We start from the raw sequence: 53,248 nt of genomic DNA, 5'->3' as shown, positions 1-53,248 counted from the left end.
TGTCGATAAAATCAATGTATAAACGTATAACTAATCTTTTTAAGAAATCTCATCACTCTAATTTTGATTTAACTAAAGTCGAGAGTGGCTAAACAGTCACAAATTCGTCTATACAATATTTGCGACTAAGTTGCTACATCTTAGCTACTTTTTTGCTACATATTTTGCGACTCATTTGAGACTGCTTCTAAATTTTGATAATTTTTATGGATTTTGACTAAGTGTTTAGGCGCTAAATATTCCCCCCCCCCCAAATAATAATGTACTTACTCTTTTGGTACCCTATCTATTAACATATTTGAAGTAAATTTTATACTAAAATCTATTTTGGGTTATAATATTTTATTTTGTAATATTTAGATAATCAAACCCTTGCCATTTGAATAAATAACAAAATTTTAAAGTAAACTTTGTAATTAAATCAGAAGCAAATAAAAAAATTGGAAAAAAAAAAATATTTGTTAGATCAAAAAGATTTCCTAAAATCTCTCTAACAATCTCTCTTCATTTCATTTATATAATCTTATTTGTTTCTAATTGATATTATTACACAAAATATATTTATAATTCTATATTTAATCTTTAAACCAACAATTCAGTTATATATATATATATATTAAAAAATAAAGTTCTTATTCAAAATTCCTGAAACAAATTCAAACCCTATATTAGAAATTCTAAAACTTAATTTATACTTATAGACTTCAAAAAATTAATCAAAAACTATAAAACCACAATATACCAAAAACCAAAATAGAGGAGGTTTCTCATTGGCTAGTCTATTATGACAAAGATTGGGCTTTGGTTAATTCTCCACTATTGATAGAATAAATCCAACGGTTGATATCTTCTCCTTCTTTTCATTTTCTTTTTGGTGAAGAAGACTTCTCCTCCTTTGTTCTTCTGACTTCTCCTCCTTCGTTCTTCTTCTCGTCGCATACTCCAATCTTCTCCGCCTCCTCCGACTTCCAACCTGCACATGCCAGAAAGTTCACTGATATGCTAAGGAAGGAACCTCATAGCCTACAAAGAAGAGATGAATCTGGTCGATAAGCCAAGTTGCAGAGTATGGCCCGAGAACACACAATTACTAGCTCCCTCCGATTCGTCTCTTGTTCCTTCTCTCTCGCCTCCAGATGGGCGATTCTGACCTTGATTCATATATCAAAGAGGTTCGTATCTCATATTTGTTCATTTATGGAAACTATAATATGTGAGATTTTCTTTGTTGCTTCTGAAATGTTTGCTCAATTTTTTTGCTTCCAATGAAATTTTGTTAGGATCCAAATATGTGACCACTTGTAGATCGATTTGGGTTAGATTGATTTACTAGTTTTCCAATTGGTCTATGGTGTTCGTGTTAATGAAACGTTTAAAATTGAAGTGTAAGTATAGACCCAATGTTTATTGTTGTCTCTGAAACCTACTGAAGATTAAGTCAGATCATTTATTCGATTACACTGCAACTTAAGGAAATTTGAAGCTAATTAGCTTGTCTATTAACTGCATTTTTCTATAATGAATGTTGCTAGTTGAAAAATAATGTTTTGTTAAATGTTGTAGAGTGAATATCAGGAGAAGAACCCTCTTATAAAAGTGTTAGATAGACACATGGTGGGCTAAATAGGAGAGAAAGCTACCGCAAAAGTTATGGGACAAAAATTATGGTATTGTCATTGAAAAGCATTTTTCTGTGTATTGGTTCTTATCTTTGAATCTAGTAGTTCATTTGACTAACCAAATCTGGTGGCAACAATGAAACAAGTCAATGATATATATGAAGATGATACTTTCCAAGTATCTTATTTTGATATCTTCTTATGCAGTTCTATTCAAAGCATGATAAAAAGATTCATGTGAAAGAAGAGGAAATGACAACCATACAAGCCAAGAAGCTGAGCTTAAGATGTTAAGGAAGAGTTTGAACTTCAAGTCCACCCCGATGTCTACCTTCTATCAAGAATATCACCACCTAAAACTCATTAGGTAATGATTAAAAACTAGGTTGACGTATATATGTGGGTTGTATTTTCCATGGGAAGTTTTTGCTAATTGTTTGTTTAAGTTTTTAGGTTTGTGGTGTATTATTCAATTCTCTTGTAGGCATATGGCAATATTACATGAGAAAGAGGAGGATCTCTCGGCCATGTATAAATCGCACTACCAGGAAATGTCCTAGCCACCGCACCACTAGAAACCTTCCTAGCCTCCACACCACGAGGAACCATATCAGCTACTTCAGCACATTGTCCATCATTTTAAGAACTTTTTACCTTCTCTTATGAATGTTTAATATTTTGTAAGGCTTTGATTTGCAACATTTTGGTTCATCTAATTTTTATATAATTACAACATTTTGTTTTAGCATTCGAAATCACCAAAAAAAAAAACAAATGCGACAGGGTATATATAGTAGCATATTAGCGTCTAATTAATTTACTAAAACTCCTTAAGCGTCACTAAACGGTTGCTAATTTGCGACTACTTAATAGTCCTAAAACCATCTCAAATCTATGACTCAACAATTAGTCCATATCAGTCCCTATTATACAAATGTCAAGTTTGTCACGTAGTAGTTGCTTATTAGTAGGGGTCACAATTTCGTCTTACATATACGACTGTTAATCTCCGTCTTTAAATCGTCGCTTATATACGACCATATATAGCAGTCTCCAAAGAGTCGCAAATATGTGACGTTATAGCGACCATTAAATTTAGCGACCGTTTTTTAGCGACCAACTTTGATAGTCTCGCAATAGTCGCAAATAGCTATTTTGCGACCTTTTAAGGACGCTTTTGGGGGTCACAAAATGCTTGTTTTCTTGTAGTGACTCTAACAGCCTCATCATCATCATCATCATCATCTTCAATCACTTGCTCAGGCTGTTCCGATACCTTTGTGACATCCACAATCAACACACATCTTCGCTTCTCTGTATCAAAGGACGTCAAATACACATCCAAATCCTCATCATCATAAATCGTACACTTTTCCCTCACATTCGATTCTGCCACTAGCGGATAGTAGCTCAACTCCAACTTAACATGGCTCTCAACAAATCCAACCTTCTTGTTTATCCTTCCTTTTAGCATCGACAACGTTATATCACTCGCTTTTGTCTTGATCATAATACTATACATCCGACCTTCACACTTAAAATTTATGCTAACTCTTTCGCTCATTGTATCCTGCCAAAAAAAAAATACAATAAACAAAATCAGTTTTACCAGTTTTACTAATTTTACCAGTTCCAGTACTACTTGGTTTTACCAGTTTTACCATTTATGCGAGTTGTACCAGTACTACCAGTTTTACTAGTTATACTATATTTACCACAGTGCCTAGTTTTACTAGTTCTACTCTAAATCGAATTTCGATTTCGGGTTCTAAACTCTGCAATTCAAGACGAATCTGGGTCTAAAAGTCATTCTAATCAACTAAATAGCTCAATCAACCAAGAACCCATGCTCAAAAATCCAATGTGCTAAGGATTTATATTCTCAACCAAAATCCAATCAAATTTCAAAAATCTAGTTCTATATGAAGCTTATAGTTGAAGAATGTACCTGCATTTTGGAGCTTTGTACAGCTCAAAAGAGAAGAAGAAACGCAGGGCCTCCGACGTCGCCGGAATCGACAGCTCCGGCACCAAAAACGGACCACGACGGAAGAGGAGGCGGAGAAGAGCTCTGAGCTCGGGTTCGGCGTCTCTTTAGTTTTTTTTTGTTTATTTTTTTTCTTAATTAAAGTAAATAAAAGAAAAACAAAAAGAAAATAAGGAGGAGGGGTAGTTTGGGGATGACACATTATCATTAATGAAGGAGGGGTAGAGAGATTAAAAAGGGAGATAGTGGAATAAAAATTAGAAAAAAGGGCATGGGAGATGATTTCTCTTCGGACTCGCACGTACGCGCGGAATTATTTCCCAAAACTAAGTTTGTTATCAAATTTATAATATACTATTTATGTGTAGGATCATGTTTCTAAACATAATTTTTAGAAATATTATTAACATTCATAATTCAAAGTAGGATCAGTTTAGTATTCTTTTTTCTTTTAATTTGGTTTAAATTAAAAAAATTAGTGGATTTGTTTTTCTTATTAGTAAAGACAACTACATATAAAAAAGTAAGAGAAATATAGTTTGTTTATTTCATAATAGAAAATCCATCACGTGCTGTCCGATATCTGTCATGTTTTTCCATTTCATAATCGTGGTTTTAAAAATAACTTACTCATTCGTGATTGTATCTTTAGAAAGAGAAATAGGTAAAAGATTTCGAGTCGCACTGGTGGAGTTTTATTGGTACGTATATTTATTTGTTGTAGCAATTATAAGATAAAATTGTAACGCCCATGGGCCCACCTCTCTTAATGGACCTCACGTTCTCTCACTAGGTACATGAGCTTATTAATATCCGACGGCGGGTTTGTTACGTCTGGATGGCTTAAATACTTGTTTACCGACCCCACAAATCACCATATGATCTTTCCATGTGTTTTGACCTCACTCACACAGTTCTGACAACCACTTCCCAGAAGGTCACCCATCCTTTGACTACTACAGCATAAGCACGCTTAATTGTAGAGTTCTCTCACGACCCTTGACCGAAAAGATAAGTGATGTTTGAATCAAGGCGAGGAAGAGGGCGATGGTCTAGAGTCGCTGTTTGGGTTTTAATGTTTTGTTATTTTATTTATGGAACCACGAATTAGAATTTAGAAGCATGTTTAGGAATGCTAGTTTTATTTGGTTTATGGAGATTAGTTGGTTGATTTCTTGTTTAGTATTCTAATTGGATATATTGCAGTTGGTTTAATTGGGTTATGCTGTCCGATTGCATGTTTGGTTTAATTTATCGGTTAATATTAATTTATGGGGTTAATATTGATGAATTAAAAAGTAGAAAAACGGGATGGGTTGTTTCAAAAATGATAATGAATTAATTAATTTTATCAAGTTTGTGAATATTTGAAATAATAATCGATTCATCATAAATTTCAGATCGACATGATAGCTGATCCGGATTGAGTGTAAATTGGATTAATGATCAGCTAAATTTCTATTAAACTTGTGAACTATCAAATTAAATAAAAAAATGAAAGAACATTAAAACTTCATGAACCGGACTTCTAAATATCACTACAAGAGAACTGAGTATTGATATCACAAAAAGATAGTGTTTTGGTAAGATATGCTATCTTTAACTAAACCACTAAAAATATATAGCGTTTATCAAAATGAAATGCTATGGTTGCATACACGGGTGTTTTTTCGTTTTCGCGTCTGTGTTTAGATATCATTAACATTAGAAATGCTATGGTATGGTGTCTCGGGATTCCATTATATTTTGTCCCCGCTTTTGAAGAAAACCTAAAAATAACAAAGGGGGAAAATCAAAGGTCATCTTTTTCTCTTTTGAGCTCAATACAATTCTCACGAAGTCTTTGAATCCTTTTGAGCTCAAAATCCTAATTACCCACTTGAAACCTTAGTTTCTATCTCGAATCACTTTCCTTTATCAGCCAAAAACCTTAATTCGTGTTGAATCTCAATTCCGCAGTTGAATCGTCGCTCACTCTCATCACTTTAATAGTTGCAGAGGTATGTAAACTTAAGTCGATTTCCATTTGAATATGTGTTTTTGAGCCAATGTTTCTATCAATTTGCAATCGATTTCCTTTTGAATCTATGTTAGCCACTGTTTCAAATTTGCAATCGAGTTAGAAGTTTGTTTTTTGGGTTGAAACTGTCGATGCTTCCAATTTTTTTGCAAAGAGCTTTGGGTTTGCAGTCAACAAAGGAAAACACAAATTTATTCGGTGAGTCATTCACTAATTTCTTCTCCTACTCTATGTGTTGAATGGTATAGTGTTTTGAGTGTCCGTTTTTACATTATGTCTCTCACTGATCTACTTGCATATTCTTACTTTATATGTATATATACTTGGTCGTGGAGATTTGGTGTTGTATAAACATGGACAAGTCTTGGGTCTAGCATCCAAGGTATGGATTTGTTTGTTATCTTCATTGGTTTGATAATTACATTTTTTTTATAAATTATTAGACTGAAAGATATTACATCACGGGGCTAGTATAGAGTATCAGAGAGGGGTATCTAATTTTGTTAAAGCATCGTCAGTGAGATTGGGTAATCCTACTGAGATGTTATGTCCGTGCATTGATTGCCACAATGTATGCCTCGAAGAAGTAGAGGGATGGGTAGAGGTGTGACTGCGACAAAGTTAGCTTTCATGCAGTGTAGAGATGAACATGTGCAGAAGCTTGAAGCTAAAAAGGCAGAATTGATCAACAAGATTGAGGATCTACAAATTCAAGTTCGTGGCTTAACTAATGGGAAGCAGAATGAAGATGTTCCTTCTCCCAAGCAAGTAGAGCAAGCAAACTAGTTTGTAAGTGCTAGATTGGTGTTCAGTGGATGATGTTGTAGTAGGGGAAGGATAAATCTTCATTGTTAACAGAAGATAAATCTTCTCTATCGTTTCTTTCATGCTTGATTTGAAGCAAACAATCAGAAGGAGCGACCCAAAAGAGATAGAATCGATTAACTTTATTTTCGAACCGTTTTTGTCTTATTTGTTCACGGTTAGAACAGGAACGACCCGAATTGTTAGAGAACCCAAAACCGTTTTGTTGATGATTTACTAAAGGTACAAATTTCGGTCTTCCCCGACTCTTACTCTCTATTTTTGGGATTACATACTATACGCAATAAATTTACTCTCTAATATATTTACTTTTTGTTTAATTCAGGATTCAAAATATTTACAAATTCCCTTGGCCTCTGAAAGTTGAATATTTCTCGCTAATCTCCCAGAGGTAATTGACATGAATTCCTGATTTTTAGTTCAACTTTATAATCTACTATGCTCTCTCTCGAAACATCCACTAAAACCAAATTCAGTGTTGCTTTACGTTTTGATTCAGAATGGAAGCAAGGAAAGGCATAGTATGTGGACTCCCGGCAAAAGGAATCATACCAAAGATCCATCAACAGCCACCAGAAGAAGCACATGATGATCAAGGAAGTGATGGGGTGGAGCTCACACTAGTAGAATACCAAAGAAATATGGGATACTTCATACGGGTTGAGGAAGACGAAGAAGACATCAAACCTGTTCCGAAGACTTGTCCAAAACCTCATAAACGAAGAAAAAAGGCTTAGACACCAAATAATCTCTGCTGCAATGAAACGACCAAACAATAACAAGGAGACTCCTCAAGAGGCAAGTCGCATCGTCGAAACTAAGAGGCAGAAGCTGAAGGTGTTAGTTCATCTACATATAATTACCAACTTTTTTATATTCCAACTTGTTATCACTACAAGAATATTGGCTTTTCTTAGCATCTGAATAACGCTATCTAACGATAGTATAGCGTTTTTACAAGCACTATTTATGCGCCCTTCATCATAGCTCAGACACTTTAGATAGCGGTTTTTCCCTACGCTATTGTATATAATAGTGCTTATTTGTCTGCATTAAATAGTTTATAATAGCGTGTTTCTTTTGTCATTACTGAACTTTTTAACAACGTTTTCAATTTTTTATTTAAAATATATCTGTAGCATTTATAAAAATGTAATTATCTGAACGTGTTATATATATTATATATATATATATATATATATATATATATATTTTTTAATTTTATATTTATATTTAATCGATTGCTCATATAAAAATACTTCATTATCACCAAAACATAAACACAAGTTCTACATAACAAACACTAAGATCAGAAATTCAAAGTACTATATCAACCTCAAATGTTTCACTACGTACTCTTGTGTCAGATAAATAAATATAATCTTGTCATTAGGCCAAGCCACTGTGGTTCCTACTGCATCAGCTATGAATTCAACTTCAGAATTTTGTCTCCACACTCGTGCAGTGTTAACCTTGGAAACCTCTACCCAGACCTTGCTAGCAATGGGACCTAAAGGGATGAAATGAACATTTTCTGTTAGATCAGTTGAAGACCCACGACTTCCTCTGTTTATTTTATTATATTTTTGGTGTCTTTTAGTGTGTTTGGCAACTGGTTTGCAATTTCATGAAACTTAATCTTTTTTTAAGTTTGTTTGGCAACAAATAATAGTGCTCCCCTTTTAATAGTATACTAGGTTTGGACCCGCGCTACAGCGCGGGGGAAACAATTACTTATATATAATGTTTAACGGACTTTTTAAAATAATTTGTTTAACTTTTACCAAAAAAAAAAATTTAACGGATTAAATTATATTACATTTTAATTTTATTATAGTGCAGTCGATTACAGTGAATCATATATTTGTATATAAGTTTAAATAAAATAATAAAAGAAAAAGCGAGTAAATAATAATATATTGAGTTTTGATACAATTAAAAAAAAAGGTGAAAATTTAACAGCACGAAAGAATATTTATCGATAAACTGTTCAATTTGACCATTTTTGTAATAGAAGTAGGAATAGACGTAAAAATTACACACTTATAATATATTTTTTGAAGAACCAACCCGTACCAGAATTCATATCGTAATAAACATTATTCATAACTCACTTTACCATTATAATTGTGATTTTAACAAACTACCCGTGGACTATCTAAAATTTACGTAGTTTGATATATAATATTTTATCAATAAAAATCATGTCTCCAAATTTACATCTATGTCTCAAAACAAATATTTTAAATATGCTTATGTAACAATGGTTTTAATATTGGTCATACTTATAATGATTTTAAATCATTGTCCAAAATATTTAACCGAGTGTAATTGAGTATTATATGTTCGTTTTAAAAATTTTAAATTGCAGCATATGCAAAAAAAAAAAAAAAATTTGAAACATTTTTATTATTTAGTATAATATCAGAATTTTTTTAAAAAAGATCAAATAAAAGAAGAAGAATAATAATTGTTTTTAATATATTATATTAAATTAGTTAGATAAATATTAGGAAATCGTAAAATTAGTTATGGAAATAATATAATCCTAAAATTAAATATGGAAAGTATCCGATGTATGTATCCAAACCTATTTTAATATCCAATTTTGAAGTATCCAGTTGTTAAAATCGGGTTAATTTTTTACTCTTGACCCGACCCGCATTCTATTTTGTACTTCTCTTTTACTAATATAGAGATATTTATTTTCTTTTTATTTTCCTAATATATCATTTTTCTTTCTCCTAAACATATGATTATTTATTATATTAGTTTTATTAAATATAAATTATTATTTTTGAAATATCATAAAATATATAATTCAAATTAAATATTGAATTATATATTTTATGATATTTCAAAAATAATAATTTATATTTAATAAAACTACTATAATAAATAATCATATGTTTAAAATAAAGAGAAATTCCCTAATCTAGCATCATTTAAGTTCTTCTTACACTTATACCACACACTCCATAATTTGACACAAATACCATTAGTTTTAAAGTAAAAAGACTAAAAACACCCTTCTTTATATCCCACAAAACTCAAACATTTTGCCTTTGTGTCACACCATCGGCGACGAGATCGCTGTTGAACGCCGGTGAGTTTCCTATTAGTGTCCGCCGGCAAGTTTGTGTTTCACGATCTTCTTCAGGCTTCCATCGTCGCTGTAAGGTTCCTCTGTTCGTCGTTGTCTTCACTAGTTTTGTAATATTAAGCTTCGATTAGGTGGTGTCATCAATTCAGCTTCGATTCTCGATTTGATTAGGTGTTGCTTTGGATTTGATTATGTGTTGTTCTAGATTCGATTAGGTGCTGAATCGTGTAATTAGTGTGTTTATCTGCTGATTTAGGTGTTTATTTGAAGAATCTTTTGTTTGGATTTGAGCTTCGATTCGTTTATGTGACCACGAAGTTAGGTAATTTGATTCCAAGTAAGCAAGTTAGGTGATTAGTTTGTAGAGATTGTTTTTGCTTTTGGATTTGATTAGGTTGGATTTGGGAATCGATTAGATGGTTTTCAAGATTTGAATCAATCGTTGTTTGTGTTTGTGGATTTCAGAACTAATTGATCAAGCTGGATTTTGTGAAACCTAGGTGGTGCTTTTGGTCAAACTCGTGGATATGTTAAAATTGTATTCAGTTTGTGGTGAGTGGCAAAAAAGGTGAATGGGGGATGGCATTTTGTTTTGGATTCGCAAAAGGGAGGTTCCCTTAGTGAAGTCGATGAGAATGTGACGTTTAAAACTTTGGCTGAGATGGTAATAGAAGATTTCGGACTAGATTGCGTGATGACAGAGCTAAAACTTAGCTATACACTCTCTCCAAGTTTGAAAATGAAAAATCCTCCACCTTTGTATTTGCGAAATGATCGTCAAGTTCAAACTTTTATCAGGAAGGTTTAAGAAGACTTTGAATTTAACCGTTTGTGTGTTACGGTAAGTAAATTCTATCAATCTTTCTTAAATGCAAAGTAAAATCACCATTTGTACATATGTGTCTTCCTTGACTTTCTTTTATGTTTGTAGGTGTGTCAGCCTATTGAGAATGTTGAGAGCAACATTCAGAATATTTTTTCAGAGAGCAACCAATGTAAAGACAGTTTGCTACTTTCGAAAGGTGTTGCATCTTCTTCCTCCGGTTTTTCACAAATAAAGGTAGGTTATCTCTTAGTCAAAAATTCATGAGCTTCATTAGTGTTTAAAGTGTTTTATTCTAGGATATAGTTCGTTTTTGTATGTCTTAGAATGAATTAAATAAGACGGAATTTGTATGTTTTAGGTAGTATCATGTTAGTTAGGAAGTCATTCCCAGTTTTATTTATGGAGAATAATATGTGTTTCTATCAAATATCATTCTCGCAATCTTGCTATTCCCAATTTTGTTCAAGAGTAACCTATGCTTGCTAATATAGGTTACTAATTTTGTTTACAATGTAGAACCAAAACAGTTTCACGACAACATTCTTAGAACTTTAAATGTTTGCCAATATGTGCTTATTTTGTAGGCTAATCAGAAATCTAGTGATACTGGTATTTCAAAGGTTCAATGTCGAATCATATGTGTCTTCCTTGACTTTCTTTTATGTTTGTAGGTGTGTCAGCCTATTGAGAATGTTGAAAGCAACATTCAGAATAATTATTCAGAGACCAACCAATGTAAAGACAGTTTGCTACTTTTGAAAGGTGTTGCATCTTCTTCCTCCGGTTTTTCACAACTAAAGGTAGGTTATCTCTTAGTCAAAACATGATTCTTGAGCTTCATTACTGTTTAAAGTGTTTTATTCTAGGATATAGTTCGTTTTTGTATGTCTTAGAATGAATTAAATAAGACGGAATTTGTATGTTTTAGGTAGTATCATGTTAGTTAGGAAGTCATTCCCAGTTTTATTTATGGAGAATGATATGTGTTTCTATCAAATACTGGTCTGTATTTGTTGCTTTTTTTTTTTTGTCTTGTTGGTCTGCTTGCTAGTATAGGTTACTGATTTTGTTTACAATGTAGAACCAAAACAGTTTCACGGCAACATTCTTAGAACTTTAAATGTTTGCCAATATGTGCTTATTTTGTAGGCTAATCAGAAGTCTAGTGATACTGGCATCTCAACTTCAGTATTACGAAGTGATACTTTGTCAACTGCTGAACAAAGATTTCCTGATTGTATTCCAATAGGCTATACTCATCACACTCAAGTGACTGATCATATATTTGTGGGAAAGCATTTCGTTAACAAAGAGGCTTTAGTGATGAGGATGAGAAAGTGGGCGATTGAGTGGAATTTTGAATATAGGACATTATGGTCAGATAGAACTAGATTGATTTTGGGGTGTTTAGATGTCACTTGCAGTTGGAGACTTCGTGCAGCGAAGCTGAAATCCTCTGATTTTTTTTGTGGTAAAGCACTATATTCATGAGCATAACTGTGATACAACATGTAGGCATGCAAATCACCGTCAAACTACTGCAAATTTGTTGGGTTCTTTCCTTTGCAGTCACTATGGTGAGAAGAAGGCTGGACTGAAGCCAAAACAGATTTTAGAAAGGGTTAGAATGTCATACAGTGTTCACATAAACTACAAAAAGGCTTGGAGAGTAAAAGAGGCAGCTGAACTTTTGGTTAGAGGTACTCCTGAAGATAGTTATCACAACATTGGAAAGTGGTTGTTTATGACCAAGGAAAAAAACCCCGGATCAGTTTTGTATCTTGGCGTTGATCCTTTGAGTAATAAATTCAGGTACGTGTTTGTAGCGTATGGCCAGTCACTCAGAGGTTTTGCTTTGATGCGTAGAGTGATTGCTGTTGATGGCACCTTCCTGAAGGCAAAATTCAAGGGAACTTTGCTTGTAGCTACAGCTCAAGATGGGGATTGTCATCTATATCCGTTAGCTTTTGCTATTGTCGATTCTGAAAATGACAAATCTTGGAGTTGGTTTTTCAGGTGTCTTCAAACTATTATTCATGATTCAGCTGATTTCGTGTTTGTCTCTGATCGCGCTCCATCAATTGCGAATGCACTTTTAGAATTATATCCGGCTGCTCACCACGGTATATGTAGATTTCATCTTGGAAACAACATCAAAGTGAAGTTTAGAGGACAATCCTATCTGCCACTTGTTGAATCTACAGCCAATGCGTATACCTAGGTAGAATTTGCTAAACATTTCAAAGACATACAAGTTGCTAATCCGCATTTGGCTAAATATTTGGAAGAAGCAGATTTCACAAAATGGGCTCGATCTTATGCTCCTTCAAATCGCTACAATATAATGACTACTAACATTGCTGAATCTTTCAATTCGTTGTTGAGTGAACCACGGGAGCTGCCAGTTCTTTCGCTTCTAGAGACTATAAGGTTAACGCTGACTGAATGGTTTCTCCAGAGACGTGCACTTGCTGCTAAGCACAATAAGAGAGTCACTCCTAAAGTAGTGCAGACGTTGGTTTCTAGGTTCTCACCTGCGATGAAGCTTGACGTTTTCCAAGTGGATGTAGACGAATTTGAAGTTAAAGATAATGTGAACAAGTTTATAGTTGACTTAAGGAAACGACAGTGTAGTTGTTGTGTCTTTGACATTGACAAAATACCGTGCATCCATGCGATTGCTGCAGCAAAGCGGTCTGGTCAGGATGAGAATGAGTTTGTTGATGATAGTCATTTGAATGATACTTGGTTCAAAGCTTATTCCGAGAGCGTACACCCAAATGGAGATGTAAATGATTAGACTTTTCCTGAACTGATTACCAACTTATTATGTGCACCTCCAGGGAGTAAGCCTTGTAGTGGTAGACCGCCAAAAAAACGAATTCGTTCTAAGGGAGAGTATGGCGTTCCGGGCTCAAAATCACAAAGTCACAAATGCAGTAGATGTGGACAAGGAGGACACAACAAAAGCACATGCAGGAATGCAATCTGATTATTTTTGGTAAGGTACTGTGTATACTTTCATTTCTCTTTAAAGCTTCATGTTCTAGTAATCTTATCATAGTGTAGAAGATTGATGTGTTTTTGTTGTTTTTTCAGATTTTTGTGGCTGAAACAACAAGAAGATTGTGTATCTCCCTTTTTTATGTTTTTAGCCTCAGTTTTATACTCAAGAAGTTGTCATTTCGATTAGGATTTCATTGTTTTCATTGATTCTGACCTTTTATGAAGGCAATCCTAAATGAACTAAGATTCTTCCTAAATAAATTTAATATGTCCTGAAATTATAATTTTTTAGTTTTTACATCCTCTTTTGATTTTTTTTTTGTTGGGTTGCTTCAATGTTCTTTCAAATTTAATTCACTTATGACAGGTATTGATTTCAAACTAAGACCACATAGTTAGTTTAATTGTTGTACCTAACATGAATGATAAACTTGGCTTAATGGTTACGCACCGTTACACGATGTGTAGCGGGTCTGGGTTCGAATATTTGCATCCGCCAAAAGTGATAAAAATTATTTTTCCGGTGAAGAGGTTAATATGTTTGTATATATATATATATATATATTTTTGTACTATAAAAATGAATGAGACGCTTGGCTAATTGGTTACAGACTCTGTCATAAGGAGTTGGGGGTAGGGTGTTCAAATCCTTATGTTGTCTATTTTTACATTATTTTTTAACTTTTAATCAAGGGCTACCTAAATGAATACAAATCTTCCTAAACATCATTGATTTTAAATTTTAGTCTTCCTAAAACATCATTTTTTGTTTTAAAACATCATTGTATTCTTTCTAAAACATCAAAATCCTTCCTAAACTTCATTATATTCTTCCTAAATATATTAAAACTTTATTGAATTCCTTCTCTTCAATCAATTTTTCATAAAATTTTATTCTTAGTTGATTCAACCTTCCTAAAGTTCATTACATTTCTCCTAAATAAATTTAAACCTTCCTAAATTCTAATTACACTTGTAAATTATGATTACACTTGTACATAAAAACCTTCTTACATTCCTAAAACCTTGTTATCATTTCATAAATGATTTATTATTTAAAATTTCAATTTTGAATCCCATATCTTCAGTGAATCCTAACCAATCATCATGATTAAAAATTTCCTAAATTTCATTCATGGTTTCCTAAATGAATTATAAGTCTTCCTGAATAACGTTTTTAGTTTCCTAAATTACTAAATTGTGTATATATTACATGTATTGTTATGATATAATTGAATGAAGAGATTAGCTCACTGGTATCACACTCTTTGACCATGACTGAGTATATGCGGGTTTGAATCCTCAAAGTAGGGTACTTCTTTAAACATTTTTCTAATTATTTTTGTTCATAAAGACCATTCATCCATTTATCAACAAAAAATACTAAAAACATACGATACTTAACAAACAATTCAGTTATCTTAATGTAAATTGCTATACACATACTAATCTTATACTAAGACCAAATATTCATTCCCTAAACATATCAACATCCTTCACAATAATCTCCTTGTAGATATCATATGCAATCCTGGCTCTTGTATCTTCACTAAACGCTTCGTCAAGCTTGTTCATCATGTCTTCAACTCCTATTGCATGACATTCGATCATCTTCAATAAGAATATGGCACAGTTGCCATCATGTTTGATGCGACAAGTAAATCTTTTCGGGGTTGAGACTTTAAAAGAGCTGAGATTAACAGGCTTTGGCCCTTTGCCCCAAGCTAACAAATACGGAATCATTTCTGCAAACAAAACAGCAACATTCATTGATTAGCACAAACACATCAAACTCAGACATCATAGATCAAACGAGATCAAACTAGTCATTTAACAAGACCAAACAAGACCTAACTCTAACATCACAGATCAAACGAGATCAAACTAGTCATTTAACAAGACCAAACAAGGCCTAACTCTAACATCACAAATCAAACAAGAATAAACTAGTCATTTCACTAGATCACAGATCAAACTCTTACATGACAGATCAAACTCTAGCATCACAGATCAAACTATAACATCACAGATCAAACTCTAGTCTAGAACTTTCATACCTGCATATGGGAAGACGTGGCTCTTAATCATATCAGCTTTGTAATTGTCGCTTCTACAATCAAACACCGTTATTTTCCTTTCACTGAAGCTCACTTTGATGCCAATATGCTGGTTGATTTCTTTGCAATATGCAATCCCATATGCATTATCCACTTCATGCCATGCCGCCTGTAGGCTGGAAATCGAAGGCGATTTTCCGTTGATGGTATCCAACAGTCTCTTTGGGAATTTATAATGTGTCTTCAGGTTGTCCTTCTTGAAACTATGATAGCACTCTATCAAGACTCTAAGGAAACCAGTGTTGACAAAGATAGACTTCGGCAGCCTCTTGTTGTGGAAGTACACCGGGTCTCGCTCCCTTTTGAACCAAATTGTCAACATTGCTGCGTCAATATGCTGCATTTGTCAAATCCAAACCATATTAGTCAGTATATAGTACATGATAATCGTTATACACTTCTTTGAATAGATATGGTACTTCGTTATACTAATTAAAGAGACTATTGCAGTTCAAATCAAATACGTTTACATGAAAACAATCAAAACAAATTCATACTGTTATCCGGACAAAGCAAACATAGAATGCTATTCATTATCTAGTTATGTCAGGATGCTATTTATTGTAACTCATATTAGCAAATACAGTTTCAAGAAAGTTCTTAGTAGACATAAGCAAAAGTATCTTAACAGATACATAATTTGAGCAAAAGAATCTTAACAGATACAAAATTTGACTAAACTCAGGCTGCTATTCACAAAAACTCTAGCATTTTCATTACTTATCAATTCAAACTCTAGCATTGTCTATAACAAATCAAACTTTAGTATTCTCAGGCACCAAAACTCTAGAATTCTTACTACTTATCAATTCAAACTCTAGCATTGTCTATAATTAGCACGAGTCAAACTATAGAAACTGATTAATCAAACTATAATTAGCACGAGTCAAACTAGCACTAATCAATCAAACTGATCATATATTTGTTCTAATCGGTTATACTCATCACAACGCTTAACATACCGTTTCTTGAAGATGCGCCTCTGGTTTTTCCACAATGCTTAACCAATGTGGCGTTAGTGGTTCTCTGTCAGTGATCTTCCTGAATTGATCAAAGCAAATACAATGCTTAATCAACTGAATTTTCATTTGAACTAGTTAATGATTAGCAAACATGTAATAAGTGATTATACTAACCCGGTTTGTATGTTTGCATTCCTCCAAATAGTCATTTCTTCGTCGTTTTTTAATGTTGGAGAAAGAAAGGGGTTCATACTCGGATTTAGTGTTGTTGTTGCTGGATTACGTGTTGCTCTGTATGGCGATATTATCGGCATTGATGGTGTTGTTAGTCGCTGGCTCCGCCTTATAATCATCTTCTCTACATCTACTTTGTGTTTCTTTTTCAACTTGTTGTCCTTGCGTTTCTGAACCCATTTCCTCTTTTTCTCCTGAAAACATTATGTTGAAACCATTATGTATTATGGATCACAATCAAAATATACCTTACAATCAAAAGATTACAATCAAAAAGAATCTCTAAGTTTCATAAATATACCTCAGCTGAACTGAAACAACCAAGATCAAAAGATGGTTCTAAAGAACCATCTTCTTCATTTTGATTGCCTTCTTGTTCTTCTTCACCATCTTTATCAGCTGGATCCATATTCTTAGTAAGCTCGTCTGTCTCCTCAACAATTTGGGTTATTACCTACATTTCATCCAAACTTTTTAGTATAAAATCATACTCAAAACAAACTTAAACTCAAAAACTCTAGTATTCTCATTACTTATCAAATCAAACTCTTGCATTGTCATATCTTACACAGAGAAACAACTTCCTAAAGACTGGCCACGACTCTAATTTAAACACAAATCATGAAGAGCATCCTAAACATTCTTGAAGGAAAAATACAAGTGAAAAGCTTACCTCATCAACTTGATCCATCTTCTGAGTAATCTCCACTGTCTCCTCAACAATGCGGGTTATTACCTACATTTTATACAAACTTTTTAGTATAAAATCATTAATAGGATGCTAAACATTCCTGAAAATTTTTTTAAAATACAGCAATGCTTACCTCATCAACTTGATCCATCTTTTGAGTGATCTCCTCTGTTTTCTCATTTGCTTCATCTGTATTCATCTTCAAAATATTGCACATATTATTTTATAAGTCGTGAATGTACATATGTTTAAATCTTCTGAAATGTTTAAGAAGAGCATCTTTTATCTACCTCATTTGATTGATCCAGCTTCTCTGTTATCACCTCTGTTTTTGTTTGAGTATTTGCTTCAGTTGGAGTATAGAACTGTAGATCAAATGTGAATTTACTTTATCATTCAAATCAAATCTCAGCAGTTATGATTTTAAGAAACCTTTATGAAATTTAGATCAAACCTCGGCAGTTGAATTTTCAGGTTGTGTTTCCTCATTAGGATTCTTATTTGCTGGAGTAGGAGGTTTAGATGTTGAGTCTTGATGTGGAATCTGCGTGAATGTCAAAACAAAACTATTATGAACAACAATACAAAACACAAGTATACTCATTATGAACAACAAGACAATACATAATTCACCTTCTCTTTGTTGTAAAACCTTATGTTTTTTTTTATCAAATATATGCTCCTTCTCTGAGTCATACATATACACTTGTACAGATTCTTGAAAGATTGTCCTCACAATCCCCTTTCTCCACTTCTTCTCGTACATAACTTCAACTTCTTCCAGAAGTTGAACTGTTTGTGACAACGACTGTGTTGGAGATGGGAAGCAATAGCTATCTTCTGGATCAAACTGTTAACACAATCAAAGCAATAATTGTCTTCTGCATCAGTCTGATAACAATACTCATGATTATTTGTATGTTAGATGAGAATGTTTTTACCTCTTGATTTTCATTCTGGTTGTTGCTTTGATCCTCATCTTCATTTTGTGTGTTGCCTTCCCCAGTATCATTCTCTGTTCTCTTCTCTTGAACATTCTCTGTGTCACACTGCAATTACAAGTTTCATGAATGTTTAGTACAAGATTAAGAACAGTTTCACTAGCAAATATAGTAAATATTACTAAGGATCAGTTGTCTTCACCTGCTTATCATTCTCTGTCATCAACGGACTTGTTGCAGGCATGGGATCATACTCATTCTCTGTCTCATACTGCTTATTATTCTCTGTGTCACACTGCAATTACAATTTTCATGAATGTTTAGTACTAAATTAAAAACGGTTTCACTGGTAAATAAAGTAAAAACAATTATGAATAAATTGGTTTCACCTGATTATCATTCTCTGTCATTACTGGATATGTTACATGCATGGGGTCATACTCATCATGAGTAGTGTTATCTGGAGGGATCTTTGGCGTTCATGCTACAACACCAAATGAACATCTGTTAATAATCTCATCTAATAAAGTTTTTGTAATGTTGAATTAGATTTCGATTTTTTAACCTGATCATATGTATTTGCGGCCTTGGGAATGTTTAGATGTTCCTCTATCTTTGATAAGCGAGTGTTTGTTGTTCTGAATCCCTCTTGCACAATCTTGTATAAGTTGTCTAACTTATCCATGATTGACTCACCAGATGAAGACGGTTTTAGGGTCTCTTTGTTTCGTAACTGATACGACATGATGGCTATTTCTTCCATCACTGCACCAACATCCAAGCAGCCTTTAGTGCAGTCGTCAACTGTCAGCTTGTAGCCCTTGTTAATAACTTCCATTAAAAATCTCAAGTCTTGATCGCTAGTGTCCTCTAAAGCTACATAATCTTCTTCATCACCAGGTATTGAAGGTAATATGCTAATAAAATTGAAATCTATGTTAGTAACAATTCTCAAATATCTACACATTGAAATTTATGAAGGAAGGCTTAGATATTAACTTACATGTTTCAATGCTTCAATGTTCTCCACTTGAGCAATTGATGGACTGGCAGTGCTTGTGTATTTCTCACACAAAAACGCTTGTGGACTCTCTATGAAACCGAGTGTGCTGAATGAAGATTGTAGCAGAGGCACTGATTCTAGAATCCAAAGATGCAATGCTAGAGGATAACCATGGAGATCGTATTTATTCTTTAATAGATTGGATGGCACATTCTTCTTGATTGAAGAAAGCAACAATTTGTATGCATCTCTCCCCCAAGGATGATTCATTATGACTTCTATGTCTTGAGCTTTCTTGAGCTTCTTGGCAGGGAACTTGTTTCCTTTGTATCGCTGGAAGAATATGCCTTCTATAAGAATCAGCATAGCAAGACAAAATCTTTCATCCAAGTCCTCTCGATTAGTTTTTCTCATAATCTCGACCACGTCTTCACACGTGTGTGCCTGGTTTGTGGAAGCCCAATCAAAAGTCTTCTTCTCTGCATCTTCATTCTGCTCCCATTCTGAGCATTTCAAGCCTATGACCATATGAAATTCTCTAATAGAGAATCTCATTGGCTGCCCCCCAAAGTGTACCCATATTTCATTAGTCTTTGAAACTTTCAAACTTCTGCTCAGGAAATAGTGCACCATCTTTCCCGACATTATTAACCCTCTTCCAATTATCTTCAAGACTGGTCCCAAGAATGTGCTTTTGATCCTTTGAAACTCTTGGCGTGATAATATGCTCTTCACTTCTTTAACCAATTCATAGCTTGGGAATTGGTTGATCTTGACATCTGACCTCGGCTCATCTCCTATTTTGAAGCAAAGCTCAGGGAGCTTGATGTCTGTAGGGAAAGAATCTCCCATGTCCTGCAACAAAAAAGACAGATATGTTCTTTAGGAAAGTCATCATAAAGTATAGAAGACCTTACAGATTGGCCTAGGAAAATTTTAATTAAAGAGACTATTGCAGTTCAAATCAAACACATTTACATGAAAACACTCAAAACAAATTCATACTATTATTCACAAAACAAACTGTAACATCACAGATCAAACAATCACAAATTTATGTAAGTATGAGCTGTCAATTCTCAGTCTAAACTAGCACAAAGCAAACTCTAGCATTGTCTATAACAAATCAAACTTTAGTATTCTCAGGCTGCTATTCACCAAAATTCTAGCATTCTCATTACTTATCAATTCAAACACTAGCATTGTCTATCACAAATCAAACTCTAGCATTCTCATTATTTTACTGCACAAAATGTACATGAAAACGACCATAAATTATAGCATCAAAGCTAAACTGAAATTGTCACAAAACCATACTCAAAACGAACTCAAACTCAAAAACTCTAGTATTCTCATTACTTATCAAATCAAACTCTAGCATTGTCATATCTTACACATAGAAACAACTTCGTAAAGACTGGCCACGACTCTACTTTAAACAATTCAAAGCTATTTGAAACAATTCAAAGATAAATCAACATGACTTGTTTTGATTCTTCACTCATGCTACCATCCATAAAAACGAACAAGCTTTAAAACACAAATCAGTTCACACTCTCATCAAAACTAATCCAATAAATCATTGACACATTCATAGAGACATTCATAGAGACACATTCAAAAATCTATCGGGCTGACATTCTTACAAACAAAACTTTAGCATTTTTACCACAAAACTCTAGCATTTCTACTATGATGCTATTCACAAAAACATAACCATAGCCTTAGATCTATAATGTAACAAACAACATATAGTGAACAAGCACCAAAACTCAGAATAGAGGTTTACCATGTGTTCAGTCAACTTATATCACAAACTCGATCTAACACTAAACTTAATTAGATTTAACACGAATCTATTAAACTTGATTGTATCCAACACTTAAATCAATTGCAAATATACCACAAAACTATTAGCAAAAATCAAACTATAAAAAGAAGACTTAGGAAGAAGAAGATTCAGGAATACGAGGCGAAGTCTCGGCTAGGAAGCGAAGTCTCGGCGAGTAAGCGAATTCTCGGCGAGTAGGTGAATTCTCGGTGAGGCGGTGAAGAAGATTGAATCGTCTGATTCAAGAAGGCTTCGGGCGGTGACGACGGCTTCGGCAACGGCAACGGCGACAACAATGGCGACGGCGCCGACGACGGCGAGGAAGAGGATACGTTCGTCGGCGATCAAGAGGAAGAAGAGTTGATTTTAGGTTTTCAGATTTTTTGTCGATGGGTGATAAAAATCAGAGGGGTAGTTTGGTCAATATTGTTTAATGAAATATGGTATGGTTGGAATTTTTTGGGCCTGATGGTATTTGTGGCCCAAAAACATGAAATCATGGTGTTTTTGAGAATCTCCCTAAAATAAATGAGATGTTTTTATTCCAACAAAAGAAACGAGGTATTAAACGTCCAAATAAAAACTAGATGGCGGTTTTTTCGGCTTTTTGCCCTCCATAAATATAGATAATGTTTTTTTGTTTTTTATTTTATTATATTTTTGCTGTCTTTTAGTGTGTTTGGCAACTGGTTTGCAATTTCATGAAACTTAATATTTTTTAAGTTTGTTTGGCAACAAATAATAGTGCTCCCCTTTTAATCTATTATAACATTTTTGAAGTACAATTTTGTGGCCACCCTTAGTTTTATTTTTTTTTCCATCTAATAACCTTAATATAACGTTAATTAACAAAGCTCATTAAGGTTAATCATGTAATCTAACAAACCGGGTCGGTTTTTGTTTTTAACTTGTAACCCGATTTCATTTGCTGGATAGTTTACTTAATTGAAATCGAAAAATTGAAATGTAAATTTTAAAATTGTCCTACATAAAAGGAAAATTGTTAACATTTATTTATATATGAGAACTTAATGTACGTTTTATAAATAAAGGAAGGTATGAATTTCATATTTGCAAGATCTTCAATCGGATTTCCACAAAACTAAATAACAATTGTATTTTTTAGCCATACATCCAGTTTTTGTAGGATTTTTCTAATTAAGGAAAACAAATATGAAGATTTAATGCTAACATAACACCATTAATAAAAAAAGATGATTACATTTTCGAGTTTTAATCGGACAAATAAAAAAAGTGAATTTCTTCTCATTAAAAAATATTAATATTCCCAATAAATAATTGATTACGATTTTAACTAATTAATCTATACTAATCAACATTTGGTAAGATTTCCCTAGATTACGATTAAAAATATGGCTATCTAATGCTAAATATAAAAAATATTTTGAACTCATATGTATTCAATAATATTGTGATAAATCGGATCGAGAATATATACAAGTTAAAAGACAAATTAAATTTAATGGTATATTTCTTATTTCAATACTAAATTGTTTTCATTTAGTTCATAATTGTTAGATTTTTCAAGAATCTTGCTTACTCACAAGCTTTTATCCGATTCGCTATCAAATCTAATCCTATCATAAATATATAACCTCCTAATTAGTAGAACACAAAAAATGCACCAACGTTATATCTTTGGACTACCAAATAAACTTTGGCATTTCCCTTACGTGAGATTTTGCTAAGCTTCTTTATTTCTTTATTCTCAGAATAACCAAGGGAATGATTGAAAACAACCTATTCTTTAACTGTAAGTTTGTTTTATCATTGTCACTTCCCTTTTAAAATTGTATATGGTTTTCACATGTCCAAACACTTCAAACTTATTTCGATTTTTGTTATAGCTGAAAGAAATCATCAATATACCAGAAGGGTTTGCTAGACATGATCAAACTCTGCTTATGGAAATCATACCGCAAAAGGTATGTTTACAATGATAATAATTAAGTTACCAAACAATTATATATTCAAACTGTGTGATGTTAATCGTTATATTCTTTTATGCTAGGTAAACGATGTTTTGGTTCTACTTCATATAGTACTAAACAACAACCATCACACTGTTTCATAAGTATATAACTTTAGAACAAGAATTTACAGATGCGTTATTCTCTGTATCTTTAGAAGTTGAGAGTGAATTATTTGGGATATTTTTTTCTTCAACAATAGACAAAAAGCAAAGGCCCATCAAAAAGAAAAAATATAATCCCACGAGAAGGATATTAGCCTAAAGGATACTTAATTCAGATTGTTTACTTAAACTGTTTAATTATATTGGATAGAATAAATTTTAAACTTCTATTATTTTTTAAGTATTATAATTGATTCGGTAAATTTTTTAAATTTAAAATAAAAATAAAAAATACTTTTACTAATATAATGTTTAAACTATCATATTTAAATTTTAAAAAAAATACTTTTACTAATATAAAGTTTAAACTATCATATAATGGGGTTATATGGTAGGACATATTATTATTTTTAATTTAATATATTACTATGTTTTATCCTCTGATAGGACAATTTTTTTACTTATATATATATATATATATATATATATATATATTTTTTTTTTTTTTTTGATTTTATATTATGTTATTAATTTTTTATTTTCTTCAAATATACTTTTCTCATCTTCAAAACATAAGTTTTTGTTTTTTTCCACTAAATCTATATTAATGAAAGTTCTTAAAAATTAGGTTAGCCCTTAAGAATAAATTTTTAAATTTTAAACATCAAAGTAAAATACCAATATATATATATATATATATATATACTTGAGTAATTACACAATTACACTAATTGGTATAGAAAAATGTTATATATCAAAATAAAATGTAAAAACAATTGTCCTGTGGTGTTACATAAAAATTAACTTATTATAAATGTAAAATATCACCAGACGGGGTTATATGGTGGGACGGGTTCAAACCGACATTCATATTAATTCAATGGTATTAAAAGTTAAAGAATCTCCATCAATATAAAATATCAAATCATAAAAATTATATATATATATATATATATATAAAACATAAAATAATAAATTGTCTCGTGGTGTACCACGGAGTAAATTTTCATATATAAATATAAAATCGGAAATATCTATACCGCAAATGATACATTGTTTTTGTTGGACCTCAAATAATAAGCTTAACCAACTCTAATAAGAACAGATTAAATTTTAACCGATTGGAATTTATATAAGAAATACACGTTAAATGATGGACCCGTGGTCTACCACGGGGTAAAATCTAATAGTATAGATATATGGGAATATTATTGTAATGCCACAACGAAACTGTTATGTGAGAAATAATTGAAGGCTACCGAACATAAATTTTGGTTGTTCGGTTGTGATATATGATCGACATAATATTTTTTAATTTGTTTCGGTTAATTGAGATATTCGTTAGTTCACTTTGGTTCTCAGCTAACAGAATATTAAATTTTTTAAAAATAACTTGAATATATCAGATGTCGACTGGTTTTAGAAAACATAAACTAACTAGGTGTTGACCAGATATATACAGTGAGGAAAACAGAAGAGGTGAAGTGCAACACAAGGAACCTGAAGCAGTACAGGGGAAGTAGAAACAACCAAAGAGAACACGTGACATGCACGATATAAGGTAAGAATTCAATGCACTCGTATTACGATATAAAGAGCTTATGCGGTCTTTGGGTTTACCTTATCACAAAATTTATGTTTGTGAAGGTAATTGTATGATATATTGGAAAGATACTGAACTTGAAGAGAGTTGTCGATTTTGTAAGATAGATTTCATCCAACTAAAAACCCCAAGCAGAAAAACTTGCATATCGTCACATGTTTTAATTGCCCATATTTAATAGATTGAAGAAGTTATATCAACCTATTAATACTGCAAAAGATATGATGTGGCACGTAGAACACTCAGTGAATAGCGGAGAAATGTGTCATCCATCTGATGGAGAAGCATGGAAACAATTTAACCATGTATTCCCTAATTTTTTATCTAAGTCAAAAGAAATGTTTATCTCGGGTTATGCACAGATGGTTTTAATCCATTTGGTATGTCAGGACATAATTATTCATTGTGGCATGTAAACATAAACTAACTAGGTGTTGACCTGATATACAGTGAGGAAACAGAAGAGGCGAAGTGCAACACAAAGAACCTGAAGTAGTATAAAAGAGGTAGAAACAACCAAAGACAACACGTGACATGCACGATCTATCTGCCACAATACAAGGAAGTGGATTTGGTGGATGGACAACCATGCATAGCCAAGCAGTGGCGTGTGTCAGGAAGGAAGCAAACTTTAGGAGTCTAGCAATGTAAAAGGAGCTTATGTTGGTCTGCTAGATAAAAGGAGGATTCAGGACAAGGAAAAAGGCTATAAAAGAAGAAGAATAAGCATTTCATTTTAGGGTTAGCGCTTTTAAAGGTTTAGAAAAGTGTTATATGTTTGTAAGAAAATATTAAGTTCTTGAGAGTTACATTGTTGAGTGAAAAAAGAGTGCGTACAGTTGTTGTTGTACTTTAAGTTGGGTAGTTCTAGGATATGGCGAAGTACAAATAACTGGTGGTGAGTATGTAGTTATTTGGTTCAAACATCTTGTATCTAAGATTGTTTGAGAAGTAACTAATCTATTATTGTTTAGTGTTTCTTGTTATTACTTCGTTACTGTCCACGGGTTCTAAAATAACAATTGGTATTCCAGTTAAAAGTCGATCTAAGGTGTAATAATCTCGAACAGGTTAGGTCTTGGAATGGAACCAAATACAAATGGTGTTGGCTCAAGATATGGCTACTGGAAAGTTCGAACGACATAAATCATCAGGGGACAAGGTGAAGATGCATGGACTGCTGTTGAAGAGGGATGGGAACCTTCATACGAGGTGACTGTAGAAGGAGCAAAGACATCTAAACCTAAAGCAAGATGGACAACATATGAGAAAAAGCTGTCCAAATTCAATGCTAGAGCCATGAACGCCATCTTCAGTGGAGTTGATGAAGATGAATTTAAGCTCATTCAAGGTTGCAAGTCAGCTAAACAAGCATCAAATGTTCTCCAACAATCGCATGAAGGAACCTCGAGTGTAGAACGAACGAGTTTAGACAACTGAGCAACTTAGTTTGAGTATCTCAAGATGGAATCTGATGAGTCTTTAGTTAAGTTTAGCTCAAAGATTAGTTCTATAGCTAATAAAGCAGAGGTCTTAAGAAAAACTTATAAGGATCAGAAACTGGTAAAGAAGCTACTTAAATGTCTTCCAGCTAAGTATGGAGCTCATAAAGCTGTCATGAGGGTTGCCGGTAACACCGACTGTATGACATTTGCTGAACGAGTGGGTATCCTGAAATATTTAAAGATGGAAGCTGATGCAGACAAGACAAAGACGTCCAAGACCATTGCCTTCCAAGCTGAACAGGAGACTGATAAGTTTTAAGAAATAAAAGATAATATATCTCTTCTGGCCAGAAATTTTGGCAAGGCATTAAAACGACTAGAAATAAGTCAAACTTCTGATTCATGAAGATAGAACAAGTCAGGAGGAAGGCAATTCAGGTCTGAAAACGACAATGGTGGAAGGAAGAAAGAGATTCAGTGTTTTGTATGTGGTGGTTATGGTCAAATTAAACCTGAGTGTCCTCTAACAAAGAGAAAAAATCAAATGTCAAGAATGTAGGGGAGTGGGGCACACAAAGTTTGAATGCCCAAAGAAGAATAGAGCAAAAGAAAAATCTCTATTGAGCTTCATTGACGCACAATCCATTTGGTATGTCAAGACATAATTATTCATTGTAGCATGTAATCTTGACTCTGTATAATCTGACACATGACATGTGTATGAAACGAGAATTTATGTTTCTATCAGTTTTAGTTCCTGGTCTAAATCATCCGAAGAGAAGTCTGGATATTTTTCTTCAACCATTGATATAAGAGTTGGAAAAATTTATGGTGTTACGGCGTAGCTGCATATGATATTTATACCAAGCAGAACTTTGTATTACGAGCTGTACTTATCTGGACAAGAAGCGATTATCCAGCTTATAGTATGCTTTCGGGGTGGACAACACATGGTCGGTTAGCATGTCCTTATTATTTGGATAAGACATGTGCTTTTCAATTAAAGAATGGTAGATAACAAGTTGTTTTGACTGTCACTAGTGTTTTTTACCGATAAAGTTATCGACGGAACAACTTTAAAAGAAGAAAGGTTGTGAGCGATATTCCAGTTCAATTGTTAACATGTGAAGAAATGTGGAATAGAGTCAATTGTTTGCCAGAAAAAGTTGATTGTGGAGGGGACCATGGGAGACTGCAAGGATATGGTGACACTCACAATTCGCACAAGGAGAGTATTCTTTGGGAAATACCATATTGGAAATATCTTAAACTCCGACACAATCTTGACGTGATGCACATTGAAAAAAACTTTCTTGATAATGTCATCAATACTCTACTTAATGTGCATGGAAAGACGAAAGATAACATCAATCACGACTTGATTTGTATTAGTATTGTAATCGGAAGAACTACATTTAACAAACGATGGAAAGACACTGGTTCCAATTTTCAGGTTACAAGCTGATGGAATAACAACTTTTCTACGGTGGCTCAAAAAATATGTTAAATTTTCTGATGCGTACTCATCTACTCATTCGAAATGTACCGATCTATCTAATGAAAAATTAACAAGGATGAAAAGCCATGACTGTCATGTTTTAATGCAACGACTACTTCCAATTGCGTTTGTTGAGCTAATGGATAAAATAGTACACAAAGTATTATTGGGTAAGTATATAACTTTAATTGGACGTTGAATATATATTATTTCGCTCTTTTTATATTATACTTAAGTTATATTAAAACTTGCTAAAACCATTAGAATAAATTCAATTAAAGATATATTTTATTTGATTATTTTGTAGATGAGATTGTCCACATGATAACCACATGATTACCAATAATCCATTGAAACTAAAAAGTCCAACGTGTGTTGACTATTATTTATCTCCTTTATATATTTAATCTTGTTTTGACTATTCTTTCTCTTCTGTTTTTTGATATATAGGAAAATCTCAAATACTTATTATGATCGAAAGCACTTATATTAGTCTAATAATTTTTAGTTACGTTCATGTAAATAGAATTTGTCTTGTTAACAAAAAATAAGAGATTTATTTTTTAATATAAGGTACAACTTTTCTTTTACGTTGGATTTTTTTTGTATATCAGTTTGATAACTATATATATTTTTTTGTAGGTGTAAGCTTATTTTTACGGGATATATATGCAAAACATTAAGTGTAGATAGTGTTGCAATTTTTACAACAGAACATTTGTATTGTTCTTTGTAATCTATAGAAGATATTTCCACCATCCTTTTTTGATGTCATGGAACATTTACCTATTCATTTGCCACACGAAACTCGACTTGCAGGACCTGTACAATTTAGATGGATGTATCCCTTTGAACGATACATGGGCCATTTAAATAAAAGAAATGAGAAATAAGGCAAAAGTAGAAGGCATAATCATTGAACAATATGTCAATGGAGAATTTTCTGCTTTTGCTACTTATTATTTTGAGCCACATATCAAGACGAAAAAGCTGAATAAAGACCAACATTATGATGGTGATGATCAATATACTCACCAATCTGATTTAATTCCATATATTTTTTGTCAACGAGGGAGAAGTAGCAGTAAATCAAACGAGATATGGTTTCAAGATAAACACTACCATATTGCACATACATATATTCTTTTAAATTGTGAAGAATTAAACCCATAAAAAGGATACGTAAAATATTTACTTTACACTTATATAATTATTGGGGGTTATATAATGATATTTATTCAAACTTTCTATATAGGTTGTTTGATGACTACAAGACTGTTGCTTATCCTGGAATAACAGGAGATGAACTAATTGTACTCAAAGAAAGGGAATTTGCAGGCTGGTTAGAAGAACATGTAAGAAAATATTGTTAATTTGGAGTATATGCAAGTTTTTTAAAAAATTGTAATGTTGTTTATTCTATGAGTTGAAAAAATCAGGTGGAGAACACTTCGAGTGAGAATTCATTTCCAAAATGGTTGCAGACACTTTCCCATGGTTCAATGACAAAAGTTACTTCTTGGGCTATTTATTTTTGTCGTAGCTACAAATTTCACACATACGACCACGGAAAAGACAAAAATAATGCCAATTTTGGAGTTTGTGTGAAAAGTACATCATCTTTAAGTTCAAGTGGAGAACATGATTTTTGAGAGAGTTTTTACAAATTCAGTATCCTGCACCTGTTCATTTAAAAATTGTGGTATTCAAATGTGATTGGTATAATTCAACCGTTGGAGAAGGTGTGCGAATAAATAAGTTTGGGATAATCGACGTTAACAACAAAACCCCCCAAAAAAACAACTATTTAGACGAGTTCAACAAAATTTATTTAAGATAAGAATATATAACAGTTAATTCGAGATAATTTGACATGAATAAAACAAGGTAATAAATATAAGTTTAGAAGGGATTCGGTGTTGGTCTGGCGTGGTTGATGAGTCATATAAGGAGAAAAAAACCAAACTCAAAACAAAAATTGTGGAGGGGGAGGGGGTTTGGTTTAATTTTGATATTAGTTTGGACACTGTCTGATCATTTCTCGGCAACCAACTTCTCTCTCTCTATGCCTTAACGTCATCAAGAAATGACTTCTTCTTCGTCCTCATCCTCCTTTTGCACTCTCTCCTTCCCATTTCTCTTGTTTTCTTCCAATTCTTTGTAGCCTAGCCTCTTTTCTTCCTTCTTCTTCTTTTTCTGCTGCATTAATACAATATCGTCGTCTTTGAAGTTGAAGAAAAAAGACTATGGAGCTGAACCCGACAAAAGAAATATGCTCATCGACGGAATTCGCCACCAGTTGCTACTTCTCCTTCGTCGCCGTTACCGTCTCTTTCCCCTGGCTTCTGCCGTGTCTGGCTGTCTCCTCCTCCTGCTTTTCTCATTTTCCATCCTTTCTCCTCCTCCCTCGATCCATCTAAACCATCTAGTGTCACTGGAACTCAATCCACATCCTGCCACTCCCTTCCGTGTACCTGTACGCAATCTCCTTGATACATTTACGTAAGAGTCTTCACATTTTCAAGACCTATCTCATTCATTATTAATGACTGTGTGTTTTAGGAAAATGGCGAAACTTCGATCGCAAGTTATGGAGCTCGAGATTGTCCAACTTCTACTGCACCTGCAGCAATGCCACTGACTCCTTTCAAGGTAAAGATTCTACATATATATTACTATAAACGAAAGACTGACCTTTGTATGCTATGTGCCGTATCCACAAACAACTCAAAAAAGGGATCAATAGTGGAACGCAATAATTGTGATACTTATTGAAATTTGGAATCTACTTCAATGCAAAATGAAACTGCAGATCCAATTGTTTTCGCTGATTTGGCACAAGTCGAGATAGTGGCGCATCTTCATGGTCAAGCAAAAAATCAAGATGATATTAAAGATGAAGACGAATAGGGATCAAACAACGAAATGGAGGTTCATTTATCGATCTAACAGTTAAAGAGTCTGAATAAATTTCTTTTAAGAATTTCAAGTTTGGTTTTTGTTTGGTTTTGGTATAACGTCTTACTCGTACGTCTGCAATTTTCTTCATTATTTTCTACTTCTTGGTTCCTATTTATAATTACACTTTGTATGTCTGCAATTCTATGGGGTTTTATTTATTTTTCTACTTCTTATTTTCTTTTTTTATTTACACTTCGTACGTCTGCTATTCTAAAGATTTTGCTAAAACAGAGTACAAGTCGGGAAGAGATAAACTAAAACAGAGTACAAGTACACATACACTAAGGAGACAAAAACCTAAAAGGCACACATTTTTTAAGGAGAGTGCCACTTTTTTTGAGGAAAACAATTTATGTTTTACCACATTGGAAATTTGTCACAAAAAATGCCAGAAAAACCTACTTTCCAGCGTCAAAGAAGATGACATTTTTCCCTCGTGTATTTAGCGGGTAACTAAGCGCGTGAAAGAAATGTTTTGTCTTCTTTATTCTTGTGGGGTGTTTTGGCGAACTGATTTGATGAGAATTTAATGTTTTTATGGCTCGTGGACGGATGGTAGGGTTCTGAGTAAAAAGAAGAAGATTCAGAACTGTAAAAAACCTCCAAACAAAAGCAAAATTGGGAAGAAAACAAAACAAATATTTTCTGAATTGTTGAGAAAGCATCAGCAAAGATATTAGCTGAATTGTTGAAAAAGAAACTTGTGAGTTACCTGAGATGGTTTTAGCATAGTTAACGTGAGAATTTCTTATATGAAAGCATGGAAGGCAAAGGAACTTGCAACTGCAGCTGCACGTGGGAATGAGGAAGAGAATAGACGTTTTTGGCAGCTTCTTCTCCTCCATCATTATTTTTGTCATTACTTTTACTTCTTTGTCCAACAAATCCATCTTCCCTGCAAAATATATAGTTGTAGGGGAAAAACTCACTTTCTCGACATTAGCAGGTTCCTTACTAGAGGTAGACCATGGACGATTTGACCTTTCATCCAACACAAAATATCGAGTTAATAAGATAATGACGATAAATATGGTGGTTGATAAAAGTATAAAGTACAAAATATATGCATGATCACTCTTCCTCTTCATCCGGGTTGGGGATGTAATGTTTGTCTTTAAAACCACTCTCATGAATATCCCAAGAGGACTTGTTCATATGAGCCACCAAGTCTGAATATTTAATGTTACTAAACACTCCTTTCTCCTTAAGAGTGTTCAAAACATCATCGACAATTTTGTCTCTCACAGCCAGCATAAAATTTTATTAAAATAATTACTTTTATTTAAATTAAACATTTATTATAAAACATCATATTATATACTATTTTTTTTATTAAAAGGTACATCACATTACATAAAAAAAAATAAGATACTAGATTCTTAACCTTCAGCATAAGTGTATTTTTCCCACAAATGATTAATTAATGCATTTTGAAGTGAGAAATGAGCTTCGTAATCTCTTATTTTTCTGAATCGACCTACAAACTCTTGGAAACGAATATCATCAACTAATGGATTTGTTGACATTTTTTCCTAAGTTTCTTTTATTCTATATATTTATTCTTTTTAAATGAAAAATATGACAACTTTGTCTACTTTGACAACAATTTAGAAAATGAAGAAGACAAAAACTTCAGTTTTTTTTTTCTACGAGAAATATAAACTTTGTCTCATTCCCAATTTACATCAATTTTAAAATATTTATTAGTTGACTAGACATTTGATTGGATACTTGACATTAGAAAATAAATTGTAATTACCAAAAAATTGAGAATTTGCAAATGCATTCTTTGACCTCTTTGACTTGACAACAAAAATCAAAATTTGCAAATCTTTATCAACTTTGACCTCTTTGACATGACAAACAAAATGTACAATTCACAACCCCATTTTAAAATTTGTGCATAATAAATTAAGCATGCATTGGTTACATAATGGAATATTACCGAAAAAGCATACATTGGTCATTGATGTATAGACAAACACCAAATAACATACTTTTACACCTATAAATATTGTTATTGTTAGATTGTTATTGTTAGATTGTTTGCATTCACAACACTAAAAAATACATCTATAAAATGTCTCGCTCAGCTGGATATTCGGTTGAACAAGACAAATTATTATGTGAAGTTTATATGCAAATTTCTCAAGATCCAATTCAAGGTGTCTATCAATCATCAGATCATTTTTGGGAACGTGTGGTCACAAGAAGCTCGCCTACGTCAAGGTATTCAATATCATCCTCCGTCTTGTCCTCATTTTCCTCATTTTCATCTTGGGACTCATATCACTGGTGGATGTGACAATCATCACTCAATTATTGGGGCATTCTATTGCTATTTGTCCTTTACCCTAGCACTTAAAACATTTTATATCTCGAGCTCGTTGAATATTTCTGGAATTACCTTGGTCTGTTGGAGCTTCTTTTGAGGTTGTAGCTGTTGGTTTTATGTTTTATGAGGCAACTCTAGGGACTTGGCCTTATCTACATTTCACGCAGATGAAATATTCTATTGCCTTGGATCGGTTTTTAGATGCTGCTTTATGCTGAATATGTTGTTCAGCCTGAATGGCTAAGTACAGGAGATCTCCAAAAGCATGATATGTTTGTCGTTCGACCTTCCCAGCAATATGATCTTGTAAGCCGTCAAGGAATTGTGCCATTAGCGTCTTTCGAACTCCTCAGTTTCTAGTCAGTTCTAAAGTTGTTCGAATTCCTCAAAATATTTCTTCCACACTTCGGGATCTTAGCACACATAAACGAAACGTTTTCTATAAGTCTCGATAAAAATATGGAGGTACATACCTCTTTCACAAACTGAACTGCATATCATCTCAAGTGGTGATCTGGGCATGTCGATGTCGTCTTCGTCCTGCGACTTCTCTATCCCACCAAGTGAGGGCGCTATCGGTGAGCTGTCCTGCTGCTAACGCAACTTTATTTTGGTCCGAGTAGCCATAGTAATCGAATATATACTCCATTCGATTTTCCCAATCAAGATAGGCCTCTGGGTTAACTCTCCCTGCAAAGATAGGGCAGTGATCTTAACCTCCATGTTTCTTTGTCGCGCAAACTCGTCATCACGCGTTCGGCCTGGATGGAAAGGATCTCTTTTTCTTTGATTTTCATGACGCAAGTTAGGTGGATTGTTTCGTTGTCGAGCTTGGTTCCGTGGCGGATCGTTGTTTAGATCAGGTACATGTCCTTCTCCCTCTCCATGTGGTGGTTGTTCAATACGATTGAGACTGTCGCTCATGGTTTGGAGTTGTGTCTGAATAGCGGCCAGTGCTTGGAGTATGTTAGTGTTATCTCCGTTGTTTGCCATTGAATGGTCTTGTCACACACTTAACAAACACTACAATGGTGAATTTTTTTTTTTGTTAAAAATGAAATAATAGAAACAAACGACTAACAATGGTAAAATGCAATAGAACAGACCCAAACAAACGAGAGATATGAGTGCACAATGTAAAGCAAACAAAGATGAGACGGCATAAAGCAAACACACAGCTTGGCCCATCATGGAGCATGTATCATCCATCTCTGTAGGAATTTTCAAGCAAAGTTCAAGGACAAAGAGTTGACACAACTTGTAAAAAATGCTGTCTATGAGTTTAAAGTGTCAAAATTCAAGGAGCTCTTTCTTCAGATACAGAGTAAGTCGCAACCATGTGGAAAATTCCTAGAGAAAATAGGAATGGCGCATTGGACAAGGGCGTATTTCCAAGGTGAAAGTTACAATCTCATGACAAACAACAAATCGGAGCAACTGAACAAGGCATTAAAAAATAGTAGGGATTCGCACATTATAGAGTTGTTAAGATTTGTGCGTGGAATGTTAACACGTTGGTTTAGTGCCCGAAGAAAGAAGTCGCAGAGAAGAGTTGGACTAGTAACTACGGAGGTTGACAAACAAATGACTCAGACTATGCTAACTATGAGTGCTTCAAGTGTTGGTAAAGTAACAAACTATAGTTATGAAGTTTTTGGGTAGTTCGGGGGACGTGCATGGACACAATATGTTCTAATGAATATGAAGCAGTGTAGTTGCATGCAAACAGTTCGACAAGGTCAAAATTCCATGTGGGCATGATGTGGTAGCTGCGAACAGCATCAACAAGTCATACAATACACTGGTTGGTGAATGGTATAAGACAACAACTTGGGTTTCAACATATGCAGGAGCTATATACCCAGAGTATATTGCATGTGATGTTGAGATCCCATAAGATATCGCAGCAAGAAAACTGATTCCACCAAAATCCAGGAGACCGTCGGGTAGGCCGAAAGAGTTAAGGATTCCTTCTACCGGAGAATTCAAGGTATGTTAATACACGACATATGGTTATTAGCTGGTAGGTAATAAACTGTTTTGAGGATGAATGTTGAAATTTGTAATGCAGAAACAAAAAATGGCAATAATAAGCCAAACAAATTTGGACGTTGCAAAGGGACTGGGCATGATAGGGCAAGTTTCTCAAATCCAATATGAAGATGTTTGTCTGATATTGTCGATGTAGGATTGGGCGTATAAATAGGATTGGAAGTGAAATATTTTGTGTAATTTGGAAGCATTCTGTAGAACTTCCAATTACTTGGATTTATTGTCCCTTATGTGTATTGGTAATTCGGTTTCGAAGGATCTGGGGATCCTATTTTCTGTGGATACGAGGTTGACCTCATCCAAAATGTGTATGTTTTTTGGATGTAGACATTGATAACTACTTGTATGATTTTCAAATGACTTCGGATGTTAACACATTATAGAGTTGTTAGGTTGTCACCATGGATAACGTTTTGTGGACAAAATATCTTATGTATAAAATGCAAAGATAGTGTTAATGTCTTTTTATGGTGCAAATGAAACGTGGTATTATGACATCTGATAGTGGTCAAACTTTGATCAACCTTTTTTGTGGACAAACAATGTTGGATATTAGTTATAAGACTTTACACACAGTCAAAAAGCTGAAATGGAACGAGTCTTGATACATATTGGTCTTGAAATGGAACCACCATACGAATACGAGAGGGACGAGGCTGAGTGCGCCGATCCAAACAGAATAACCCACGAGACTTTGTTTAATAGCCTGCGGAGTTCTCTGACACCACGTAGTGAAGGTGGAATTGATATCGCGATTGTAAATCCGGAAACAATACCTCAGCTGGTGGTAGTATCCATACAATTCCAGTTTTTTTTAGATTCCAATGTATTCAATTGACATTTTTAATCATTCTTAATTGGGGCCGCCAGTCGCTGGACTGCATATCCTAAGACTTATTCTGACAAAAATAGTAAGTTATGTCGTAGAAGAAGGTGTAGGGGAGCTGAAAAATTGGATCCGAACAGAGAAGGAGGGAAAACTTGCAGTAATGTCCCCTGAGACTTTGGCGGTGGTGAGGTTAGACCGGAATTGGGATTTCGTGAGATGGTGCAGACCAATTAGTGATTACTACAACTTTTTCTCTACTTGTTTATATGAAAAAACCCCATATACGTTGTCTGTGAAAAGCTTGCTACTTGCATTCAGAGTTGGCGACCTTAATGAGTCCCTTATAGTTATAGAGACAGTTAAAGATGTGTATCCAGTTGCGGAACTAGCATATTACATGTTGCTTAGCTGCGCAGTGTGTTTAAACACAGCTGATTTATTGGCGTTTAAGAATGAGTATTGCTACGAAAGTCATATAAGAAATGCAGACACGTTGATGTTCCACATCTACATAGTTGGCCAACGCCGCTGTGAGACATTCTCAGAGAAATGGCATTTTTTCGATTTCCCGAAATGATGGGAGCACCATGAAATGCTAGAGGAGACTAATGGCGAGAGATGCAATGATTGTATGTTCTTTTATCTCTCTAGGGATATTGTGCGTATTTCTTGAGTGTAACCAGAAAATGTATGATTCATGTCCTTTGATTGTAATCGTGAAATACCTTCATATTATCTTGGCATTAAATTTTTGAGATACTTGGATTAACATATAGTAATATGTATATGTGGATATGTTGATATGGATAACTCGATCTTGACGATGGAAAGTCAGATTAAATGGACAAAGATTGGTGGATGCTATGTGATTAGGATTACGTTAGATGAAAGTCAAAGAAATGGACACCTAGAAGTCTGTACACTAATAAGCTTCCAAAACGGACAAAGATGCGTGGATGATAAACATATATGTCTTAGTGGAAAACACCAGAGACGTAACATTAATCTCTCTCTATATATTGGTACACTACACCATAAATATTCCCCAAACGAGACTAAAAGCGTGGACAAATCTGTGTACAATGGAGGGAAGTGATTTAAGAAACACCTCGGTCTCGTCTAAAACAACAGACGGGGAAACCAATTCAGTGGTAAGAAGATATGTTGTTATTGTCCATTTAGAACCGTTCATAATTCATATGAGAATACTAATCTTAATAGCTGTATAAATCTTGTAGCTATTGGGAGAAAGAGTGTTTCACATGCCTGCACCTTTGTTGGCAAAGATAGTATCAATCGTTGCGGAGAATGGTGTTGATTAACCGAAAAGCTGGATCAGATGCGGACATAAAGGACTGAATGCTGCACTCTCTGTCGAGACTCTATTTTGAGTTCGTATCGACAAATCTTCTCAATTCATGTGGTGGTCGATGTCACACTCTAAGTAATCGTCCTTTTTGGGAAATGTCTTGCTGCGAAAAACCCACATGCGATATTTGCTGAGATGAATAAAGGTGTTGCTTACAAACATTTGATGGGGGAATGTTACAATACAAGGTATTGGGGAGTTCTTTATGGGATAATGCTTGAGGCAAATGATTCTTATCTCCTACCGCCTGGCAAGTAGAGGCGTGTAGGAATGCCTAAATGCGATTTATGCAGAAGAACTGGACACACCATGAGCAACTGCCCCACAATGCTCGGTGAACGTTTGTTGTTATTTTGTTTGCTTATGAAGTGGATTTATATTATGAACTACTATGTTTCTTGCTATGTTTGTAGTTATAGTTCTTGCTTATGAACTGGTTTCTCTTTCTATTATGAAGTGATATGTTTGTTGGTTTTTAAAGTTACTGTACTATTTTATCGTTATTATGGTCTGTAATGACACATAAAACTGAAGTGCTATGCAACAAATACTACACTTTAATGAGATAATTTAGAAGTATTAACTCTATTAATATCTCATGAACCAATGAGGACTTGTTATAATATTAACTCAATTAAATATGATCAAACACATTAGAATAGGAAAACTCTTACAATAAACAAAGTCAACATCCTAGTAGTTACAGCTGTCCATTGATACTACAATCCACAACTTTTTGATTTCGGTTAAAACATGGATTCAGATAGATGGCTAATTCTCTGTGGCATGTGTATTGTTTTGTAAAAGTTTATTATGACGTTGTACTTTACGAATTATGGTAGATTTATGACTTTGTAAGATATGATGTTGGCTTTTAATAAAAAAAATAAAAATAATCAATTGGTATTTACGTGGGACTATGACAACAAAAAGAGGAGAATAGAGATGTATGAGGTACAGTGCCAGGCTGTATATATATAGAGATCTTATCAGAGAAGCTATACCCTAGCGTATAGGCATGATTATGCGTAAACAACCACTAACAATGATAGAGAATAGTTAACTTTGGAAAAGATGAAGGCATCTAGGGTTTTAATTATTTTTTAATCATGATAATCCATCTAGTGAAGCGAACGGGATAGTCCATCTAGAACGAGGAAAATGAACATCTGTCTTTTGCTATGAGGAGAAAAGTTGGAGAAATTGATAAGTAACTAGTTTCAGATACGTATGAATTCAAACATATGATAATAAACAAATATTTTAACAATGGGAAAAAAGCCGAAAAATACGCCATTTATTTTTTATCTTGACGTTTAATACCTCATCTTTTTTGGTTGGAACAAAAATACTTTGTTTATTTTATGTTGTCATAAAAAATCTTTGTTTATATAATGGTTAGAGAATTCATACCAACGATTTAACAGTTGTTAACGCCGTTACAAAATTATATAACAGAGTTAAATTTTAACTTTAGATGTTTTAATCTATATATAATATGGTGTTCAAGTCATTGTTGATGTACTACTATGGTCTGATAGCAAAACGTGTTATTTGTTGAGGAGGGTTTTTGGGTTCGTCCATTCTTTTTTATCGTTTGTAGTATATCCATTGAAATACTATAAACTAATACACGACATAAACACAACCATCTAGTCATAAAAAATTGGATGGTATAAGCGGGAAATTTCCCACCCAAAGTGTTGTGTTACTGTATACTCCAAAATATAACCCTAAAGATCCCTTCAAAACTGTAGTTGGTGCTGTTTACAAATGACACATATTTTCAATGTTTGAAAAAATGTTTAAACGACCACGCCATATGCGAGAGGGAATAGAAGCTCATAATCTAATCCGCCATGGACATTGTGTAAGATTTTCGTCTGTTAAGTTTTATATTTCCGTTAATCAGAATTAACCAACTTGAAAACATAAATTATTGTTTCTGATTTATAGGTCCATGCTTACTCTTTCCATATGCATGAGGGGATTATGGTTAAGATTGTAAGCCTGGTCACTGAAAATGGTATAGACCAGCTGAGGAATTTTATTAGAGTTGGACGAGAAGGTGAGAGAGCTGCATTATATGCCGATAGTCTTCGCAATGGTGCTATTAAGGTTTTGGCAACATTGAAAGATGTTTTCCTTCTCGCAAAACTTGCATATATAATGTTTAACAGCCTCGCGGGAATCGAAGACTTGCTAGCTTACAGATAATTTAGAAAATATTACAGTAACATCAACCATGTTGAGCCGTTAGCTGACTCTTTAATGGAGCACATCACTGCTTTAGAGCCGAAGCGTTTCAGGACGTTTGCTGAAACATGGCATATCTCGCAAGATCCAAAGTGTTGGCAAATCCATGAATACTTCATGGAATACAATGGTGAAAGATGTCTCCATTGTATCTACTACCACTTGTCGCGGGACATTTGTATACTATCTTAGGAGGGATTTCAACTTTTAGGTAACATGGCTCTATGTGAATGTGACATATGTACTCTTTTTGGTAACATTCGTCTAGTTGTATGTCACGAGTGTAATGTTTTGTAACATCCTTTGTATTTGTATGGACTATTCGAGTATGTGCTATCACATTGTCCACACTATTGTGCATCATGCACTTCAATTTAGTAATAACATAAGGGATGTCCATTAAATAAAAGTCGAAACAAATTGTCCATAATACTATTTGAACAATAACGAGAGAGATAAAACGAACGCGGAGATATATGAAAAATCTATGAAATCCTAGAATTCTCTCTAACAAGGGAGAAGTATATACATGAACATGAGCCACACCATTTTCCGTGGGTTTCGTCAAACCAAATGTGGTCATCCCAACATTCCCCAAAGTGGTGAAAGTAGGAAGAAGATTGGTAGGTTCCAATGTTCAGTGAACCAAGTGAATTTATGTGGAATAACAATTGATCTGCCATTAGGTCAACGTCGCTAAAACGAGGATGTTGTTTTTGGAACTTGAAAAAGAACTCGTCAACATTTAGACCAGCACAACCATTGAGCATGATGAACAACAAACCACCCAAACAGTACCTGCTTTTTATCTGGTTACACGAAACAATAGATTCGTTAATATCAAATAGGCAGAAAGCTTGAAACAGACTTTTGACGTATATCGCATAAGGATTCCTGGCTTGTATGCATCTAGCGTAAAAACGGTTATATGAGGAGTGGGGTCGTCGCATATAAAGAAAATGAGGAGATTGGTCCAGTCTAACTGATGAAAGTGTTTCATGCGAGAGAACAGCCTCCTTCCCATCAGGTCCTACTTTAAGCGAGCTCTTCAAAAAATCAACACCTTCATCGGCCATTAAACTAACAATCTTCGACAGCAAGTGCTCGGGCATGTGGAAACTCTGAAGAGCATGAGGCTGTGTGTGCGTGAGAAAAGACAAAAAAAAAAACTGAAAAACATTGATTTAAGCAAGGTTGAGAAAATACCTTGGGGTGGAAATGAAGGGGCATCCGGTGCTCTAAGGTGAAGCTTGGGAAAACTGGATCTAAGACGCTTGGACGACGGTAGTTATTCCTATATTAGGGAAAAGAGGGCATGTGGTCGCATTGACAAGGGAAGAAAGGGGTATGAGACATGATATGATTATAAATTACCAAACACCAAAAAAAAAAAAAACTGTGAATAATCTGGTTGAACACATGCTTCCATGTTTATAGGTTCATAAGGATGTGTCCAATGTGTATCAAAATGTTGTACGTTTTATTTTACTAAGACTTTTATGGATAACTCTCGTAGTGACCTCAAGCAATTGTCCACATTTCGAGCATTGATGTGGACAAATTGGTAAAATTTAAAACCTGATACAATAGAATAAAGCAAGCCTATACAAAACTAAACCCAATAAATAGTGAAACGAAGTTGAATAAACAAATAACAATATACATACACGATATGAATTAGTTAGAACAAATTGAATTCACCCAAACTACATTGTTTTAGAATCATAAACATATAACCAACAATCTCCATTAATTAAAAAAGATTTTAAATGATATAGGGACCAATGGAAATGAGAATGTAATAAATTATTTCAATAGAACAATGAGTGAAAGAAATAACCTAGTGGTTTGGTTTTGATAAAGTTAACCTTATAAGAATCCTTCACCCTATACCCTAAAACATTGTCATCTCCAAAAGTAGTGTATGTATAGTTGTTGACCATTTGGACATTCTATTTGGAGTATGCTCTTGACCATCCTATATCAGTAATGTGGAGTTTGCATTTAGAGACGAAAGACAATTAAGTAATGATAATTTAAGGTGGAATCCCAATTATATATTAAATAGAGATTTATAAGGTATACATTAGCTAAGACTAAGAAAGGTCTAAATGGGGACTTCTGAACACCTAGAGTTTTGGTATTGATAGAGTTACTTTTGAGAAAGTTAACCTTAAAAGAATCCTTTACCATATACCCTAAAACATTGTCCACTCCAAAAGTAGGTTGTTGACCATTTGGACTTGTCCATATGGAGTATTTGAAGCATTAATAACTACTCGATATAGGAGGATAGCATGAGATAAGTATAAACAAACTGAACTAAATCAAAACATAAGGATACAAGTCCTTATCCAAATCAAGATACAAATCAAAACAAACTGAGTAAATAACCAAATCAAAACATCATTATACAAAAACATAAAAGTATAAACAAACTGAACTATTGAAAAAGATCAAGATACAAGTCCTTATAGAGGGGGGCAACAAAGTGTTCATACACATCCATAGCATATTGACGACGAAAATCGTTGACTTTTTGGTCGGTTATCAAAGACATTTTTTCGTGATCTCGACCGCTTGCCAAAATCTCTAGGAATTTCATTGCCACAGGTCTACAATCGCCAGAGCGAATGTTCTTATAAATACCTTCAACGCGGGTATAGAAAAACGGTTTAAGGCCATGGTCCTGAGATAGTGGAGGTGGGGCATATTTTTGAATAAGATATGGCAAAAGTTCAACGACAGGGGCGATGAAACGCTTAACCTTCCTCTCGTCGTTTAAATCGAAATTGGGATCGAGGATTTAAACGGTCCACAAGCCAAGGTTAATAGCAAGGCCGACCCAGTGGCCGTTATCCCATATCATTGGGACATAAATGGTATCAATGTGTGTAAACCACTCATTCTGTGGACCAGAGACAAACTGCCGGATCTTTGAGGATCGTGGTTGAAGGAGAGAGAAGATGAAGATTTTTGAGTGGGGTCCATGTCCTTTTTTCTTTTTATTTTTTGTTTAAATTAAATCAAATAATAAGAGGGGTAAAATATGTCCTTTTTAAGTCAATATATGGTCAAAGGGTACTTTGAAAATAGAAGGATATGAGAGTATAAAGAATTTGGTCAAAGGGCATAAGAGATTCTAGTCCAAGTATTATACAATGAAGTGCGTATTCATCAACCTGCAATTATTTACAAAGCATACATAAGATTATTACCATTATAAAGTACAAGATAATATAAAGAACAACAAGTTTTAACGATCACTTAACATACCTCTCTATGTGGACGTTTATCATCAAGGTCATGTCTCTAATTTGGCAACGGATATTTGCTAATGACAGCAATCTTTGAATACTGACGGCTGCAAAAAACAGAACATATCTCTATAAACTTGTAAAGAGTATAGTAAACCACAACCTCAAGGTCATATTTGGTAACATGACAAAACTTACATGTGTAATCCCATTCTGGTAGCCATAGCTGATATATGGGCAAGATCATGCACGCATATCTTTTCTCTTCCTTGACACAACTTCGTCTTCTTTGTCATTCCGGAAAAGTTTAAATCTCCATTGATCAATGTTATCAAGAGAACACATGAAAACAAAACCACTTTACCAAACTTGACAAGTGTTGAAGAACCCGCAAGACACTCTTTCAACAGATTCTATCCAACTTACCATTTGCTGAGAAATAGAAAGAGAGAAAGAGACGAGGCGAAGCGATGAAGAAACAAAAAAAAAATGGAGAGAACTTTTTTTTTCTTTTATATGTTTGTTTGGCCAACCACAAACTGACACATATGAGGTGCTTTGCTAATCTTAAAACTTTATTATAAGACAAAATCCATAGGCAAATTTTGGTGTTTTCATTATTTTTAATCAATTTTAAGTTTAAGCACTTTCTAAAAACTTATTAAGCCACTCCATTGGAACTGCTCTTAGACCACCCTCAATGGTAAAACTTTGTTGTAGGTTTCTTAAAATTTAAAACTAATATAATCATTATTTTAATGCTAAAATAAAATTAACCAATAAAAATGAAACACATAAGAAGAAGTTCTTATATAAGTAAGAAAAAGTTATAAAGTACCTTATTAAAGATATAGTTTTCATTCTCTTTTCTAATTTCTATTTTTTATTACTAAAAAATCTATGTATAGTTCTCCATTGGAGGTGATCTTAGAGCATCTTTATCGGAGCAAACTTTGGAGGAGTCTTAGATTAAAAAAAGTAGGAAATAAGCAAATTGTGGCCTGCCAGGAAGCATTCGAATCTTACCCAAGACTCATGTCTTATGGCCACATGGCGTATTAGGAGTGGAGGTTATTTTTTTCTCTCTATCTCTTTCTATCTTTCTCTCTTCTCTCTCTCTCTTTTATTATAATAATATACATTTATTAAGATATATCTTCACAAATACCCTGATAAAGATGCTCTTATAAGCTCAAGTAAAAGTAATCTCAATGGACACATCAGACAATAGTGAGGAGTAATCTCAAAGGGAATCCACTTTAAGGGCTTTCAAATTCAACCCATATTCCTATATTTAACAACAAATAGTTTTAGTTATTGTAAATAAACCAAAATATATATAACACTATAACATCTATATTTAAAATAAATTCAATTAATTTATAATACAAATCACTAAAACTATAGTTAAAAACAGACCCGTTGATAAACGGTGAGCTTTGGAAGTTACTGTCGTAAATAATATGTGTAAAAAAAATACATAGTACAAAGTGGCCGTAAAACTATTTTTCAGTGTTGAACAACTATTTCGGTTATTTTTATTAATTTACAACAAAAAAAGTGCAAATTTTTATTATAAACTTAAGAATTGCTATTGAATTTTAGTGTTCTTATAATTCGTTAACATCTGATTATTTAAATTTTCCAAATAATATTTTTTGAAAGTATGTTTGAAGTAAAAGTTTTCCATTAAAATTTGAATTCAGTTCATCAATCATATAAAACTATGAAAAATTAATTAATTTAACAAATATTTGAAAAAGACAAATATAATAAATATAATAGATTTGTAGTGTACTACGGAGTAACATCACCTCTACATGGTATTATATACTTATATTTATGATCATACCATCCCTATAATTTTACGTTTTACCATTCAGTTACCAATTTCAATATATCCAGTAGTAAATAATAAATACGAAATAGAAAAGATAACAATATGTTGTTACAAAACCGGAAATATATATACCACAAACAATACATGATCCCAGTTCAGATCTACAAGCTTATGCTAAACGAACTCTGCATATACATGTAGTGAAATACAACGACGAAGTTTCTATATAAAAGTGAAACAACAAATAATGGACACCACTAAAATCTAGTTAATCATAAAAACACTGTTTTTGTTTTCACTAAAGAGTCTTTTCTTATTATATTTTTTGCAAGGGCTTCCTATATACTCTAATAAATTATGCAGTGAGCAGGTTGCTAATATTCTATCGTTCATTCATGTTATTTTTCTGAGAGGTGATAAACAAAAGGAAGGAGTAGCTTATAAATCTTTTTTAATATTTTTCAAAACCTTTTAAAAACCTTATAAAAATTTTATAAAAGCTTTGTAAAACATTATAAAAGTCTAGTAAACCCTTTTAAATAGTTTTTAAAAACCTTAATATCAGTTTAAACACCTTATTAAACCTTGTAAGATCTTTTAAATATGTTGTAAAACTTTTTAATATTTTTCAAACCTTATGAAAACCTTGCAAAAGCCTTATGAAATTTTTATAAAGCCTTGTAAAACCTTATAAAAGCCTTATAAAACTTTTTAAATAGATTTTAAAACCTTAATATACATTTAAAAACCTTATAATACCTTCTAAATACATTGTAAAACCTGTTAATTACTTTTCAAAAAAAAAAAAACCTTATAAAATGTTTATAAAAGCCTTGTAAAATCATATAAAATCCTTGTGATGATAATGATTTTACAAGGTTTTTACGCACAACTATTTTGTAACCATTTAAATTATACAGGAGGTTGTTTACAAGGTTTTTATATGATTTTTATATATTTTTATAAGGTTTTATAAAGTTTTTATAAAGTTTTATAAGGTTTTTATAATGTTTTAAAAGAATTGACAAGATTTTTATAAGGTTTTTATAAAGTTGTAAATACCTTTTAATACGTTATAAAACCTTTTAAATACTTTTTTAAAACCTATTAAAACCCTTATGAAAATAAAGGATAAAGTTTTACAAAATTGTCCATATATGCATTCTATGATCAAAATTGATGACATATGCTTTTATATAAGTAAAACCCTATTATATCCCTAATTTTTTAGAAATCTTATAAAATTTTAAAAATATTTCTTAAATTGATTAAATTTTTCTATTTTTAATTTTTTTTGGATAAATATATAGGGTAAGAAAATATTTTTATAGTTACATAACTTGCTGGATTTATTATATGTACATAGTACTTTCTTTGTGAGTTGTAGTCTTTCTAGTTTATAAGAATATTAAGAACTTGAGATTTAACAAAGAATTGCTCTCTTTATTATGCTTTAGAAAACTTACTCAAAAACTAAAGCTCTCAAGATCTCTCTAATCTCTCTTAAGGTTTACCGCAACTTTGGCAACTCTTATATAGAAAACACCTTCATCATTATCCTAATCTAAATAGGAAATATCACAAGTCTAGATAACTCCTAAACTATATTTCCTAATTCCATATCTCGGTTAGATTAGGATAACTTCCCGCATAAGTAATCTCTTACTTCAAGCTTACGCCAACAATCTCCCCTTTAAGCTTGAAGTCGTTTTTCACCAAGTCCTCAACACCAATGAATGCCCTCATGAGTTTGAACTTGTCTCTTCCTAAAGCTTTAGTAAGAATGTCCGCCTTTTGCTCATTCCCGGGAACATACTCAACTTCAATCTGGCCATTCTCCACACACTCCCTTATGAAGTGATATCTCCTATGAATACGTTTGCTTCTTCCATGAAAAACCGGGTTTTTAGTGAGAGCTATAGCTGACTTATTATCCATTAAAAGAACAACCTTCTCACTAGATGACCCGGTGACTTCACTTAGCAAATCTTGAAGCCAAATAGCTTGTCGAGCAGCCTCAGTCCCGGCCATAAACTCAGCCTCGCAAGAAGACATTGCGACCGTAGCTTGTTTATGCAAACACCATGAAATCGGACTATCCCCAAGATAGAAGATATTATCAGCCGTTCTTCTTCCGTCATCGGGATCAACATTATGGCTACTATCAGTATAGCCTATTAGCTTTGGAATCCTTCAGATCGACCTTTTAAATGTCAAGCCAAGAGTTGTTGTTCCTCGGAAATATCTTAAGCACATCTTCATTGCAGCTCCATGAGTGTCTCTTGGACTATGCATGTACCTACTCAAAATTCCAACACAAAATGATAAATCGGGTCTTGTATGAAGTAAGTACCGAAGGCAACCAACTCGCTTTCGATAGGTCGTGGCATCGATCTCATTTCTCTCCTCAGACTTAGACAGTTGTAGACCGGACTCCATTGGCGTATGAACCGGATTGCAACTTGTCATCCCTGCATCTTCTAATATCTTAAGAGCATAGCGATGTTGATTCAAAACTATTCCTTGCTTTTGTTGATCAACCTCAATTCCAAGATAATATGTGAGCTTACCAAGATCACTCATCTCGAATTTTGATGACATCTCTCGCTTAAACTCGTCAATGATTAGAAGACTAGTTCCGGTCACAAATAAGTCGTCGACGTACACGGCAATGATTAGAAGACCATTTCTCCCTTCCTTGCGATACACGGATGGTTCTTTTGAGCACTTCTTGAACTCGAGCTGTAAGAGAATCTGGTTAAGTTTATTATTCCAAGCTCTTAGTGCTTGTCTTAACCCATACAAAGCTTTGTTGAGCTTGTAAACTTTGCCTTTTTCTCCTATTACTTCAAAACCCTCAGGCTGCTTAACATGAACAATTTCTTTTAGTTCGCCATGCAGGAATGATGTCTTAACATCAAGATGATGAATTTTCCAGCCATTAGTTTCAGCCAAGTTGACAAGAAGTCGTAAAGTTTCGATTCGTGCAACAGGAGCGAACACTTCTTCGAAATCTATCCCATAGCGTTGAACGTATCCTTTTGCAACGAGTCGAGCCTTGTGCTTGTTGATACTACCATCGGAGTTCTTTTTCAACTTGAATACCCATTTTTAACCAATTGGTTTCACATCTTCTGGACATTCAACAAGATCCCACGTCTGATTCTTCTTGATTGATTCGATCTCATCTTCACAGTCAAGTCTCCATTCTTTAGTTTCCTTTGCTTCTTGAAAACTCCTTGGCTCATTATTCAAACTTAACAGTAGCATCTCGCCCTCTTCAATGGCCGTTATCATCAATGCATAATCATCAAGATATTTAGGCTTGTTAGTTTGTCTTACCGGTTTTCTTATTGCAATGGGTAGATCAAGGTCTGAATAGTACTCTCCTTCTTCTTCTTCCTCGCGTTCATGACCAGCCATGTTTTCTTCTTCCTCGTGTTCATGCCCAGCAGTGTCTTCTCCCTCAAGCATGTGTTCCTGATCACCACGAGTCATATCAAGCCCGTCTTGCTCTTCTTGCCCTTCGTGTTCTGTTTTGGTAACCCGATTTTCTTCCTCTATCCCATGGTTTCCAAATTCTCCAATTTAGAGGCTAAAACTCCCACAGCTTTCGTTTTCCGGATCACTATATCTCCAGTTCCATCCCTTTGTTTCATCGAAAACGACATCTCTACTCACCACAACCTTTCTTACTTGTGGATCAAGAAGCCAGTACGCCTTAGACCCTGGTTCTATGCCGAGATGAATGAGAACTCTTGATCGATCATCCAATTTTCTTAGATGAGGCTTGTCCACCTTTGCATAACAAACACAGCCAAAGATCCGAATATGATCAATTCTTGGCTTCTTATTCTTGAATGCTTCATAGGGTGTTTGATTCTTAAGTGCTCGTGTTGTTATGCGATTCAAAAGATATGTTGTGTGCCTCACTGCTTCTCCCCACAAGTAGTTAGGTAGTTTCATATGCTTCATCATACTTCTAGTCATCTCCATCATAGTTCTAATTCTTCTTTCAACCACTCTGTTCTGATGTGGTGTGTAAGGAGCAGTTAGATGTCTTTGATTCCATTGTCATCACAGAAAGTGTTGAATTCTTGGCTTACAAATTCTCCTCCCCTATCTGTTCTGAATGTTTTGGTTCTAACTCCTGTTTCTTGCTCAACCATGTGTTTGAAAATCTTGAACTTATCAAACGCATCACTTTTCTCCTTTAACAAGATTGTCCACATGTACCTAGAGTGGTCATCGATCAAGACAAAGATGTACTTCTTTCCAGCAAACGTGCTTGGCGTTATAGGACCGCAAAGATCTCCATGTATTAACTCAAGAATTGTGTTAGCTCGAAATGTCGTAGCTTGAGGAAATACTTGCCTTGCTTGCTTGCCAAGTAAGCATGAACCACACACTTCTTTCTCAAATTGCACTTGTGGGACTCCTTGTACAAGTGCCTTTTGAAACATGGATCTTATGGTGTCGAGATTTGCGTATCCAAACCTAGCATGCCATCTATTTGATTCACTAATCCGTGTGAGATTGAGACCGTCTTTGTCTTTTATCGCCATATGAACTTTGTATAAACGATTCCGGGCTCTCTCGGCCTTGACTAGAAGTTTTCCATCGTGATCATGCATCGTCAAAAACTCTCCTTTCATTCTAATGTCACAACCTGATTATGTGGCTTGTCCTAAGCTGATGATGTTGCTTCTTAAGTCCGAGATGTAGTAAACGTTTGGCATTGTCCTCGGTTCTCCATTCATGTCAATGAAAGCAATCGAACCCTTTCCTTTGATATCAATGCGTGAATCATCTCCAAAACGTACTTTTCCTGCAATCATATTGTCAAGTTTAGTAAAATATCTCCTATCACCCGTCATGTGATTGCTTGCTCCGTTGTCGAGGTACCAAATATACTCATTGTTCATGGTTGTGTCATAATTGCTGGGTAAGCAATTTTTCTCATTCAAGTATACAACCTCGTGAACCATAAGTTGATCTGCTTCTTCCGTGTTGTTGGTCTCATCCTCTTGTGTTTCTTGCAACTTAAGGAGACGATCGGGACAGCTTGATGCATAATGACCAAGCTTGTCGCAGCGGTAACACGTTACTTTCGAAGTGTCTCTGACCCCATTATAGCGTCCACCACGCCCTCGTCCTCTGTTCCGTCCACCTCCTCGTCCTCTGCTAGCATTAGAGTCGCGGTTTTGATATGATTGAGAGTCCGAATTTGCATACATCAACTTGCCTTGGTCCTCTTGATTCTCTTCTTCCTCAAAAATACGTTCTTCATACGCCTTTATTCTACCAATAATGTCCTCAAGACTTGTAGTGTTAAGGTCTAACACTTGTTCTAGTGTTGCAACTATATGAATGTATTTTCTCCGAGGAAGACACTTGAGAAATTTCTTGACCAATTTGGGCTCTTCAATGGTTGTACCCAAGGAAGCAGATTTGGAGGAGATTTCAGCTAGTCGACTAGCAAGATCATCAACCTTCTCGTTGTCCTTCATCTTGAGGCGTACAAAGTCAGACATCAAGGTTTGTAACCTAGCCTCTTTGACTCGATCAGCACCAACATATCTAGTTTTGATTGAATCCCATATCTTCTTTGCTGAGTCGAGTGCACCAACTTGTAAAACAAGTGTTTCGGGAATTGATTGGAACAGCAAGGCGATAGCCATATTATTCTTCTCTTTGTTCTTCTCGGCGTCGACCTCATCACCATCGACGAGAACGGCTTCTGCTTCTACGATCTCCCACACCTTGTGAACTTTGAGAGTAATCATCATCTTCATGGCCCATACTGTATAATTGGTTGTTGTAAGCATAGGACATGAGATCGATGAAGTTCCTCCACCATCACGAGGTTTGTTTGTAGCAACAACTATGTCACCCATTGAGATCACACACAAGCTCTGATACCAAATCTAGTTTATAAGAATATTAAGAACTTGAGATTTAACCAAGAATTGCTCTCTTTATTATGCTTTAGAAAACTTACTCAAAAACTAAAGCTCTCAAGATCTCTCTAATCTCTCTTAAGGTTTACCACAACTTTGGCAACTCTTATATAGAAAACACCTCCATCATTATCCTAATCTAAATAGGAAATATCACAAGTCTAGATAACTCCTAAACTATATTTCCTAATTCCATATCTCGGTTAGATTAGGATAACTTCCCGCATAAGTAATCTCTTACTTCAAGCTTACGCCAACAGTCTTGGTTCATCATTATTTGCTGCGTTTATTATTGGTACGTAATAGTCTTCGTTCACGTCTGTAGTAAATTAACAAAACAAACATATTACATGTTATTTACAATCTCATGTTGTTGATGTGGCAAAACACCAAATGTTATAGTACTCAAACGTAAGATTTAGAGGTGTCGCTCTGTGTTTCGACGTCATAATCTAATTCAGTATAGTTGTAGTTGTATACTTGTATCTCTCTAAATTTAACGTGTAATGTGTTTCTTAGGTTGATTAGTCTTTATTTTTTCTTTGATATGCATGAATTGTATAGTTTTTTTTCGCTCATGTCAACTAAATATGGCTGTTTTCGTATAATGTACTATCTATGTTTAATAGAATATAGGAAACATGTAAGAATATGCATTCTAATAAATTTAGAACATGAGTAAATGCTAGAAAATATATTCTAAATTTTGTAGAAGAAAGAAGAAACTATAGAACAAGTATTCTAAATTCCATAGCAATTAGTATTCTAAATTTCATAGCAATTAGTATTCTTAGTTTCGTAGAACATAAAGGACTTCTAATTTTGTAGAACATGTAGAATTTGTATAATACATAATCTGTATTTTATAGAACATGTACAGTATATAGAATACACATTCTACAGATTGGAATATGTATTCTAAACTTTGTAAATCAAATTTTATCCATCCAAAACCTCAACAAAAACAATATATTTTAAATTTTTTTATGTATCCTCGTGCCTTCATTGTCATTTCTTTACTAATTGTTCTTAGAAAATTGATTAAACCTATTAGAAAGGGTAGTTTAAGAATGTTTGACATTTATTTAGAACGCATATACATAAACAAATTTGTAAAAATTTATCCTCTAATTCCAATTATCCCTAATATTTTTATAAAAGCCTTGTAAACTCTTGCCTTTGGTACGTCTTTAAATTGTTTTAAGAGATTTAAAGGGTGTTAAATGTTCTTATAAGACATACAAAATGTATAAAAGGTTTTCAAAGGTTTTATAAGATTTTTTAAAGAGTTTTCTTAAATATTTGATAAGGTTTTAGAAAGACATATCTAAACTCCTCCTTTGGCACATCATTTCCTGACCAGAAACTAAAAGACAAACTAGAGTTTGACAACAACAACAACAACAAGAGCAACGACACACATAATTCAAAAACCAATAAAAAGCAAAAGCACACGACACAAACTGGTGATGATCAAATTAGAAACCTCCTTCGAAGGTTACTAGTGTTGGGATAAGCTTGAAGAAGAAGACTTAGGAGACAAACTACTTATTCCTAGTTGAGTTATGACTTAAGGATTAGATTGTGTTTAGGAGTTATCTACATACAATTCCTATTAGAATAAGGACTATCTCTTCTCTATATATATGAGTTATCAAAGTTGTGGTAACCTTAAGAGATTAGAGAGAGATTAAGGGTTTTAGAAGCTTAAGTTTTGAGTTATTTTCTTAAGCAAATAAAGAGAGTTATTCTTTAAATTCTTGAATTCATAATCTTTCTCAAAGTCTAGATTTGGTATCAGAGCTTGACGATCTTGGCTTTACACACACGAAAACTAAGATCATCAAACCATGAGTGAGATTGTTCCAACAAGCAACAAGAAGGAGGCTGTCCCCTCTTCTATTCAATGTCCAATGCTAAACAGTACGAACTATACTGCTTGGGCAATGAAGATGAGGTTGCTGTTGCGTGTTCATAAGGTCTGGGATACGATTGATCCTGGATCCACTGATATTGATAAAAACGACCTAGCTAGTGCCCTGATCTTTCAATCGGTTTCGGAATCTCTTATGCTGCAACTTGGACACTTAGACACCACCAAGGCTGTATGGGATGCGATCAAAACACGGAACCTTGGGGCAGAAAGAGTGAAAGAAGCACGACTTCAAACTCTTATGGTCGAGTTTGATAGATTGACGATGAAAGAGACAGACACCATAGATGACTTTGTTGGCAAGCTTTCTGAAATTTCTTCTAAAGCAACATCTCTTGGGGAAAGCATTGAAGAAACCAAGATTGTTAAGAAATTTCTTAAAAGCTTACCAATGCAGAAGTACATACAGATTTCGGCCACCCTTGAACAAGTTTTGGATCTCAAAACAACATCTTTTGAGGATATAATTGGGAGAATCAAAACTTATGAGGAACGAATAAGTGCTGCAGAGGTATCACAAGAGAATCAAGGCAAGCTTATGTATGCAAACTCAGAGTCATCATCATCCGGTCATGATCAAGAAGGAGGACAAGGCAGAGGTCGTGGCGGTTATCGAGGCAGAGGAAGAGGTCGAGGAAGGACAAATTACC

The 53,248-nt window shown here is 34.0% G+C and overlaps 3 protein-coding genes and 2 long non-coding RNA genes across 14 annotated transcripts in view; 3 read left to right on the top strand and 2 right to left on the bottom strand.

Annotated features, from left to right (window-relative positions):
* The first annotated feature begins 883 nt into the window (after nucleotides 1-883).
* Nucleotides 884-2,367, top strand: LOC111830122. 3 transcript variants are annotated; one of them, XR_002833477.1, is made up of 4 exons: nucleotides 885-1,172; nucleotides 1,564-1,667; nucleotides 1,827-1,986; nucleotides 2,073-2,367. It is a non-coding gene; the product is annotated as an uncharacterized LOC111830122 (long non-coding RNA). The 3 variants fall into 3 exon arrangements; XR_002833478.1 differs by having other exon boundaries at nucleotides 887-1,172; nucleotides 2,104-2,367; XR_002833476.1 differs by having other exon boundaries at nucleotides 884-1,172; nucleotides 1,827-2,367.
* A 2,894-nt stretch (nucleotides 2,368-5,261) lies between these two features.
* LOC17884267 lies at nucleotides 5,262-7,537 on the top strand. 6 transcript variants are annotated; one of them, XR_002833343.1, is made up of 5 exons: nucleotides 5,265-5,404; nucleotides 5,566-5,606; nucleotides 5,701-6,673; nucleotides 6,777-6,842; nucleotides 6,951-7,537. It is a non-coding gene; the product is annotated as an uncharacterized LOC17884267 (long non-coding RNA). The 6 variants fall into 6 exon arrangements; XR_002833339.1 differs by having other exon boundaries at nucleotides 5,566-6,673; XR_002833340.1 differs by having other exon boundaries at nucleotides 5,266-5,606.
* A 7,216-nt stretch (nucleotides 7,538-14,753) lies between these two features.
* LOC17882933 lies at nucleotides 14,754-21,496 on the bottom strand. 3 transcript variants are annotated; one of them, XM_023781170.1, is made up of 15 exons: nucleotides 19,335-21,496; nucleotides 18,897-19,248; nucleotides 18,721-18,815; nucleotides 18,534-18,626; nucleotides 18,332-18,439; nucleotides 18,024-18,240; nucleotides 17,845-17,934; nucleotides 17,681-17,755; nucleotides 17,524-17,589; nucleotides 17,373-17,435; nucleotides 17,001-17,153; nucleotides 16,640-16,893; nucleotides 16,466-16,544; nucleotides 15,444-15,840; nucleotides 14,754-15,131 (listed from the first exon to the last, which is right to left on the bottom strand). In XM_023781170.1, exons 6-15 carry the CDS (start codon nucleotides 18,084-18,086, stop codon nucleotides 14,857-14,859), a joined length of 1,515 nt encoding a protein of 504 aa, XP_023636938.1. In that variant the 5' UTR covers nucleotides 18,087-18,240; nucleotides 18,332-18,439; nucleotides 18,534-18,626; nucleotides 18,721-18,815; nucleotides 18,897-19,248; nucleotides 19,335-21,496; the 3' UTR covers nucleotides 14,754-14,856. The 3 variants fall into 3 exon arrangements, with proteins under 3 accessions (XP_023636938.1, XP_023636937.1, XP_023636939.1); XM_023781169.1 differs by having other exon boundaries at nucleotides 18,332-18,429; XM_023781171.1 differs by lacking the exon at nucleotides 17,373-17,435 and having other exon boundaries at nucleotides 18,332-18,429.
* A 27,882-nt stretch (nucleotides 21,497-49,378) lies between these two features.
* On the bottom strand, nucleotides 49,379-50,569 carry LOC111829954. The gene is made up of 3 exons (XM_023780271.1): nucleotides 50,441-50,569; nucleotides 49,939-50,407; nucleotides 49,379-49,869 (listed from the first exon to the last, which is right to left on the bottom strand). The coding sequence occupies exons 1-3, from the start codon at nucleotides 50,531-50,533 to the stop codon at nucleotides 49,379-49,381; spliced, it is 1,053 nt and encodes a 350-aa protein (XP_023636039.1). The 5' UTR covers nucleotides 50,534-50,569.
* Nucleotides 50,570-52,515: 1,946 nt separating this feature from the next.
* LOC111829953 overlaps nucleotides 52,516-53,248 on the top strand; it is a 1,360-nt gene continuing 627 nt past the window's right edge. The window contains exon 1 of the mRNA XM_023780270.1: nucleotides 52,516-53,227. Within this exon, the coding sequence (XP_023636038.1) occupies nucleotides 52,516-53,227 (712 nt within the window). The remainder of the gene's footprint in view (nucleotides 53,228-53,248) is intronic.

This window comes from Capsella rubella, unplaced genomic scaffold (genome assembly GCF_000375325.1).
Source record: "Capsella rubella cultivar Monte Gargano unplaced genomic scaffold, Caprub1_0 scaffold_6, whole genome shotgun sequence".
NCBI classification, from domain to species: Eukaryota; Viridiplantae; Streptophyta; class Magnoliopsida; order Brassicales; family Brassicaceae; genus Capsella; species Capsella rubella.
Note: the sequence above shows the minus strand (reverse complement) of the source record. Positions and strands in the feature narration are given on the sequence as shown.

Coding starts and splice junctions, on each gene's coding strand:
- LOC17882933 (XM_023781170.1), bottom strand. CDS start 18,086: ATGACTCAGAGAAGGAGCATATATTTGATAAAAAAAAACATAAGGTTT. Junction 17,590..17,680: donor AGCTGGATCAATCAAATGAG/GTAGATAAAAGA, acceptor AATATTTTGAAG/ATGAATACAGATGAAGCAAA. Junction 15,132..15,443: donor CCACGTCTTCCCATATGCAG/GTATGAAAGTTC, acceptor TTTTGTTTGCAG/AAATGATTCCGTATTTGTTA.
- LOC111829954 (XM_023780271.1), bottom strand. CDS start 50,533: ATGCTTACAACAACCAATTATACAGTATGGGCCATGAAGATGATGATT. Junction 50,408..50,440: donor AGATCGTAGAAGCAGAAGCC/GTTCTCGTCGAT, acceptor GTCGACGCCGAG/AAGAACAAAGAGAAGAATAA. Junction 49,870..49,938: donor GGACCAAGGCAAGTTGATGT/ATGCAAATTCGG, acceptor GAGGAGGTGGAC/GGAACAGAGGACGAGGGCGT.